Source organism: Manacus candei, unplaced genomic scaffold (assembly GCF_025592945.1).
Source record: "Manacus candei isolate 608988 ecotype Guabito, Panama unplaced genomic scaffold, ASM2559294v1 h1tg000028l, whole genome shotgun sequence".
NCBI classification, from domain to species: Eukaryota; Metazoa; Chordata; class Aves; order Passeriformes; family Pipridae; genus Manacus; species Manacus candei.
The window spans coordinates 29,418,800-29,479,747 of record NW_026138076.1 but is presented as its reverse complement, the minus strand read 5'-3'; the positions used below and the strand labels follow the sequence as shown (position 1 = coordinate 29,479,747).

Here is a 60,948-nt window from a genome sequence, read left to right as displayed (position 1 = left end):
AGACAAGAAGGATTTTATCTTTGTTTTCCCCCTTCATGAACTTAGGCCATCAATTTCCTGTCTTCCACATTCCCATGGTTATTGCTTCCACTGCTTAACCACTTGATCTTGTTATTTGGAACTTCGCTCCTGTTATTCATCAAGGTGGGAACCAGGACGGAGGCACTTGTGTGGAACCCCTCTGGAGGCTGAGGGTCTGGTTGCGTTGGTCCCTGAAGCTTAGTCCATATTTAGATGATGTAAAATTATGTCCATTCCTATTCAATTCATGACAGTGATTGATTTATGGCCCTGTTAAAAAGCCAAGATAATTTGAACAAACACAAGCTGTAGTGAGCTAGAGTGGAAATGAACTGGAGCCACAGACCAACTGGAGAGGGAAACAAACTGGAGCTGCAAATAAGCTGGAGCCAAAATGAAGCTGAGAAAGATTAAACCCAACTGGAGCCTAAAATGTGCTGGAAGCAAGAACAAACCAGACCCATCCACGAGCTGGACCTGAGACAGACTGGGGACAGAAACAAATAACTTGAAGCTCCAAGTGGGCTGGAGCCACAAACAAGCTGGAGCCACCAAGTCCCCGCAGCATCTCCGGGCAGGCTGAGCCAGGAGCGGGGCCGTGCAGAGGGCAGGCAGCAGCAGCATCGCCCTCGGTGCAGGCAGCCCGGCTTCTTCTTGGGGCATCCACACCCCACGCGGGGCTCTCGGGCACAAGTGGCTCCCGCTGTGGTGGATTCCAGCTCTCCCCATTTCCATCAGAGCCAGCGCCGGGCCGAGGGGTTTGTCCCGCCGGCAGCGGCTCCGGAAAAGAGCTGCAGAGAAGAAACCAGGTGGGAGCAGGGGGGCCTGTAGCAGGAGGGGTCACCGGCCGCCCCGGGAGACCTCCATCCCCGCCGAGTCCCCATCCCCGCCAGGGGGACATGGCTGGGAGCCAAGGCCGGGAGCCGCCGGCGTGGTGGAGCTGGGACTGATCCCGCGATGGAAAGCGGAGCATGGCTGGGGACTCCCAGCCCCAGCGGCTGAGCTACAGCTGTTCCCCAGGCCAAGAACCCGAGGCCGGTGCCCAAACCCCCGGGAAAGCCCCGGGCGCGGCGGGGAGGGAGCGAAGCGCCGGCCCCGCACGGTGCCGCCGCCCGGCGGGCGCGGAGCGGCACCGCAGCCCACGGTACCGGCACCGGCGTGGCCATCGCGGTGTCCCTGCACAAGGCGGAGGCTCGGGGGAGGACACGGCCGGGTCAAGGGCAGCCACAAGCCGTGCAGAAGGCAGGGGCTGCCGTGGCACCCGCCAGCAAGGAGGACCCCGAGCAAGGTAGAGTCCCCGCTCTGGGAAGGTGCAGGGGAGGTGCATTCCAAGAGGGTCCTGTGGTAGCACAACAACATAGCAGGGGGCTGTGGCTCCCAGCATGCCAGATCTGGAGATCAGCTGGAGGAACTGCTCTGAGCCATGTGCAGCAAGGTTGCATGAGCCTGAGGCTGGCCATCTCCTCCTGGGTGGTGGCACCAGGGGTACAACTGGCAGGCTACACCATGGCTGGGATGGACACCACAGCTGGGATATGGACAACATAGCCTGGATATGGACACTGTAGTTGGAATATGGACACCACAGTTGGGATATGGTGTCCCTATACACGCCCTGTGCACAGCAGCAAGACCCCCACTCCTCCCCACCTCCAGCCCTCAACCTGTGAATGACCAGCCACAGCCATAAAGAATTTGTCAAAAACCAGCTTTGCCACTGAAGCCACTTGAGGCAGAAAAAAAGTATTCCGTGGCTGGAAAGGTCTCATGGAAGAACCTCTCCCTCCATGTCCCCACAAGACAAGCACCCTTCCATGCTTGCCCTGGCCGTGCCCCCCTGAGCCATGACCCCCCATGCCATCCCAAGCCATATCCACCCCCATGTACCCCCCAACCATGTCCACCCCATGCCCAGAGACAAGCGTCACCACCCCCATTTGGACCCTGGCCTTTCCCCCCAAAACTGTTCTGTGCCCCCACTTTGAGCCACACCTCCCTGTGCTGTAGGAGTACCAGGGTGGTCACATCAAGAGCCTCCCCGCCAACTCATATCTTATTTAAAGTAGTTCTGCTCTAAGCCAGTTAAGGTTTACGTTGGGCGACAGGAGGGGCTTCACCCCAACCCTGGACCCAGGGGTTGGGCACTGTGAGCTGGGCAGCATGGAAGTGTTCGCTGGGCTGGGGACTGTCTTTTGTGTTTTGTTTATTGCTGTGATTGTTTTTTCAAACACTCTGTTAATACAACTCCGGGAGGGGGAAAAACCCCGGCTCCTGACCTGGGACTGCGGAGGGTGGGCATTCCCCGATCTGGGGCTGCGTCGGGGGGCCGGGCTGGGCGAGCGGAGCTTCCCTGGGTGCTGGGGGCTCCTCCAGGGGCAGGGCGGCTGTGACAGGGGCAAGCGTGCGCCCCCGACCGCTGTCCCTGCTTGGGGGGGCGGCAGGAGAGGGGCCCGCGGGTGTGCCCCAGGCAGGCGGCACGCCGGGGACTCAGAGCTCTGCCCCGCTCCCGGTGCCCCCTAGGCCACTGGAACACCACGGGGAGGAGGACATCGGACAGGGGCTGTGGGTCACGGCTATGCCTGGGGCAAGAGCAGGGATGGGTCGGGAGGGGACACCAGGGGCTGTCACAGCCGGGACAGCGCTGCTCGACAATACTGCCGCCGGCCATACTGTGCGTCCCCCTACCCCACCCACCGGCCGCTACCCACCAATCAGCTCTCGCTGCCCCCGGAGTTTTGGCCAATCGTAGCCCGCCGTTTGCGCGTCCTCCGCCCTTCCCTCCGGCCGCCGCCTGCCGCCCCTTCCGGAAGCAGCACCGCTCCTTTCCCGAGCCACCACCGTTCCTTTCCCGAGCCAACATCGCCCTTTCCGCCGGAGCAGGAGTTGGGCTGGGCTGGGCTGGGCCGCGGGGCGCGGTCTCGGCCATGGTCCGGGCGTTCGTGCTGCTGTCGCCGGGCGGGCAGGCCGGGCAGGCTCCCTGCCGCGTGCTGTACGCGCGCGCCTTCGGGACCTCTCCTGGGACCCCTCTCGGGGGTCCCCGGCAGCGCCTTCGCCGCAAGGAGCAGCTACTGGTCGTGGCCAGGTAGCCGGGAGAACCCCCCGCCTCGGGGCAGCGAGAGAACCCCCCGTCTCGGGGCAGCGACATCACCCTCCATGGGAAACCCCTTCCTGGGGATGCTGGGCTCGGTCGGACCCCTGTGATCCCCTCCATTCCCTGAAGCCCCTGGAGTTGTGACTCTCCATCCCTTTCCCTGGGACCCCCACAACCATGATGCCTCCTTTTCTTTTTGATGTGGGGGCTCCTGGGTTTTGCCGGACCCCCAGGGCTGAGACACCCCTTTACTGTGGGACACCCTCCCTTCCTGAGGGGAGCCTGTGCTCAGTGGGACCTCCAGAACTGTGGCAGCCCCCTTATGGGGGGACAGGGCTCAGCGGGAACCCCAGGACCATGATCCCTCCCATTCATCAGATACGCCTTTTTTGGGGATGCTGGGACCCTGTGTCCCCAGTAGAGGGGGTCACTCTATCCCTGGATGAGGCAGGAGTCCATAACACAAGGGTCCCCTCTTTCTCTTCCAGACAAGTGGCTTCCCAGTGCCAGCTGCTTCAGTCATCGCTGGGCCACCTGTCCTCCCCACAGCTCCCCCAACTGCCTGATGAGCCGGTGTCACTCCAAGATGCTCCGGGGGGGCTTTTCCAGATGCCCCCTGGAGACCCCTTCCCTGAGCGGGTGACAGTAGTCTGGTTATCAGTGCTGGCCCTCGCCTGTGCTTTGGTTTGTGACCCCCAGGAAAATCTGTCCTTGGCTGAAATCACCCTGCGGCGCCTGGCTCCCCGCCTGCTCATCTCCTTGCGGCTCCTCAGCCCTGGTGCTGATGTCCTGCTCCGTCAGGATGCTGCTGATGCCCTCTTGGATCGTCTCCTGCCCCATGGGCAGATGCTTTTTCTCAATGAACGTTTCCTCCAGGCAGTGGACCGGGAGCTGGGCATCAAAGCATCCCGCTGAGCTACAGATGACATCCCTGCCCACCACTTGGATATTTTTCATTGGGGAGAGACAAGGGAAGGATCCGAGATGGTCGCCAAGCCCCAGCAGGATGGATGGGAAAAGTAGCTCAGGAATAAAGAGCAACATGCAGGCAAAGAGTGGGATTTTAATCCATTTATCCCCCAACTTTGTTGTGGGAGAGCTAATAGCCATCCCCATTAATCCATCTGGAGCTGGAACAGTGCTGTGTTCCTGCACCGTTTTCCCGCGCTGTATTCTTGCACCGCTCCATGCGCTCGTGACAGCGGGCAGTGGCTCCGCATGGCCGTGAATGGACATTAAAAGAGGGATGCCGGGTTACCCCAGCTGGATGTTACAGGGCAGGTGGGGGGTTCCTGGCAGGGGAGACCTGGCTGTAGGCAGTGCAGAACCCCTCTGCTGTGGGATGGGAGCTCACCTCAGGACAGGAGGAACCCCAGGGAACATGGGGAAGCCGGGGGTGTGCAACCAGGCCTGGTGCATCAGGGTCACTGGGTGGGGGATTTATTTAAAACAGGTAGCGAGGCAAGATGTGGCCGTGCGCCTGACACAGCGGGTTGGTTGTCACCGAGTGATGCTGCTTGGGAACAGGGGACCTATGTGACATCCTGGGAGGTGGCTGGAGCCGGCACCAAACTGCACAGCTCTTCCAGCTGCCACCAGGGTGCAGTGGGGATCAGGGCTCTATCCTAGCAGTTTCTGAGTGCTGGGAGAGTCAGGGAACCAGGAGGTGGCATGCGTGGCTCTGCCTGGAGGCCCCTGACCTACTATACAAGCACATGGTAGTGGGTTTTTGAAAAAGGGGTAGGATGAAAAGGAAGAGAGAAAATAAGAGATGAATTAAAGGGGCAGAGAAATAAAGAGAGGAAGAAAGAGAGAAAGAGAAGAAGGAAGAAAAAAAGAAGGAAGGAAGGAAGAGAAAGGAAAGAGAGATCACCAGTCCTGGTTCCATCCATCCAACTGATGGGATGTCCAGGGTTCCGAGGACACAGCCCAGGCTTGGTGGGGGTACGTTTTTATAGATAGGTTTCCCTGCCCTGAAGACAGATTTCTCACTTTCTATGCAAATTAGTTCTCATGCAGTCTGTTCTTTCACACCCTTCTGGAAATGGGTTGGGGGGGTTGGGCATCTTGGATGGTCTCGTCTCCCCCTATCACATTGACCTTTGGTTGACAGTATGTGCCTGCTTCTATGCTGATGCTGTCTTATTTTTTTAGTTGTGTCTCTGTGGACTAGAACAAGGATGTTTGTCCCAGAAAAGTGCTGCCCTACCTCTGCATGGCCCCTTTATCCAGTCACATCTTGTTCTTCCTTGTGGCATGTTAGTTCCAATAGTCCTTGGTTGGCTCCATGGTCATCCTGCTGTTGGTGTTTGAGATTTACACATCGTCCCCATTTTCTTCTGGGCTTCTACACCACCCTAGGGCTCAAACATCAATAGGGCCCTTGAAAAGGTGATCCCTTGAAAAGGGAAAAGAAGGGAAAGAGAGGTAGAGGGAGGGGCAAATGCATTCTGTAAATTATCTCTAAGCTTTGGGATAATCTCTCCATAATTCTCCACACCTTAACATACAATCCAATTACCAAAATGAAAAGCAGAAAGGTTAATACTAAAAGAACAATCACAGTGCCACATTTTGTTAAAAATTCACGTTGCTGTTGGCGACCATCCAAATAAAATGTCACACCAGAGGTGTTCCCCATCTTTCTTCACCCATTCCATCACCCAGTGGACTTTTTCCACATCTTGGTGAACAGTAATCAAAGTCTTTTGTCTGTTGTCTTGTGCTTGCTTCAACAGTCATCTCAGGTCCTCATGTTGTAGCACCTTTTTTACCAGTGTGAGGTTCATACCAGTGGGAATGGGTTTTAAAGCTAAGATCGAGGTGTACTTAGATTTCAACAACTGGTAGAAGTTAATCAGAGCTGAATGATTGAAATCCCACCCCTTGATTTGAACAAATTTACAAATGTTAGAATGATTTTTTGTTATTACTACCTGCTTATCTACAATTACATGATCACAAGGTGTTCCTAAGCAAACACATCTCTTGCCTGCATACACATGCATTTTTTCTGTGTTGCAATCTGATCAAATTTCAAAATGGCATATTTTGCTCAGTATCAAGAGAAGTGTCTTGAGCCCTTAGTGTATTTCCTGACAGATAAATCCTTGTTGTTCCTGCACAATGCATGCATCGACTTCTGTAGTTTGCCATTTTTCCCCTTCTTTCTAGGCCCATACCCTATGTTCTGTGGGGTACAATACAGTTCCATTATAAATTAATCCTAAAGCATGATGAGATATATTTTTTACACTTTAGCATTAAGCACTGTTAACACAAAGGCAGTGACCGTATAATTTTTGAGGTTATAGGTAAAGTTGACTAAATGCCACCAGGACAGGAAGTTTCTTTTAAACTATTTTCCCAAATTACCTTCCTAATCTCAGTGAGCAAAGTACTGTCTTCACTTTCCCATATGATAGCAGCTGTCATATCTTGCATGCACAATTGGGCTTGAATACAACCAAGAGCCAAAGAGACATTGTCTTGGAGTGTTTCAATGGTGTTAGCAATTAATTGTTGATGAGAACCAACTGGAATCTGAATGTATGGGCCATTATTTTGTATGCATTCATAGGATTCCACTTGCTGGATTTCGGTGTCACCTGGTTTATGGCCAGAATTCTCTTGCAAGTCAGCCACTGAATCAGATCTAATGGAGTAATTTTCTGCTCTGCCCTGAGGTCTGGTTCAGGGGGGGTTGAAGGAGATAAAGAATCATCTTTCCCTGGTTCCCTGTCATTGGGATCACCCTATATGTTTACATCCCTCGTAAGTCTGCTGTACTTTTCCTGGAACTTTGATATCTCAGTCTCCGTATGCAGCTCCATTTTGGTAGCAGTTTGCTGACCCTGACCATCATCTGTGGTTTCAGTTTTAATTAAGGGTCATAATGTTACTTCCTCATCATCAGATGACAAATGCTACATCTCACTTTTTGTCAGGGTAATAAATGCATTTACTGTCTTCCAGTTCCTTCATTGGACATAAAAAGTCAGAGTTGTGTGATCATATTTTTTCAAATGGCACAGATTCTAAATCCTGCACTGGTGCCCCCTTTCCCACAGTTCCTGCTGACCTGGCCTGGGCCAGGCACCACTTCCCTTCTGCTTCTCCTCGATCTCCTGCAGCAGGAGCAGCACCTGCTCCACCGTGCCAGGTCCCAGCCCTGTACAACCTGGGTCACATCACCCAGGATGGAGAAGTTCAGTGTACTCAGCACTTTCCTAAAAGAAGCATCAAAGGAGCACCCCGGAGGGCAAGGAGGGAGGCACTCCTCCGCCTGCAGCACCCTCGGCCAGGTCCCAGCCAGTCTGGTCCCCAGCCAGGACAAGCAGGGGCAACGCAGTGCTCACAGGGCAGGGAGGGAGGGAGGCAGAGCCCACCCCAAAACTGCCCCACACCCTGGCTGCTGGCCTTTTGAACCTGCTTCCCATCCTCCATGCTCCTTAGCTGAGCCAGCTTTTGTTAACCATTACCACTTGGGCGGGGCGGGAGGGTGGAGGTGCCAAGGCTCCTGGGGACCAGAGGCCTCAGAGTCTTGATAGGTACAGCTGCAGCAGGAATAGGGTGGTAGAGGTGTCTGCAGCTATAGAACCTTGTGGCACCTATTAAAGGGGCTGAAGCTGAGGGAGAAGCACAGACAAGTGGGAGGAGAGGTGATGGTGGGCTCCATTCCTTACCCATCACGGCTTGGGCTTAGTGCATGGCTGGCACCACAGATGTCAAGGTGGCATCCTGCTGGGGAATAGGCCATGCCCCTGGCTCTTGCACTGGCATTGGCAACACCTCTGCCACATGTGATCCAGGCTGAACTTTGCTCAGTGGGGCACTGCCCTGGGCACAGTGCTGCCACAGGATCCAGCTAGTCCCAAGGTTGTGGAGGCTGCCAGCAGGGAGGACAGCCAACACTGTGAGGATCCACCATCAGCCATGGAGCAGGAAAGTGTCAGGGAGGAGCTGGGTATCCCCCCTCTACAAGATGTTCATTGAGGGCTGGGCACAGGTGAAGGATTTCCAAGCCCGTCCAGATGACCTGCTCATCTCCACCTACCCCAAATCAGGTGAGTGGCCCTGGGGAAGGGTGAAGGGAGGATGAGGTGACACCAGCCTTTGCAATGCTGTCCCTGTGCTGCAGGCACGGCGTGGCTGAGCGAGATCATGGACATGATCTACCAAGATGGCGATGTGAAGAAATGCTGACGGGATGCCATCTACAACCGTGTGCCCTTCCTGGAAATGAAGGACTCTGGGATACCGAGTGGTGAGCTTCCCCAGCCTGGCTCCCTGGGTGGGGAGGGAGCAGAACTGGGGTCTGGCTGAGCGTGCTGGGGCTCACACCTCTAAGCCCCCTGTGCCACAGGTGTTGAGCAGCTGGAGAACACCCCATACCCATGGCTCGTAATGACCTATCTCCCAGTCCAGCTCCTCCCACAGTCCTTCTGGGAGAAGAACTGCAAGGTAATGCTGCAGGTGCCCCTGCCTCTCTCCCCATCTGGGTTGGCAGGGAGTAGGCACTACTCTATCTTCCAACCACATCCTTGTCTGTCTCCAGATTATCTACATGGCCCGCAACCCCAAGGATGTTGTCCTCTCCTACTACTACTTCTACCAGATGGCCAAGTTACACCCTGACCCTGGCACACTGGCTGAGTTCCTGGAGACCTTCCTGGCTGGCAAAGGTGAGGGCTGAGCCACAGGATGCCCACCCTGAAATGCTGGTGGGAAGGACATCCCCTGCTGCCCTGCTTTTTAGCTAATCCCTTGACCATATTCCACAGCAGCCTACAGGTCCTGGTATGACCATGTGCAGGGCTGGTGGGAGAAAAGGAAGGAGGAGAAGAGCCTGTAGCTCTTCTCTGAGGACATGAAAAAGGTGAGGGTGGGATGAGGGGCAAGGTGCCCTGGTTGCCCCCCCCCACCCAGCGTTTTTGGCAGCCTCCTCATGTCAACTGCCCTGCAGGACCCACGTCAGGAAGTGAAGAAGATCCTGCATTTCCTGGGCAAGGAGGTGGCAGAGGGAACGGTGGAGAGGATCCTTCACAACACTGCCTTCCAGGCGATGAAGAAGAACCCTGCTGCCAACTATGAGACCATGCCCACTGCCCTGATGGACCACAACCTCTCCCCCTTCCTCCGTAAAGGTGGGATTTGGCCAGTGGTGGAGGGCTTGGGAGGAATGTCCCTACGTTGTATTTCAGCCCCCAGCCGTGGTTGCAAATATTTTGTGTGTCTCGAGATTTGCCCCACTTGCTTTCTTGCCCCCAGGGATCTGTGGAGACTGGAAGAACTACTTCACTGTGGCCCAGAATGAGCACTTCGACTGGCACTACCATGGCAGGCTCTGACCTCCACTTCCAGATGGAGATGTGAGGGGCTCATCCCCCTTTCTGGAAGGACTCTGCTTCTCCTTGCTCCCCTGGTGCAGATGGTGGGTCCCAATGGAGCATCCTTGCACTGATTTACTTTCCCCCTTGCAATAAATTGTGATAAATGGAGAGTGAGTCATTGCCTGCAGAAATTACTCCCCCCCTCTTGCAGGGGGGAGGCTGAACCCCCCAAATTCCAGGCAGTGTCTGGGAGAACCTCCATGATCAGCAGGAGAGAAGGTGAGCACACACAGTGGATTTTTGGCTGGTGATGGTCAGGCATCACTGGGAATATGCATCCTCCCAAAACCCACCACTGGCCCCTGTCAGCTTGGGTGCCCCAGACCCAGCCTACCAAGGTGCCTGGAGGGAGCAAAGATCGGTGAAGAGTTGAAAAACCCCAAAGCACCAGCAAACCTACTGCTGCCATGGCTTTTGTGTGCACAGGAGCTTTCATGGCTCCAGGTCGTGGCAAGTTTCTTGACATAGTGGGTGGTGGTGAGGCTCTCCCCAGGCTCCCTGACCCAGCTGGAGCTTGGCAGCCCATAGTCTATGGAACAAAGGTGAAGAGAAACACCCCCTGCTGGCGTATGGCCGGGTTCAGCAACATCACCGTCCTTGCTGGATAGGGAACCCACCCTGTAACCTCCAACCTGGTTGCACTGAGCCCTTGCTCTGGGATGGCCAGAGCAAACCACTCCCTGTCCCCCTGGGGCAAGGGTGTGCTTTGGAGCCCCAAGTGCCCCACTTACACTCCATTTCTGGCCTGTTCCAGAGTTTCTAAGATTGCAGCTTTTTGGCAATACAGCCTCACGGGGTTGTTTTATCCCTAAAGAGAAGCAACTGGGATCCGACTTATAGAGCAGCAGTGCTGTGAGGAGACCTGACCCATAGGAATGAATCCTCTCCAGACATTTATTTCAATGCCAATGGAGATCTCTGTGCTTCCCCACCTCCTGGCTTTGCCTGTGGTGTTTGCACACGCAACCAATTTTGCTGATATATGGACAGACAGACGGGCAGGGAGGCATGTCCCTGCCTGCAAAACACCTGAACGCCTGGCATGGCATGTCCCACCTCACCTGGAACTTGGCCCTGGGTCCAAATCAGGGACTTCTCTCAAGGTTGCAAACAAGTGAGCTGCTGCCCCTGCCCAGCTGCTACCTTTCCTGTCCTCACCACTCCCTCCTGGCTCGAAGGTCGCCTGTGGGAAGCAGGTACGGAGGAGTATTTCACCACCACAGGCACCTTTAAACACCTTTCCCAGGAGCACTTGTGCTTTGCAACCCTGCAAACTTTGGACCCGTATTTGCAGGGGTATGACCAAAGCCTGATCTCCACATTCCACTAGCAAGCCCCACGTCTGTGTGAGGAATCAGGGTCGTCCACTCAGGTGACTCCTGGATCAGGACAGGGTGACGTTAAATTCCCCGGGCTGGGATTTCCTCCATTTGTTTGCCTCCGCGAGTGGAGGGGGCAGCTGTGATTTCCACTCCCGCCACCTGTGTGCGTACCGGGGGTTGCTGAGCACGGTACAGCTTATCGCAGGCATCTGGGGACAGCCCCTACCCCCGCTCGCCCCTTCCCTGCCCTCCTCCTGCCCCAGCGCTGTCCCCCCGCCTGCCTGAGCCTCCATCTTCCACGAAGGGAAGGGAAAAGAGGAAATCCCGCCCCGTAGGCGGTGGGCGAAGCTTTGCCTCCTCCCTGCCAGAGGACCCGGAGAAGAGGTAATGGGGGGACTCTGGCCACTGTCAGGGGGATCGGCCCATCTCAGGGTGCCCTGGCCTCACAAGCAGAGGGCCTGCGTGGGGGGGTGCGGGGGCTCAGAGAGGCTCAGTGTCCCTGCAAACCCTTGGAAGACGGAAGCAAGCGACCAAGCCTCTCTCCAAAAGTCACAGTGTGGGTGTTTCGCAGCTGCCATATCCAGCGTTTCTATCCTGTCTGGTGGGTGAAAAGGTTTCCTGGGGAGAGAGTTCTGGGAGCCTTGCTCCTCATTCCTGTCTCCTTCAAACCCTCACTCATCCCCCTGCAAGAAGGTCTTCCCCAAGCTGCCGTACAGCTGAGAGATGGGGAGGAAAAGGCAGAGGGAAAGCAGCCTGAAACCCCAGCCAGCAAAGCCCCTGTGAGCTTTTACACCCAGGTAAAAGTAACAGCTTGGTATAGATAGCTGCCCCACCTCCTGTGCTGACCTGAGCCCCCCAGAGCCAGCCATGCCCCTCCACACTCCCTGCACTGCCAGCTGGCCCCAAAAATCCCCTCAGAAGACAGATGCCACCTCCCATGACACCAACAAGCAGGGGACAGTTTCCTTCCTGTGGGCAGGATGGCTGGGTTCAGCAGGCATTTTGGGGACTCCAGGGAAAGAGGTGGCCCCATGATGCTCCTTGCTGCCGGCCAGCCGTGCCATGTGTCTATGTCCCCAAAAGGATGGCCAATCCAGACTCCTATCTGCGTCAGCCCTGGAGCACAGTGCATGGCATTCCCATGGTCAACGCCTTCGCCCTCAACTGGGAGCGGATCGACAGCTTCCAGAGTCGCCCTGAGGACATTGTGGTGGTCACCTTCCCCAAGTCTGGTGAGTGTCCCCAGGCAACAGAGAGGGGCCACACTTGGGAAGGGAGGAACCAACCTGGAGGAGCTGGGACTGGAGGGGATGCTAAAAGGCAACGCTGGTAGATGGTGGCCCTCGGCTCTGGTAGGAGTGGCATCAGCTGGACATGCAGCCTCTCCTCGCCAGGCACCACCTGGGTCAGCGAGATTGTGGACATGGTCCTGAAAGGTGGTGACCCCAAAAAATGCAAGGAAGATAACATCATCAACCGGGTGCCCATGATGGAGTTTGCTGCCCCTGGGAAGATGCCAGCAGGTAAGAGGGTGGTAGTGGGTGGTGGATGGGGGAGACGCTTGGTTTTGTATGGGAGGGTACCCCACTGGCAGTGGGATTGCTCGTGGGGGAAATCCTTGCAGGCACGGACCAGCTGGAGGTTATGGCATCCCCTCGCATCATCAAGACCCACATCCCAGCTGACATCTTGCCCAAAACCTTCTGGGAAAACCGCTGCAAGGTAACAGGCTGGAGTTACCACACCTAGAGGAATCCAGCAGAGATAAGGGGGGTACCTGCCCTGTTGGGACCTTGCAAATCCCCACATGCCACCAAGCTTTCTGCAGATGATCTATGTGGGACGCAATGCCAAAGATGTGGCCGTTTCCTACTACCACTTTGACTTGATGAACAAGTTCCACCCTCACCCCGGGACATGGGCCCAGTACCTGGAGGAGTTCATGGCCGGCAGAGGTGGGGCAGGGCACCCCTGGGTGAATGTGGGGACCCTGTGGGGTGCTGTCACCCACTGACATCTCCTGGCTGCTCTCCCCATGCAGTGGCATATGGCTCCTGGTACAACCATGTCAAGGGCTACTGGGAGCGGAGGAAGGATCACCCCATTCTCTACCTCTTCTACGAGGACCTGAAGGAGGTGATGGACTGGGGTGGATGGTGGTGTGGCATCCGGGGGGGTGGCAGGAGGGGTGAACATCAGCCTGTGTCCCACAGGACCTCCGCCGGGAGATAGTCAAGGTGGCCAAGTTCCTGGGGCACGAGCTGTCGGAGGCGGCACTGGACACCATTACCCGACACACTTCCTTCGAGGCCATGCGGGACAATCCCAACACCAACTACAGCAAGCTGCCCTCCGAGATCATGGACCACAGCGTGTCCCCCTTCATGCGCAAAGGTGAGCAGCTCTGGGGGCTGCAGGTGCCCTGTCCCTCTGGCCCCTGCTGAGCCCCATCTCACCCGGCCTCAGGCACCACCGGAGACTGGAAGAACCACTTCACCGTGGCCCAGAACGAGCGCTTCGACCAGGACTATGAGCAGAAGATGTCGGGCACTGACCTGCGCTTCCGCACTCAGATCTGAGGAGACACTGCCAGACACCCCCCAAATCCGACCCATGCTGGTGGCACTGTTCCTACACCAGGGGCTGCTTCCCCTCCTCTGAGACTGCTGGAGAGTAATAAAATGTGCTTCCTGACCCCTGCATGGGGTGCTCACTACCCTGTGCCTGTGCAGACCCAACCCTGCCATCCCCCTGGGGCTGCTGTCCTCTTCTTGGGCTGGGGACAAGCAGGTGTCACCCCTCAGCTGCCATGGTGGGGGGATTGCTACCAGCAGCTCGTGGGATTGCAGAGGGTTGTGGCAAAACTGCATGTGGGGAACCTGTTGGCTGGATATGGGCAGTGAGGGGTGGCCTCCCTGTCCTCCCTGTGGGGAGACACAGTCTGGGACCTGGGGGTGGGAGGCAAGATCAGCGAGGCTAGAGATGTCCACTGTGGCCCTGCCTGCCGGTCAGTGACTGGTGGCTTCTCCCTGTGTTTGCTCCTCCCTCCCGGCAGCTGCAGGGCCGGAAAACATTGCTGCCCTTGCCGCCCTGCCTTTTCCTTCTCCTCCCTGCAAAAACTGCTGCGGGGCTCCGTGTCTCCCTGTCCTCTTCCGTCACCCTCGTGGTGTCACTCTCCCAGCGTCACTCTCTCGGCGCAGAGCGGCACTGTATTAGGTGAGAGGGGTGTCCTAGGGTGCCTTGTGGGTGCTCTGCCCATGCATGCTCAGCCACACAGAGCTGCATGCTGTGGGGTCCGGGTTGGTGGGTTTGGGGTACTTTTGGGTGTAATAAGCCACCTTAAAACCTTCCCCTGCAGTGAGGTATGCTGCAATAACCTCTGGGATCCAGTTTCCTGCTCCCCCGTGGTGCTGAGGCAATGGGAGAGGTGCTTGGTCTGGGTGATGCTGGTACCCCATGGGTACCCCCCTCCTTGCTGAGGTGCTGGGTGTGCTCCTTTTCCTGCAAAGGGGACCCTTGATCCCCAGATGGGCCCCCTGTCCCCAGTGGTTGGTGCAGCGATGGCTGCAGTGACCTCTGGTCTGTGTGCCAGTGCTATCACTGCCACTCCCTGGGCAGGCACTGTGCCAGTTGCCTGGGCTGCTCTGGCTGGTGACTGCCCAGTGAGGGGGGGCCCCCCTCACCAGTCAGCCTCCTCCATGTGTCCCCCTCCCCAGCAGGATGGCCGATCCAGACCCCCACCTGCGTCAGCCCTGGCCCACAGTGCACGGCATTCCCATGGTCAAAGCCTTCACCCACAACTGGGAACGTGTCGACACTTTTCAGAGTCACCCTGAGGACATTGTGGTGGTCACCTTCCCCAAATCTGGTGAGTATCCCTGAGTGTACCAGATGTGCTGGTACCATGTGGGCAAGTGTGTTGTACATCTGAGGTGGGGGAAATGCAGCACATTTGGGGGCAGTCGGGACAGAGCTGTGCGGGATCCCCTTTGCCCTCTCAGTGTCTGGTTAAAGTCTGAGGGGTTGTCAGTGATCAGACACCCAATGCCACCCTGGCTGCCCCCTGATGAGTTCCTTTCCCCAGGCACCACCTGGGTCAGCGAGATTGTGGACATGATCCTGCAAGGCGGAGACCCTGAGAAATGCAAGCGGGACATTATCAGCAAGAGGGTGCCCATGCTGGAGTTCTCTGTCCCTGGGAAGTTGCCAGCAGGTAGTGAGGGGTGGGGGCTTGACCATGGACACCCTAACAGGGGCTGAGTCCTGGGAGTCTCTGCCAAAAGCCCACTGAAGAAGTGCTTTGGGATCCCCCAGGGACAGACCTGCTGGCCACCATGCCCTCACCCCGCGTGGTGAAGACCCACCTGCCGGCAGATGTATTGCCAAAATCCTTCTGGGAAAACCGCTGCAAGGTAACTCCCAACCCTGGTCTCTGCCCTGAGGGGCATTTAAGTCCCCCTGTTCCCATGAGACAGGACCCCCCACTGCTCCCTTGAGCACACTAAGTGGGCACGGGAGTTCTGGGAGCTGGAGCATCCTCCCTGTTAGGGGCCCTGCGACTGCTCTCACACCCTGTCACCCATCTGCAGATGATCTATGTGGGGCGCAATGCCAAGGATGTGGCCATTTCCTACTACCACTTTGACCTTATGAACAAGTTACAGCCACACCCTGGGACATGGGCCCAGTACCTGGAGGAGTTCATGGCCGGCAGAGGTGGGGCAGGGCACCCCTGGGTGAATGTGGGGACTCTGTGGGGTGCTATCAACCAATGACATCCCCTGGCTGCTCTCCCCATGCAGTGGCATATGGCTCCTGGTACAACCACGTCAAGGGCTACTGGGAGCGGAGGAAGGATCACCCCATTCTTTACCTCTTCTACGAGGACCTGAAGGAGGTGATGGACTGGGGTGGATGGTGGTGTGGCATCTGGGGGGGTGGCAGGAGGGGTGAACATCAGCCTGTGTCCCACAGGACCTCCGCCGGGAGATAGTCAAGGTGGCCAAGTTCCTGGGGCACGAGCTGTCGGAGGCGGCACTGGATGCCATCACTCGACACACTTCTTTCGAGGCCATGCGGGACAATCCCACCACCAATTACAGCAAGGTGCCCTCTGACCTCATGGACCACAGCGTGTCCCCCTTCATGCGCAAAGGTGAGCAGCTCTGGGGGCTGCAGGTGCCCTGTCCCCCTGGCCCCTGCTGAACCCCATCTCACCCGGTCTCAGGCACCACCGGAGACTGGAAGAACCACTTCACCGTGGCCCAGAACGAGCGCTTCGACCAGGACTATGAGCAGAAGATGTCGGGCACTGACCTGCGCTTCCGCACTCAGATCTGAGGAGACACTGCCAGACACCCCCCAAATCCGACCCATGCTGGTGGCACTGCTCCCACACCAGGGGCTGCTTCCCCTCCTCTGAGACTGCTGGAGAGTAATAAAATGTGCTTCCTGACCCCTGCATGGGGTGCTCACTACCCTGTGCCTGTGCGGACCCAACCCTGCCATCCCCCTGGGGCTGCTGTCCTCTTCTTGGGCTGGGGACAAGCAGGTGTCACCCCTCAGCTGCCATGGTGGGGGGATTGCTACCAGCAGCTCGTGGGATTGCAGAGGGTTGTGGCAAAACTGCATGTGGCTGGATATGGGCAGTGAGGGGTGGCCTCCCTGTCTTCCCTTTGGGGAGATACAGTCTGGGACCTAGGGGTGCAAAGAAGTCCACTGTAGCCCTGCCTGCTGGTCAGTGACTGGTGGCTTCTCCCTGTGTTTGCTCCTCCCTCCCAGCTGGCAAACATTGCTGCCCTTGCCACCCTGCCTCTCCTAGTAAAAACCACTGCCGTCACCCTCGTGGTGTCACTCTCCCAGCGTCACTCTCTCGGCGCAGAGCGGCACTGTATTAGGTGAGAGGGGTGTCCTGGGGTGCCCTGTGGGTGCTCTGCCCATGCTCAGCCACACAGAGCTGTGTGCTGTGGGGTCCGGGTTGGTGGGTTTGGGGTACTTTTGGGTGTAATAAGCCACCTTAAAACCTTCCCCTGCAGTGAGGTGTGCTGCAATAACCTCTGGGACCCAGCTTCCTGCTCCCCCCTGGTACTGAGGCAACGGGAGAGGTGCTTGGTCTGGGTGATGCTGGCACACCATGGGTACCCCCTGCCTTGCTGGGGCACTGAGTGTACTCCTGTCCTCCCGAATGGGCCCCCGTCCCCAACGGTGGGTGCAGCGATGGTTGCAATGACCTCTGGTCTGTGTGGAGGTTCTATCACTGACGCTCTCTGGGCAGACTCTGTGCCGTGTGCCCAGGCTGCCCTGGCCATGGTAGACTGCCTGTTCTTTGCCCAGCTCTTTCGTGACTCAGCAGCAAACTAACCCACTACTATAAATCATTGGCAAGCTGACTTGTCACAGGGAAAGGCTTACCATGGGAGCATGAACACCAAAATGCATGAAAAGGTGGAAGGGAGAGAGCATCTCCTCCTCTCTGTGCTGATGAGCTGTTAGATGAGTCCCATCATGTTTATACCCTCAGGATTTGTAAACTTGCCCATCAGTACAGAACAGAGCTTTCCCTGGGGATTCAGATATATGCTGGCAAGACAGTGTACCATATCTGCAGGTAGCTTTGGCAAGTCTACTGCTGCCCTTCACTGTAGAGCTGACAACGACAGCTGCAGTACCTATTTTCCACCAACAATGCACAATTCCCAGCACGGACATAAAGCTTGGCATAAACCTTCTCTGATTTCTTTAGTGTTTTGGCTTGCAGAGTGGAAATGGCTCCAGTGTGAGCCACCTTGGTGCCTATATGTTTACATGCCTAGGTGCCCCTGCAGCTTTGCTGCAGCAGTGAATACAGTGCATAAAATCTTAAGCTGAATCAAAAAATCCAAGTGAAATACTGTAAGACTAGCCCCTGGTATTTTTGTCCTGCAGCTGCAGGGTAGAGCTATAAAGATACTTTTATCTGAGAAAGATGGTCATGGTGAGGCTATTTCAGCTCATTAACTTCAGCTGGAGTTTCCCTGTACCCTGGGGCTTACATGGAAATGGGTGTTTTACTGCACACGTGGCTCTGCAGAATTGCTCAATCTGCTCGCTTCTGTCTCCTCCCCTTCCCCCCACCTCAGAAACAAAGATAGTCAAGACAAAATTTTAAGTCTGCTTTCAGACCAGAAGCTGCTTTATTGCATTAAGTGAAAGGGAAACCAGAGAGTCATTTGGTACCTCTTCAGGGCAAAAGCTTCCCTCTTCCACCCTGGTTCTGACTTTTTGAGGTTCTGGTTGGTGTCAAGGTTTTCTAGAAATAAAGGTACCATGCACACCATAACCCCCATCCAGACAGCACAAAAGTGAAGAGACCCGAAAGAAAACACTAGTTTGCATTGCCTAACTTTTGCATAAGGGCCTTAGCCTTGAAAAGCCTGTTGTTATTTAACAAGGCTGGAGGTTGCATCACTGTCTGCAGCACTTCTACTTAGTAATGTTAGATGTGTGAAATACAGGCACTTAAGACCATTTTTCTTCTGCCCCACTTCCCACTCATTTGCCGGATTTTGTCCTTTAATCCTCTCAAAATGCTTATCTTCTCTGATCTGAGTAATCTGAGTATCATCTTTAAAAGCTGGCCATGGAAATAACAAATTTAATCCTCTGGTTCCCCTAGTAATAGCTCTCATTTGCTATGGAGGAATTCCTTACTAAGGGATTGGAACAAAAACCTAGTTCCCATCCAAGAAGTGATCACAGCACCAAACCTGACAGAGCTCAAGAAGCATTTGGACAATACTCTCAGGCACATGGTGCAAATCTTGGGGTTGTCCTTGTGGGTCCCTTCCACCTCAGGATATTCTATGATTCTGTGATCTGCTCTAGCCCACATGAACATGGCCTTTCCACAGTTGTCGGAAAAGCTGTAAGTTTCTTATAGGACTTTACAAAATAAGCTAAATTAGCCTGAAAAAAATATTATCCTGGATACAAAGGTCTGTGAAGAGACTGTAGTGAAATTCCTGGCTGTGAGGCCAAACTACTGGTCAAACATGGTGGCATAATTGCCCTGGATTCTGAGGGTTTAGAAAAAGCCTGGTTGAATATTATGGATAATATTTAAAGACCTTGAAGATGCACCTTTAGATTCCTATATTTTCAGGTTATTAAAAACTTGGAAAGATCTTCAGAATCAAGGGCCACACAGCCAGTACAGGCAACATACCAACTTCAGAAAACCTCTGCAAACAAACCACAAGATTCTCTCCTTATTCCTGTTGACAGTTTATAAACAAATCTATTACCTAACAAACAATTTTGTTGAGCCACCTGGGACCTTACAGGGAGTAAAAAAATCTTTTTAGCAGTCAGACATCATATTTCTGAGCTACAAAATGCAAAGTCCTCTTGAGAATCTGGCTCTGTAATAACATTATAATATACCCTAGCATGGGGAAGACCATCTCAACTATTACAGTCCCAGAGCATAACAAAGCAATGAATAAACACAGAATACATGCCTTGTTGCCACCATCCTGTATTTTATTACTTCCTCCTTGTGAAAAGTCCAGTTCAGAGGGTAACTTACTTAAGCTCCTTCTGTCTGATAACCAGTGCCACTGGAGCAGCCCAGGGACAGAGCAGGAGAGTAGCAAGGAACAGAGGCAAACTGGTGTAGCAAATTGCACCTTGCAACTCACAGTATGATGCTGATGTACCTTGGAAGACTACGCTAGGTAAGAGTTTTTTGCTGCATGGCATTTGTTCCCCAAATTGTGTTGGTTTGAGCGTATCATTATCTGTGTGGGTTTCAGTTGTAATTCTGGGTCCTTGTGGTTAAGAGCTCCTTCCAGGGCATAGTGCTTACATTCGAAGGACAACTTTCCAAGTGAGAGCCATCCCAGAAGATGTAGGTTATGCTCTGAGAAGCACCTTGAGGGGCCAGACCCATGTTTGACACTTGAACTGAGCCAACAACGCAGCCAGGTTGATGGTGATGTGCCCCAGGCACTCCCTATGTTAAGAGTTGCCTGGGAGCAATTGGAAGCCACCTGTCACCTATCAGAACAAAGTGCATGTTATTATTTGCATTATGATCAACCAAATGAATGATTTGTTGCCTTCTCTCAGCATGGGAAATATCAGCACTTCCAGCATCTCACTGTGAAAAAGGATGCCACTTCCAAGCTAGCCCTGTGACGTCTCCTTCCTTGTCCTGCCTCTGGCATTGCTAGTTTATGGAAACAATGCAAGGGATTTTTTTGAGCCTCAGAGCTGGCATCCCGGGAACTGGATCCTTTCACGGCAGTGAGGATTGCTGCCACCCTGCTAACCAGGGAAAGGAGCTCCCTCAAGGGAAAACTAACTGGGTAGAAGGCAGAAAGGGAAAAATGATTCACCAAATACCTTTTCCTGTCTTTTCAGACCTGAGACCAAACGTGGGTTATAAAGGCACCACCTGTGTGACAGCAAACTCTTGCTTTTGCTAGGAGTGCTAGTAAGGAGTCATCAAACACAACACAGAGGTGCAGCATTCCTAACCGGAAGAGAAAATTCCCAGGCTATCTAGTCCTTAACTCTGCCATGGCCACAAAAAACACCGGCTCAAAGAAATATGTCCAGCTGCTCCTTCTTCAGGTTGCTCTTCTAGGGCCTGTTTTCTGTGGGAAGGTGTTGGTCTGGCCAACGGAAGGCAGCCACTGGCTGAACATGAATGTAATTATACAAGAACTCATCCGCCGCGGGCACAGCGTTACCATCCTGGTATCCAACGCTACCCTCTTCATTGAACCCAAGGCTAACGCCAGGGAGAAGATTGAGGTCTATAACGTGCCCTATGAGAAAGATCTCCCTCAAAGCGTGATTAATGGACTAGTGGCACTATGGCTCGATAACAGGCCAACCATCTTGACCTTCTGGCATTTTTATAAGGAGCTGGGAAGAATGATCGTAGACTGGCAGAAGATGAACAAGCTGATGTGTGACTCGGTGCTAGCCAACCCAGAGCTGATGTCTCGCCTGCGGGGGGCTGGCTATGACATGCTGCTGTCAGACCCGGTGACCCCCTGCGGGGAACTCATTGCTCTCAAGCTGGACATCCCCTTTGTCTACTCTCTACGCTTCTCTCCAGCCTTCACCATAGAGAGGCACTGTGGCAAGATCCCAACCCCACCGTCCTACACACCTGCATCCCTGTCTGAGCTCACTGACCACATGTCCTTTGTTGAGAGAATAAAAAACTTTGTGTCCTACCATCTGCAAGACTATGTTTTCCAGACCTACTGGGGACATTGGGATACCTACTACAGCAAGATCTTAGGTAAGTCTTCTGATACTTCACTTCTCATTATATAGCCTCCATCCTTATGACCTGCAGAGCTAGGAACCTGGCAGGGTCACAAAGTCAAGGGAGAGGTCTGCAAGAGGTTTGTCATTATGCCCCAAAAAAGGGAAGGAGCCACCAGGGTCCATCAGTTGCACCCACTCCGCTGTCAGGGTGCTGTGCTGCTATGCCATTGCATTGAGGCAGGATCAGGGTCTTCCCAATAGATGGATTTGAGTTTTGTCATAATTCATTTTAATGTGGAGGTTCATACAGTTTCCACACCATGAAGGGCCCTCAGCAAAGGAGTCTCAGCTTACACATTTCTCCCTCCAGTGACTGCTTGCACAGAAGGCAGCCAGGAACAGAGTTGTTTTCCTAGTCCATAGTACCATATCAAGGAGGGGGGAGCGGGTGAATTGCAAGCCAGCCTTGCCGCTCTCTGTAGCAATACTGAAATGCATTGTGGCTTTGTAATAGAGACTTCACTTATGTCACTGGTCATAGAAAACCGATCCTCTCTGAACAAAACAAGTTTTATTTAAAACATACCCTCCACCCACAAGCAAACAGTGAAAACAACAAGTCTTTTTCTCTGCAGACTTTTCTCCTGGACTGTTTTGAGTGAATATGTAGAAAAATATGCTTGTTATTAATCACATGTAATCAACAAGCCATTTCTACTACCCTCGCACTAGGCTCTTGAAAAAGACCACTTGCAAGTCTCAGTGTTCAAAAAACCTCCTCCGTATACCTCCATGCTGCAGGACTCCAGAAGTACACCAAACTGTGGTCATGTGCACAGTAGATGAGGTACCTCAGCTTGGCTCCTCACAGTGCAACTGTTCCCATCACCCTCATTTTCATCCCAGAAAGGATGCTCTAGGCAGCATGGAAAACATAGCAAAAGCCTTGCACAACAACATTAGGAAAACATTGTGGAACAGAGCTGGTTAGAAACCCTGTAAATAACGATTTTTAGCACAGTGAAGAGGACTTACATTATTTCTTAACTGTACATCAGAAGGGACCATAAATAAAACTGTATAACAGGTTTTCTACTTCAACTTATAGTGCATAATTGGCAGTTAGTGGCAGGCAGGGGGCCCACAGGATCACCGACCAGCTCTGGCCTCCCACAATGGATGCTCTGGAAGAGGCAAGTTCCCTCGAGGACAGTCTTACTGGAGTCATTTACTGTGTAGTTTCATCTACTTCGAGATGCAACTCTTGAACTGCAGCCTGGGATCACCACTTTAAGTGGGCTGTAAAGGGACACTCAGTGGCTTCATAAAAGCAGAAGTGTGCCCACACAGTCAGTGAACATCTTTGCTGTGTATCCAGCTGTGCTTAAAAGAGCCAGAAGAATGAAAAATTCACCTCTTCTACCAAACAAATAACACAGAGACTGTAGTTAGACAGGCAGGAGCGCTGGAATTACCAACAGGATACTCTTTGGCTCCTCTCTGGAGCCAAAGCTGATGGCTCTTGCGCTGCTCCTGGGGAAGCAGATCTTCCGGCTTTAGCAAGGTGTTTACCACCAGAGGGTGCTCGATGGTGCCAGCCACTTATTGCTCTCCCCGCCCTCCCCCTCTCCCCCCGGAAGACATGCTATTCTCCAGCACAGGATTTCACGGCACGTACCTTGGCTCCCTGCCCTTGGGACCAAGGCAGTGTCACACGTGCCCAGCCCAGCTGAGGAGCGCTGCTGCTGCTGCTGCTGCTGCCGGTGAAGGAAGGCCGCGGGTGCACTGCCACACAGGGCAAGGCTATGGCAGGGAAGGAGGTGGCAGTGCTGTGGCTGCTGGGCGTGCTGGGCTGGGCCTCCGGGGGGAAGGTGTTGGTCTCGCCGGCTGACAACAGCCACTGGCTGAACATGGAGTTCATGCTCCGGGAGCTTGTGCTCCGGGGCCATGAGGTGACTGTGCTGATGCCTTCATGCTTCCTCATCTTCAACCACACGCAGCCCTCACCCTTCCACTTCGAGGTGATTGAGGTGCCGATCACCAAAAAGGAGATGGCTGCCGTACTGGATGAATTTTTCTATTTTTGGTTTTACGAGGAGAAAGTGCTACCATTCTGGAAAAGTGCTTACAAGATAGCTCAACAATTCAAAAAGCTGGAGAATGTAACCAAAACCATTTGTGATGGGGTCCTGAAGAATGAGACGCTGCTGGAGAGACTGAAGGCATCTGCCTTTGATGTCCTTTTGGCAGACCCACTGGCACCCAGTGGGGAGCTGTTTGCTGAGAAGCTGGGTATCCCCTTCGTGTATACCATCCGGTTCTCCTTAGGCAACACAGTGGAGCGGCTCTGTGGGATGCTCCCAGCACCTCCTTCCTACGTACCAGCTGCCCTAAGCAGCCTAACAGATAGGATGACCTTCTGGGAAAGGCTAAAAAACATCTTCAGCTACACTTTGCAGGATATCATGTATCATTACCTTCTCTGGGGAGGCTGGGATCAATACTACAGTGATGTTTTAGGTAAGGCTGCTCTCTCTCCCAGAAATTAGATCTGCTGTACACACAGGAGTAAATACCCAGAGCTGAGAGGTTAAGGCACAAATTAGGAGCAAGACAGCCCTGAACTCACTCTCCTTCCTTCAAATTCCTGTGTCAAGTCAAACAATCCAGGCAAGTACAAACGTTGCCCATTAATCCTGACCTGCTACACTAGTTCAGCTAAGTCCATACAGGCACTTCTAGGATAGGTAAAACAGTGCTAAAGCCACTTGAAACAGAGCTCATCAGTCATATTCATAGATGAATCATGACAAATACTAACAAAAGCAAAATAACACTGTATACCCACCAAACACTAGTACTAGGTTTGGAAAGCTATGCAAGAATCCTACCTGTTTTCTCCTGGCACCCTTCTTGCTTGCCAGCTTGTCTCAAAATGAGAGATAATGGCCTCCTCTGGTCTTTTAAACGCCTGGGATTTCAGATGAACTGCGATTTGCAGTGATAAAATGACCTTTGCAGATACATGGTTCTTTGCTTTTCTGAAAGTATCTAAAAAAATACTAGAGGGTAGTTGTATTTATTTATTAGATGTTTTAATTATTTGTGTAAATAATAGTTGCATAATTATTTTCCCAGTTTTGCTCTAAGTAATTATAGTAACACTTAAAAGGAAACAGGCCAAACATATATGCATTACTGGTGGGCAGATAAAATGGTATTATTTCAATATGAGACTTTAAAGTGTTTTTATTTTTATTTCACTAGTAAGGTGAATTCTACTGAGAGCTAAGCTGTTAAGATATCCTACTATTAGTATCTAGCTGTGTGTTTTTGATGCTTATCCTGTTTGACATGATACGAAAATCTTGTGCTGGCAGAAGCATGGTTTGGTGATCTGTTGTGTAAGTCTCAGAGATGTTTGGATCTTGTGGTGCCTTTTTTATTGTTAAATGTGGGATTTAACATTTAAGGCTTCACGTGCAATACCTGTTTTGTTAGTTTGCGTGGGCTACATGATGGATTTGTGCTGAAAACAGTGTTGACAACACAGGGATGCTTTAATGCTGTGGCTCTGCAGGAGACTCCAGAACGGGATTTGCTGCTTGCCCAATCCTCCTCCTATGAGCGTTGTGTTAGGACATGCCCTCTCGCCACGCTTCCCACTCTTGTCACCAAATGTATGCCACTTTTATTGGTTGGCTCCAAAGTGTTTGCACAGTGAAGCAGTGAACTGCTTCCTGTTCAGTCAGTCCAGAGTTGTACATGGAATGCTGAGATGATGAGGCCAAAGTTCCCCTGGCTGCTCTTGGCCTATGCATGCTGCTGGAGTACTGGCTTTTGTGGGAAGGTGGTGGTCTGGCCCACTGATGCAAGTCACTGGATCAATGTGAAAGTGCTGCTGCAAGAGCTCGTTCTCCGGGGTCATGAAGTGACTGTGCTGGTGCCCTCAACCAATCTGCTCATCAACTACCAAGACACTTCCTCCCCCTTCACCTTCGAGGTCCTGCAAGTCCCCTTTAGCCAGAAGACCCTGGATGCTCTCATGGAGGACTTCCTCAATTTCTGGCTGAACGAAGTCTCTAATGCCTTCCCCTGGGAGGTCATGTGGAGGATGAAAAAGGACCTGGAGGAATTTATCAATATGTCAAAGCAAACGTGTGACACCTTGGTGACGAACTCTCAGCTGATAGCAAAGCTGCAGCAGGCCAAGTTTGATGTTCTGATTGCTGACCCCCTGTCTATAGGTGGGGAGCTCGTTGCAGAAATCCTAGGCATCCCTTTTGTCTACAGCTTCCGCTTCTCTGATGGGAATGTGGTAGAGCGGCTGTGTGGTGGGCTCCCATCCCCACCTTCCTATGTGCCTGCTAGTACAAGTGGACTGACCCACCACATGTCCTTTATGGAAAGAGTACAGAATTTCCTCATTTACTTCTACACGGATTTATTTTCCTTGAAGGTTTGGCGTGATGAATTGGATGAGTACTACAGTAATGTCTTAGGTAAGGCAGCTGTTGAGTGGTTTCTTCTCTTGCATAGGTTGTGCCTTTTGAATGGTTTGGGACTTCAATGCTGTTGTGTCAAAATACTGTTTCTCAAAGGTCAGCAGAGGTGGCAATCCTGTTTTGTTCATAGAGGTGCTGCTTTCCCTTTTAGGTCTGATCTAGTCTATCAGACATGAGAGCAGTTTTGCTCTAGTTCCTCTTGAAGATCTACAGAGCATGTAGTTCTAATTTCTGTCAATGATGATACTGCTGGCGAATTCTTGCATTGAGATGTATGTTCATTTTAGAGCTTTCAGAGGACAGTTGCTGCCTCTTCATCTTGATGACACCAACTTCTACAATTAAGGATGGTAGAAGATAAAGGCTGGAGGGCAAAATCATTAAATGTAAGGCACCGGTGACAGCTCCATTAGCACCACTGGGATGGAGTTAATCCTGTTGTAACTGGGAACACTGGCTGTCTCTGGACAACTGCAGAGCAAAAAAGCACCCTTCATTCACATGAAGTATCTTGCAATGCTGCATAGTGCAGGATATTGAGCATGAGTTCAGATTCTTGAACAAATAATACTACAAACTGTCATCTTTCCCTTTCATCCACCATTCAGAATTTGAAATGGTCTTCTTAAATTACATGCATACCTGAAAATTTCGTTCCAACACAGTACAACTCAGGCATGATTCAAAGTCTATTAAACAGACCTTTTAGTTAATGGACTTTGAATCTTGTCCAGAATATCTGCCAGTTTAGGCAGATAACGAGTGAATAGCAAGCACAAGGGCATCTCTTCTGGTTGCCGTCCAGTCTCTTCCTGTGTTTGCCAAGAATGCCTCTGTGCTCTGCAAACCAGTCCCTCTTCTCTGGACTGATAAGACTAAATTACACCTTTATATCACTCTACGTGTAATACAGACTTAATTTTCACTTCAGCAACTTTGTAACTCACTCATTATTCTTTATAAAGAAAAAAAAACTGGTGTAGATTATTACACTAATCCAGGAATATAAGAAGATGCCTGACAGATAACTTTTATCTTGCTGCTTATTTTGCTTGATTCCTGCTTGTATTAGGCTGGATTTGGGCAATAATTCATCAATACTTCTAACACTTTTACTCCCCAGTTTTGCTTCACGTAGAAAATACTGCAAAGACAACTTGCAATGTGTATCTAAGAATATATATTTTTTCCGAATGGGAAGCTATAAAACATTAGATTACCATTAGATTTTTCTCTGTAGATGGATTTCTAGAGACAATGTATTTTGCATAAAAAGACATTCAAAGCATCTATGGATTTGGCCAATTTTTCCCAATATGTGTGAAAAGCAGCTGACCCAGTCCTCAAGAAAACTAGGGATGTCTGTACATGTCTTCTATTGTTGTCTGAGCAGCCACTGACTGAGTCACCATTTGAAAAATGCTACAGAACTTCATTTAAAAACTTTCCTCCTCCCTGACAGTTGATCATCACTTTATGATTCATTTATTTTTGATTTGGAACTAAATTTTCTGTGATTGTTCTCTTCCCCAAAATGCATTTTTATGCACAGGTAATGAAGTCTTTCAGTGGCAAGAATTACAGCAACAAGACTGCATTTCTATATTACAGATAATAAATGCTTCCCACTTGTACTGCTCTAAATTAATCCTGAAGGTTCAAAATCCTTTTAAAGATTGTATTGCCTTGTTCGTGGCCACCTGCCAAGGCTGAACACAGGACAGGGCAAGGAATAGGTCCAGATTTGTGAATGTTTTCATTTTATGCGTGGTTTGATAGATTACACTGTTTGGGAGTTCCAAAAGACAAAGGTAAGGCTCCTGTTTTGCAATCTACAGATAACAAGGTCACTCCCGTGCATGTTCTAAACCTCTTGTACCTTGTCCGCAGGAAGACCCACAACGCTGTGTGAGACGATTGGGAAAGCAGAGATATGGTTAATCAGAACTTACTGGGATTTTGAATTTCCACGCCCTTTCCTGCCCAACTTTGAGTTTGTTGGAGGACTTCATTGCCAGCCTGCAAAGCCACTACCAAAGGTACTCCAGCTTTGCTCTACTGTTGGCTGATTGGTTGTGCAACAGAACAAAGACTCTCCCTGATCAACCATGCAAGCCATGTCCTGAGAAAGTTCATTCTTAAAGAAATACTCTGCTGCTGGTGGGGAGCATGGAGCTATTTAGCATCTGTCCATGTCCTTCTAACTGAGGGCTGGGGTTACAAGGTTACAGCCTGCTGTCTTAAAAGAGGATAGCAGACTTCAGCATGCGGGAACACAGTGTCTGTTTTGGGAAAAACAGGGGCTACCTCAGAGTAGTTAAGTGTAAGATTTAATTATAAGATACAGACTTGCAGCCCACAATAACATTGAAATACCTGATGCAAAAAGGCACTGTGACAGGACAAATTCTTTAACTAAAATGGGGTCAAGACTTGCAGAAAGAGATGAGTGAGAAACACTTTTTCTATTGTACTTAGTTTAAGACATCTTAAAGGGAGTAAAAGACCTGATCATTTCCAGCCTACACTCTGCTGTGAATGGCCATATTCCATTGGAATTTAAAACTCCCAGATACTGATGATGGCAACATGACAAGCTCAGGTCTAGATTATCATTCCTGTAGGAGCCTCAGAATATGTAGGCCATTTTCAGTGCAAGTTGTCTACTAAAAAAAAAACCTTCTAACTCTCTACTCCCTTACCACTCCCCTGTAGCAGGGGTTGAGACTGGGGGAAATGGATAACCATTCTCATTTGGATATTACTGCCATTTCACATGACACTAACTAAAAAAAAGGAACAGGAAAACCTATTGGCCTGATTTGTAGAAAATCTTCTGAGCAATGTGGTGTGTTGCAAGAAATAAGAGAACTGTCTGACTAACGAAATGATGGCAGTGACTCACTGAGTCTGTGATCAGGATGCTGAAAAACCGTGTCAGTTTTTAGCATGGTCCCTTCCTGCACAGTTATGTAATGCCAAGTACTTGTTCTAGGGAAATCCAGAACCATGACTATGCTACGGAGGGGGCCACAGGGTGTGGCTGGCTCATGATGGTGCCAGGATCCATTCCTGGTGCTTGTGCTCCAAAAGAAATGCGTCCTGAAACTGGTAGATTTTCTTTCCAAAAGACAAAGCATCTGTCACCTGTCTCAACTTGTCCTGCTCATTCTTGGGGAGAAACTGTTTTGCTCAGGGCCAGGTCTGTCTTTGTAACACCCTTCTGTCAGTGGAGGTGTTCGTACACCATGACCATCTCCCTGATAAACTAAAAAGGTTATTCCCTTTTTTCACAGAAACCTGTGCAATCTGCATGGCATAATTACTCTTGGTATGTTTTCTGCCTCTCCTAGGAAATGGAAGAATTTGTTCAGAGCTCCGGGGAACACGGCATTGTGGTATTCTCTCTTGGGTCAATGGTCTACAACCTAAGTGATGAAAAAAGTAATGTGATTGCCAAAGCCCTCAGCCAGCTTCCACAAAAGGTGAATTTCCTTTCAAGCTTAAAACAACTTGCCTTGTTTTTTTCACTCCTGTTGCCTTCAGTGAGACTTTTAAGTTTGAACTGGCCTGTTTTTTATCTGCATCCCTGCTGGATGTGCTACAGCCGGGACACTGGGCTCTCTCTCAGAGAGGTAGACTGCTGAGCTACCTCATGGGGAGTTCTGGCGTTTGACCTCTGAACCAAATTACGTGGAGGTGTGTCCATAGGCCAAAATACAGAGATCACTTCAGTTGATTTTTATAACATGCACATAATAATTAATCAAAGAGTTCAACTGGAGCCGAAGCTATTTGAATTACTGGGAAAAGGCACATGGGTTTGAGATAAAGCCCTACATTACATGCAATAATACATAATGGCACATTGCAGGCACCGTGTTTATCTTATTCTTCCTTTGTTCAAGGTCCTCTGGCGGTACAAAGGGAAAAAACCAGAAACTCTGGGCTCCAACACCAGGATTTATGACTGGATACCCCAAAATGACCTGCTTGGTGAGACTGATTCTATATAGGATGGACTGTATTCTTGGAAAAACTGTTTGTTTTTCCACTGAAATGGGTAATTCAAGACCAGAACCACAGAACACTTGTGGATACACTTAGTTTCATAACTTAAGCTGCAGAGCTTTGCTCTTGGGAGCCTTAATTTCCTAAAAGGCTCTGACTTACAGAGCTTAGTGGCAGTTGTCTGGAAAGGCTCAAAAACACCTGTAGGCAGGAGTAAATACCAAAGTAGAGATGTACTCTGGAGTTGGATTTGGCCTCTGCAGTTAATCTCCAAGGCTTATTCTTCAAAATGCTTGACCTAAGCAAGGCTGAAGCAGGAGGCTGTTGTGAACCTGATACCATGTGAAAACTAGAACTGCACAAGAGCAGGAGGGCTGAAGTAACTGGGGTAGTCTGGCAGGACATGATGATTCACACACTGCATTAAAAAAGTATGAATGCATGAAAGCTCAGTGTGCAAGCTCTGCTGCTGAGCCAGAGATCAGGGGCTGTTCCCTTCTCTGGCAGTGCATTTGCCCCAGTGTTCTGCAGTGCTCACATCCCAGTCAGTGCAGTCTGCCACAGCTGCTGTTACATGCGCTTCTCCTTCCCTGTTCCAGGACATCCCTCCGCAAAGGCCTTTATTACTCACGGTGGGACCAACGGGCTCTATGAAGCCATCTACCATGGGATCCCAATGGTTGGGATTCCCATGTTTGCTGACCAGCACGACAACATTGCTCATGTAGTGGCAAAGGGAGCTGCAGTTCAGGTGGATTTCAGCACACTGAAGACTCAGGACCTGGTTGATGCACTGAATACAGTCATTTACAATACCACGTGAGTTTTGTTCTTGCCTTACAGTAGGCTGAGGTTATTAAAATCCTGTGCTGCTGATGTGAGAAGTTCTGCTAGCTCTTCTTGGATGGAAAATGCAGAGTAGCTGAGTTTGGGTTTCAGAGGAAAACCATCCTTCATTTCTGAGAATCAGCATCTCTCAAATAGGAGAGATCAACAATTTGATTTTCCTTATATTTTATGATCCCTTCAAGAAAAAGTTTTGGAAAGCCCAGAGCAGCTCTTGAGACAGTTCTCTGCTAGAGTAAATCCTCTGGAGGCACTAGCTGTATTAGGTCTTCTCTGTCTGTAGTCACAACAGTTCTTTATCCTACCCCTGACTTACCAATATCCTTAGGTTACCATACCTATCATTCAGGACTTAAGAGGGTAAGGAAGGCCAGCAGCTTAGATCCCATGCTAAGGCTAAGGCCATTGACAGAGAGATTGGAAAAAATGCAGAAGTCCTCAGTCTTTAGTAGCAACTCCTGTCATGTGTGAGTGACAGGTGTTCCTTCAATATGAACTTTCAAATTCCTGAAGCAAATGGACCAACACTGATGGAGGTATCTAGTATCTGAGGGAGTTAGCCATGTGGGAGGTGACCTGTAACAACCTGGATGATATCTTGTGTATCCAGCCTCCCTACCTTCCCCTTAGTTTTATTGGTGAACATGACGCCATATGACCTGGGATATCCCTTGGGTGAGTTGGGGTCAGCTGTCCCAGCTGTGTCCCCTCCCAACTCCTTGTGCACTCCCAGCCTCCTCACTGGTGGGGTGGGGTGAGAGGCAGAAAAGGCCTTGGCTCTGTGTAAGGGCTGCTCAGCAGTAAGGAAAGCATCCCGATTTTATCAACTTGTTTCCAGCACAAATCCAAAACATGGCCCACACTAGCTACTGTGAAGAAAAAGCTAACTCCATCCCAGCCAAAACCAGCACACCATATTACATTGGTACATAAAATGCTGCAAATGTTTCCATGTTGCTTTTTTTAAGGAGTATCTGTAATAATTTCTGATAACATTTCTTTGCAAAATATTGGCTTTCTCTATTAGTACTTTTAACCCAATTTTATGCATACAGGAATAAATTGGACCAGTCTCAAATATATTTAAATAAGACTGATGAAAGGAAAAGTAGGGCTGTCTACCTTCCTCAAGAGGACTGCCAGGTGCTGAACAGGTTGTTTCAGGAATCACTGAGAAATCTCCTTGGTTTCTTCCTTTTTTCTCCCCAGCTATAAGGAAAATGCTCTGAAGTTATCCAAGATACAACATGACCAGCCAGTTAAGCCTCTGGACAGAGCTGTCTTCTGGATTGAATTTGTCATGCGCCACAAAGGAGCAAAGCACTTGAGACCAGCTTCTCACCATCTCACCTGGTACCAGTACCACTCCCTGGATGTTCTGGCATTCTTGTTCACCTGTGTAGCCATTGCTGTCTTCATTCTTGTTAAGTGTTGCTTATGTTGCTGTAGAAGATGTGGCAGGATTGCAAAGAGGAAGACAGAATAGACATCTTGTTCTCATCAGCACTTTTTCTTCTCTTAGGCTGATTCAGCAAGGCATTTATTAGGATGTGCTTTAAACTGGGCATATCATGAAGTGCCCCACTGAACAGGGTCATGATACAAAGCTGTTGTGGGGAAGAGCTGCTTGCTTAGCCAGCAAATTCCTTCTGGCCTAAATAAAATTGAATTATAGTTGCTTTAGCCCTTGGGACCATGTTAGCTGATCATACATGGTCCCTACCATGGTAATTACTGCTCTAACTTTTTAAATTCATTTGGGTATATTCCATAAATTCAGCCTTCCTCTGTGTGGTACTGTGGGTCTGCAACTAGTATCCTTACCTTAACTCTGTCCTCTCCTCTAGTGTCACCCAGGCTCGATGATTCTCAACCATAATGCCTCTCCTGTCAGAGTCTCTCCAGACAGGACAGTGAAGCTAAGATCACAGGCTTCTAAAAAGTGCCCAGCTGAAGGGCTGTGATCCTAAAAATTGGGCACTGCAAGTGGCAAATGCACTGACTACTTGGCGGCTGAGGGGAGACCAGAGTCCTAAGACCATTAGAGAAGTTGCTTTTCTGGGAACCATTTATCTTTTCCTTTCAGTCTGGAGTCCTGCTGCACAGGCCATCATTCTGACTGCAACACTGCAGGGATGTGAAAACCACCTCTGTCAGGAACTTGCCCGTTTTAAACCCCAAATACCTCTGAGCCATGCAAGAAAAACTCTAGAGAGGGAACTTGCAAAGCAGTAACATTACAAGTGGGAACCGTGCACTGGTCACTTGCCTTGCCTGCAAAGTTTGAGGGAAAATAATGCTGCTCTTGGGTCAGGTAAGACTGGTACTAAATGCAGTACTTCTTCAGTTGTCCAGGGTGTCTACTAAAATGCTGCTAGTTAAGGCCTCCTGTTCTAGGTAAGGTTATTATGTGCCAGCTTACTTGAGAAAGAACCTGCTCCAATTTTAACTGATATTTGCTGTACTCTGGAATTGTTTTCAAACAGAACCGGCTGAGAAAACATGATTATTTGTTTACATAATAAAATTCCTTATATCTCATCAACTTTTTTATTAGCATTGTCATGTTTCAATGTGTGACTAAATCTCTTCATACTACAACATGTACAAAAGCTCAAGTGAACTGTTTCCAAATTGAAGAGGGGTTAGAACAAGACTACTGTATCTCATGGCAATTTTTGGTACACTGTTCCTACTGTCATGATGGAATGATATGCAGGAATATGCGTATTAAAATATGCATAGTGAACAGAAAATAGAACAGTGTGACATCCAGGCCCCAGATCTGAAAGAGTTTGCTGTAACTGTTCACAGCTGGGTCCCCAGGCACAGCTCCATCACTAACAGCCCCAATCACCCAGTTGCTGAGATGTCAGTTCAGATGCCTGAAGGCCAGCAAGCCTTCTAGAACACTCCATAGGCATTGGTCAGACAGGGCTAACAAAGGACACTGGTAACAGGATAGCTGGGAAAAGTCAGAGAGAGAAAGTGCTCCATAGTCACTGTAAGGAGAGGTGCTTCTTTTCAGTAACCTACTCAGAAAAATTCAGCTTATCTAGTACCGAATTCAAAAAGTAAAAAAAAAAACCAACCAACCAAACCAACCAACCAAAAACCAAACAAAACCAACCCCCCCCTCTTCATTTCTTCATTTTAGAATCTGCATATAAAGCAGAGAAAGATATCAAAGTAGGAAGGTGGTCTATGATGCATTTCTCCACACAGAAGACACAGTATGTATACTAAATTTGTCACACTGATCTGACCCTACAGCTAGCATGCACACCTCTCCGTGAACAATAAACTGTTTTGAGGAACCCAAACACGTGTAGCTTGTTGTGCTGCTTAAAGAATCCACGTGTACTTGCACGTTGGAGGTCTAACTTTTTGCTTAACACATGTAGATTTTTACTGGAATTGTAGACTAAAATAAACAGAGCCCAAATTATTGCCAGATCTAAAAAACACACGCTTCCACAACTGCCACACTGTGGCCAATCCTGTACTGCCATTTATAAAAGCATCTGCAGCACCTAGCACAGTGGAGCTTGGGTCTTTAAAACACATGCTACAGTTTGGCTTTGTTACATGATCAGATGATGAAGAAAGTTTATGAAGTCCACCCAAGCAGTGCTACTCTTACAAGTTTTGAAAATTTGGAAATTGCTAAAGAAACTGAAGAACTTTCACTACAAGTTTTACTTTTCTTCCTCCCCCCGCACCCCCCCCAGTTTTACCATTGGCATTTTGGTTAAAATATTTCCTATCTAAGAGAAATAAAAAGTGATGCAGTTTTCACTACAAAGAACACATGGGGAGCATCTGGATCTTGCAGAACTAACACACTTCTGAGAGACAGATATGACTGTGGCCAAGGACAGCCTCTCAATAGCTTAAAGATCGTATGATTAATATGAACATGTAGGGCCTTACTAACTCTGATGAGCTGCAGGAATTGTAAGCTGACTACATCACTGTGGAAACAGAAAAGCAATTACCTTTTATTTCAGCAGTCCTTTTCCTAAATTCAGGCTTCAAATCAACTTCACCTACCACATGAACATTTAAACTGTTTTTGAACACAAATGTTTTCCTAGAACTGCCAGAATCTATCAAATCTAGCAAGCTTAGAAAATAAAGAAACCTGATGTGACGTTTTAAACATTTCAATAGTTACCAATTTATTTTTATAAAAAAAATGGTAGCAATGTAGAATACAGCAATATTTTCTGGTTCCACACACGCAGGTTGTGAACATTCCAAGCAACGTGTACATTTTGGAAGGAGACTAGACAAGATAATTGACCAAAATGTTACTGAACATGGGAAGATTTTTAAAAAAGGCTAAAAATTAGATATCAATAGTGTCTTCTTAATATTGCTTTTATTACCGAAGACTGAAAAAAACACTTGACTTTACAGATAGGGTTAAAAAATGGGGTGGGGGAAAGAAAAAAAAGGCTGCTACAACACTGCCATACAGTCAAAAAAAAAAAATTCAAACTTCAATATTTGCATACTTGATAGCAGCATTCTCCCATCGAACCATATGAAACTACAGGAAGAAAACATCAAAGCAAAAAAAAAAAAAAAAAGGCAGTTATCCATCAGTATTCAAAAACCTAGAATGAAGTCACTAAGTAGATGAACACTTATTGAGAATTAATTAATCAATATCTACATTCTTAGCTGTTTCCAACTCTGTTCCAATAGAAACGTGAAGTTGAGTGTCAGCTTTGCGTATTTTATTTTTGGCCTATTTGAGTTTTTTCCAGTTCATAATTCATTGCATGCTTGGAATAGAGAGGGTCATTATAAATCCTTCTACACAATGAACTTTAAGTAGACAGCTGAAAATAAAATGTACTACTTGTAAACACACAAAAAAATACAAGCTTTTTTTGTTTCAAGTGAGCACTGGTTCCAGATAGATTATCTTCGGTATCTACCTCTTTCACCTCTGTCTCTGTCCCGGTCACAAATCCTCTCTCTCTCCCTTTCCCGATCACGGCCTCTGTCGCGTTCTCTGTCTCTTCTGTTGTCTCTAGGACGGTCCCGTTCCCGTTCCCGGTCCCTCTCCCGTGGCCTGCTTCTCCGACCACTGACAACTGCTTGTGTGCGGCGAAGAAAGTCGTCTACTCTCATGTCATAGTCATGCTGGGATGAAAGGACAGCTCTGTTTATTTTCTTTCTCATATTAAAAGTCCCCCCACTTATTCACAGGGCTGGCTGTACCTCTGCAGAAAGCCCAGTATTTAAAAAACCCCAAAAAAATCCAAAGTGTCCAGCATCCATGAGCAGAAGCTGGGGTTCAAGTGCCAGATATCAGCAAGAGACCTGAAAGCTAAGCAGCCTTCTAAGCCAACTGACAGAAATTTAACCATCTGCCCTGTTTTCTAATGTGCCTGTAAAAAATAGTAGAACACAAACTTCTGCCGATAAAGTAATTTGTTGTGCATGAGCACAGGCAATGTGACAGGTGTGTCCTTATTCAAAGCGGGCTTCAGCATGAAAACATTCAGAGCTGGACAGCTGGAAGCCAATTTAAAACACCCCTCAGTTTAAGAGTTTGAAAATGTTGTGCTTCTACCTCACCTGGGAGAGAAAAGGTTTTCAAATTTGCTGGAAGTGTCAATCTAAATAACCGATCTTTCTAAGGAACACTACCACAGGTCATAAAAATGCAGTTTATCACAGTCAACAAAGCTCAGGTTAGGCTATAACTGGACCCCAGACTCCTACTCTAGCCTGCAGACTTGCATCCCCCTCTGTCTCTCTGGCCACTCACCACTCGTTTGTCTCTGTATCTCGCTTCATGTGGTACAGGATGATGTCCTGAGTATGGAGGATGAGCTTGAGGTGGAGGTGCATGGTGCTGATAGTAAGGGTGGTGTGGTGGTTGTTCCATACCTGGATACGGTGGCTACAAGAAAGTTACAGGAAGTTTGTTAGTGTTTCGAAGCAAAGGAATGCACACAAGGCTGAGCGCTGGTAATTAAAAACACAGGTTACTTTCAGATGGAGAACACAACAACTAAATATATCCGATTACAGCCTCCTAACTGAATGGTAGACTACTTTCCACTAAGTTGGCATGCTTTACTACCTCTCTACCACTGCTTTTAGAAGTTTGGTCAACACACTCCCCAAAACCAAACATGCCCTCCCTCCATATCTGCCTCAACATGATACTGTACATAAAACTTCTGCTACTTAAATGTGGTGGGTTTGGCTTTTTAAACCTATGCATATGGAATATGAATTCTGCCCAAACCAGCCAGCTCTTACAGAACGAGTCTTTTCAGTGTCACTCCTTATGAATACGTTTCTATTTTAACTGAAAAAAACCTTACTTTGCAAGACAAATTATTTGACAAATGGCAGATTTTTTTTTTAATAAGACATATTTTGGCTGATTTCTTCCACTTCTTCAATCAGCAAGGCCTTCCTTTCCCATATTACCAAACCATCATGGCTTACATTTTTGTTACAAAGAAAGTAAGTGGAAGTGCTGGATTTTAGGATGACTACTTGGAGAGCATGTAAAATAGGGAAGAGGGGAGGGAAGAAAAAAAAGTTTCCGGAGGTTTAGCTGTGTTTGAAAAATCATTTTTCTTCCCATCTGACAAGCTTGTTCACTTCCTTCAGTTATAAAAAACCATAGCTGTGTTTCAGCTGAGAAAAATCAGAGGCTACAGGAGCATCTCTACATCTGGCATTGCTTTTTGCTCATTGCCAGTATACACAAGAGCCAAAAGACTCACTACAGCTATGCAAAATCAGGCCAGACTTAATAGATGTAATCAAAATAACTTGCTATAATGACTACTCCTCCTGACACACTATCAGTTAATTTCTATCTGCAGAGATGTAGATATGTGCACTCAGGTATCTGTTCATCTGACTGGGAAAAGATTGCATTTCAGTGGAGGCTGTATTTTAACTATGTTGCTCAGTCCCCTTTGCTACGTTCCTGCATGCTTCACTGCCAGAGCCAAAAGCAAGCCACTGCACAGCACTAGAGCACATCAGCTCATTCCATCAGCCTCTTCAGCAAGCCCACCTGTTCGATGCATTTGCTGTTTGAGAGAAAGCCAATTACTATGGACATTCAGCAGAATACAAAATGTTATTACACCCTCTTGGTAGGCTAAAGGAGGGTTCTGCTGTTTCCTCAGAGCTTTCAGTTTCTTGTACATTCAAACCAAGGCAGAGTCCAGCTACCTTACTGTTTACTAGAATGCCAGACTACTGCTGAGAGCTAAGTGAATTTCAAAATACTTGATATTAATATTTTCCCCTAAAATGTTTACACAGTTACAGCAAAGATACATTTTAGGAAAAGGGGAGAGTTGAATGCACACTGAATATGCCAGGCTCCTCTAGAGGGAAACAAAAATAGCCATATTCTATGGAGAAAAATTGAATTCAACAAGACACAAACCATTCCTTGCCACGGTGGTGGTGGTCCCATGTTGTGAAATTCCCTCACGTAATCATTGTAGGACTAAAACAAAAGACAGTAACATTAAAATTTGTGATAATTGTTCTTTGGAAGCGCAGAAAGTTGAATATAAAAGTTCCCCAAAAATCTGCATGCACCAACTTACCCCATTTAAAAACACATCTCGTCGAACTCCTGAAAATCGTCTGTTGGGAATAAAAATTTATAGAACTAAATCCAATTTATCCATATAGACAAGTTAACAGGGCATAAAATGAGTAACATGAACACACCTTACCTGTCTACTTCGGGATATCTGGGGTCCTTTATATACCCTGTTCGAACATCAAGCAGTATTAATTCAATTTACCATCTCACGTTTACACTCTTAAAAACATACTCAATAGAAACTATCCTTTTATTTTGTGCCAGCTATGAAATTGTGTCTACCTGCTATTACCCTCACTTTTAAACTAACTCTCAAAAACTCTGAACTTCTTATAGAGAGTGAAGACAAATAGTATAATGTAAAACAAAAAAGTGGCACAGATAAACCCACAGGAATCTGCACATAGTACAAATAAATATGCAAGGGGGTAACTGTGCAAATAAAGACTTGAAATTTAGTCAAATGAATTGGGAATGCCGATGAATTTGAAGAGTACTGTCTCTTGGCAGTTAGTATGTAGCTGTTACTATTTACTAACTGTGCAGTCAGTAGAAAATGTTCTTGTGGGCAACTCTTAAAGCTGATTTCTTAATAAGTTTTGGGTACAATGCTACACAGAAAATTAAAAACAACCCAAGAACCATCTGGAAAAGCCCCATAGAGAAAAGAATTCTTACAGCTTCGGTAAATCCAAGCAAGTAAGCTTTAAAGAGCTCAGTAAAATGGTGCAAAACACCAGGCATGCTTGTGCTAATAAAATAATGCTTCTGAGCTTCATTATTTTTAAATTTTTTTTTCCTTTAAACAATGGTCTTAGAAAAAGCAGCAACAACACTCTTTTTGGCATCAAAGAACACAGGCTTGACAGATAAATGCAGGTTCTTATGAGATTTAGAAATCTACCACTGAAATAGTGGAATACACTTTTCCAACAGCTGTGAAGCACAATTTGGTAGATTAAAAGTAACGATTTCTTAACAGTTGCTTTCTGAAGAGGAAAAAAACCCCTGCCCTATGACCAGTGCTGTTGCTGCACTGCCATTGCAAACATTTCTCTCTGGACAACAACACAATTCCTTTCTCAAACTCATCATTAGATCCTCTTGTAAAATGCAGGGAAATTTCCTCCTCACCTCCTCATGTCAAGGTTGTAAAAAAACTCTCTCTGAAAACAAAACTGAACATCTACTGTCATCTCTGAACAGGGGCTGCTAGTCATCTCAGCTGACTGTCCCAGCTGGAAGTTTCTGATAAACATCTTCATGATTAGCACCTTGACAAGTAGGTCAGACCAATTCTTGTGCCCATATTAACAAAGCATTTTTTCTTGTGCCCATATTAACAAAGCATTTGAGAGGATCGTTCACAACAGTGTACACATTTCTGAGGCTCTTACAAAGGGCTCAGCATAGGTTAACTCAGCTCTCTCTCAAACCAGTGAAACAGTGTCACTGACTTGTGTGAGAGATGGGTTAAATCAGCAGGCAGCACTTGGGACAAATCACATTTTTATATCCCAGTTGTATCAATATTTTACTTTTGAATGAATGAGGACATGCTAAAAGAGAAAACATTTGTGAACTGGTGCACACAAATCTTCAGAGTAAGATATTAACCTGGTCTTTGGTGAAACTCAGGGGCATAGTCAATCCTTGGTTTCTTTCTGCTGTTATGAATATCATAATCTTCTGGTCGACGCCTACACAAATTAGATATCAAAGATTAAACAAGGTTGCTTGAAGCGTTCGTCACAGCATAGTTTGAGCTACCCAGGATCTCAATTTAATAATTCTGAATTCCATTTGCTTCAAAATATTCTACAGCTTTAAATCTGATCTGATATAATCAGGAACAGCTCAATTACATACCCTCTACTGTTACTTTCTGTCTACAGGAATTTTGGTAGTTAAGGAAGGAACTCTACCCAACTATACCTTCATATCAAACAAAAGGTAACAAATTTGTCTAAACCAAACTCAAACTTAGGCATTAACATTACACTTTTCACATTACATTTTGAAACGACCTATCGGATAACAAAAGAGTTCACAGAACATTGCAGTCAGAGGGCATGGAGACTGCTGCATTTGATAGCTATGGGGTAAAGAATTCTATGAAAGGTCTATTTCCATAACATTTATAAACAAAACTCTGTATGCTGTGGGAAATTGCTTCTTTCACTGTAACTTTCCTAATTGGGTAGGCCAGTTAAATTATTTCTAATAATTTCTGTTCTAAGCAATTTACCAGGAATGGATTGGTACATTTTACAGAGTTTAGGAGTGCTTAAGCTTCCTGATAATTAAAATAATTACGGCTCCTTTCTATACAAAAGCTCTTTGACAGAAGAGATGTTAAGAACTCTTCCTTATAAAGGTACATTCCAGTTGCTGTTATGTTTAATAAAGAACTGAAAAAGGGCTGCTAATTTTGTTTTGTCAAGGTACATAAACATTAATGGGAGACTCCAATTCTAACATAACAGTGTTTCTAAACACAAAGCAGCTAAAAATCCATTCCTTCCCCCACCCCAGCAATATAATTTCTTAAGACAAGACATTAACACTTTCTTAAATCACTTAATTACTGTGCAACTTGCTGGCTGAGTAACAAGCTCATATAGCTTTTAGTTATAAATAGCATAATTTCTTCCCCCCTCCCCCACTTCCCGACTTCAGTCTTTAAAACCCACCATACCCAGTTACTAAGCTTTTTAAAACGGAAGCAGATTCTTTACTATAAGCAATAAGCCCAAAAACCAAAGCAGTTGCATCTACAGCAAATTCAGATCAAAGAAAATAAAAGCTGGTGTAAAGAATAAACATACCGCTTTCTTGTAGTTTTGAGAGTGCATTTACGACCGGTATAAAATATGATAGAAACAGTTCATATAGTAGTCCAACTACTGACTTTAAGCTGTAAGCCACATACATAAATGGAGGCCCTGGCAGGCTTGAGAAGGTGTGGTGGTGTTATATGTATAGTTTGCAGTCCATTGCAAAACCTTCACTTGTATATACTTTATTGCACTGGAAACCTCTTAGCTTAACTCCAAAAGCCATCTCGGTGTTCAGTCCTTTAAAGCCAAAAATAGGGGGGTGCTGCCAGGTTTCCTCCTACCTACTCGTTACAATGTCCTTTTTTTTTTTTAAGCTCAAGGAAATGGGGACTCTTGTTGGGGCTCTGTACCTACCACAGGACGTTTCCACAAAAAGGAAACTTAACCAAAGGTTTCAGCCCAAACCATACATCAGTCTGTATGCAAAGTGGCTACCACGGGGAAAAGGTGTTTGGCAGAAGGGCTGATATCAGTTCTTTGCCAAGACTTCTCCAATTCTGTAACAAGTTATACCCCCTTTTTTCTGGAAAATGATGTTAAGTTCATATAGCAGTGATCAATAACCATGTCGATCCTCTAAAAATATTTTAAGTCCACAGGTACTGCCAGCATCTGGAAAGGTTGTAAATACAGACACAGCAACAGCCATTCTTTTTGGTTTGTTGCCGGGTCTCCAAGGGCCACTTGATCCCTTTTGGGAAGAACCTACTGTTTTCAGAAGCTCAGCAAGATGTGTGAATTCAGTGGTTACATGTTAGAGAATATTTGGCAATGGGGTTAACACATCACGGTGACACAATTTGAAACAGTCCCAATAATGCTCCTCTTGAATATCAAAATAACTTAAATATTTTATCCTCAAAATGAGGCGGCATCTTCTGCAAAATTCTAAGTGATCCTTATAAAAGTCCCATATTTGATAAGGTTTATCCAGAGACACACCTGAAAGAAAAGGCTTTTACAAGATATTAACACATTTTTGGCATATAAATATTTCCTCCTCTCCATCTAGCCTGTTCATAATCAAGCCGAGCTTACCTACAGCTAGCATTACATGTTGCATTAGCTCAATAAATGATCTAGTCTAAACTAGAGACAGCACTTTAAGAGCTTTTTTCTGCAAAAGCAAAGATCCCCATTTTCCTCTTGAAAAATGACAGACCGGGGAACCATGTGAAATCCTCAATGAAGCCACAAACTTGTCCATGCAGCTTGATTTGAGGATTTTCTCTCTTCTTTATCGCAGGGAAAGCTTTGACGAATGACATTCCTCCATCACGTTATTCTGATACATGTGCCTATTATCAGTCCAAAGAACGTTTCTAACCTTCCCACGTCCCGAACGGGGTCTCGACGGGATGGGCGTCCTCTTGATCGGGGTTGTGAGTGCATTCTTCTCTTGTGCCTCATTTTATGAATGACTTGATACAAGTCAATACTTTCATCGGGAGGGAAGAGAAGACAAAGTTGGGTTCCACATTCCGGCTCAATTTCCTAGAATTAGTTAGAAGTTCAGTAGTGGTTTATAAACTGAAGAAATGAAACTCTCCCCAAATACACTGACAACATACACTTAAAAAAAAAAAAAGGACACTTTGAAGAGATTTCAGTATCTCTAGAGACAGCAAAATTCACTTACATTACCTTTCACTCTTTAGCCACTACTTAGAATTTTCATAAATTAGTCCAACACTTGGGGCAACCATATCTTCCCATGAGACATACAGGCCACATCATTGTTTTGCTACAAAAATCAGAGGACTGTTTTTCATCACAAAGAAAATGATCACCTATTACAGAAAGAAAAGTAACAGACGTAGGAAAAAAATCCACTCCAGCTTCACATATAAAGCCGTGGTCTGATGAAGTTGACTATTACCACTCAAAATGAGTTCTTTGTATGATAGACAGGTCCATGAGAATACCGACTCAGTGTTTGACATCAGTTAAAACAAGTAATTTATGTGTTCAGGATTATTAGGAAAGGAACACAAAACAAGAAAATCATTATACCACACTGGAAGTCCATGTTCCACCCACACCTTTAATATTGGGTGCAGTTCTGATCCCTGCATCTCAAAAAACAGGGGGACAGTAGAAATGGAAAAGCTTCAAAGCAGGGCACCAAGAATAACTGAATGAGTGTAACAATTCCTACATGCAATGACTGAGCAGGTCGTGTCTCTTCAGCCTGGATTATAAGAGAAATATGTGGTGTATGGGGAACAAGGTGGATATAATGGGACCGTTGGACACCACAAGTTATTTGGAGGAGAGAAGGAGAGAGATCAACTTGCTTATTCTCTCTTCCAGTACAAGAACTTGGGGCTATCAAATGAAGTTAGCAGGAGCCAGGTGCAAAACAATCCAAAAAAGTCCTTCTTCAACCTGGTGACTAGCAGGTCTGCGTAATGCCTTCCCAAATGATGTTGTAAAGGCAGAATTTCAATGTACACATCCTCAGAAAAGAGATCCATTCAGAGTTACATAAATGTAAATGGATAAATGACAACCGCTTCAGGAAATAAGCAGAGCTGAAATTAGGGAGAGCAAGCATCAGACAATGCTTGTCCAGAACTAACAGTATAGTAATCTTATGAAAAAAGATGAAACCCATGTCCAGATTGTAACGGTACTGTGAAGTGGACAAAACATCCAAAAAATATATTTCCTTGACCATTTAAAAGAAACAAAGTTAACTGAAGTCTTTTTTTTTTTTTTTAAATTCACATTAAACTAAAACCAAGACCAATACTACTGTTTTACTTCTGCTACACAACAAAGCAAACGCATGTAGGGGTAAAACAATGCAGTACAGAACTGACATTTTCCTTTAAATATGGGGATTATACAACTCCCATCTTGTTGCAAGAAAGCAGAACCTGTTATTTTACCCAAGGCCTGGTTACTTGATGACAGCAGCTACATACCCACACTCTGATATGTCTGACAAGACAAAGAGCCACCCCCACTTAAAATTTGCTTAGCATATACTTTTTAATGGTAGTCTACCTCCTAAGCAATAGTTCATATAAAAAAAAATTGCAATGCAGAACACAGCTGGAAACACCAGAACTTGTTCTTAAAAACTGATGCTATATGGTTTGCACACCATACAATGCAAGGTACCTTACATTTCAAATCCAAAATATCACATAGTTTTGAAGCAAACACTGTTAATCACAAAGATGACAACAGAACTGGCACCATATTGTTTTCTTTTTCCTTCTTCCACAACAGCATTAGAATGAAGCAGAGTGCCTTTGCTACAGCACTCTACTGCAAGTAACAACTGATCTAAAACACTCCTAATCTGCACATACAAAGCTGAAAGCAAGCACTAGAAGATACAGGTTATAGAAAAAAAGTAATAATTAACAAACCTGTCCATCGCGTCCAATCTTTACCGGCTTATGTTCATTCCAAGGATTGGTCAGGTGAGCAGACTTAGTGAACGGCAATTCCCGCCTAAATATGCAAGTGGCACCATTTATAGTTTTGCCTCTGTTTTTCATTACGGAAAGATTTAAAAACGCATACAGCAGGGTATTGCATACAAAACAGCATTGTTATCCTTTGCACTGTCAGGTCTCTGAATGTATTCTTATGTAGAATGCATTGGTAACTGGAGATTTCACTTCGACTTCTTCCAGTATTAACTAATATAGTCCATACTATGTCAGACCATCATTTCAAAGAAAATTCTTTTGGTCTTTGTGCACTATCGAGACTGTGCTTGTTTATTATCTCACCATCTGATTACACTGACCAGTCTCTATGTGATGTGGTAACTCATGGTACCTACTGAAAAAAGTCTCTGAGCATGTGACGTAACTGTGAAGCTAGAACTGCTCTGAGCTGGAGGTGGGAGTCAATAGCTTCCAGAGGACATTTCCAACCTAGATTTTTCTCTGATTCGAAGTCCCACTTTAGTCTTTCAGGTAGTCTGAAGTGCTTGTACAACCATGCTACTATGGATCTCACAGGACTACTATAATTTTTTTCTTTAAGAGAGTTTTAAAACCTTTTCTGTGAAAACATACTCGGTTACATCAGTGAACATGCTGCTCACAACTATTGTACAATAGTACAATACCTGTACTATTTGTTATTTTACAACAGTAGCATTTTCTTTGTTCAGTCAGATAAAGACAGATTTGTCCTTAAAGGATTTTTTCCCTTATATTCACTGCTGTCTGTTCAAGTGAGCAGTTATTTTACTCAAACACTTAGAATACAGTTTTCTGGTTTCAGTGCAAAAGATCAGTGAAGGAATGCAATCAAGTGTTAAAAAATTGTTTATATTTAAAAAAAAAAATATTCTTTCTATAATGCATTGTCTATATTAAAAAAAACCCATGTACTTTCCATTGCACATGCCAGGTACAGACCTGAGTCTCAAGGAGAGTAACATGGAGGCATGGTTTGGGGAGATTGGAGGACACATCTCTGGTTGAATCGAGTTTCAGAAGGATACGGTCAGCACTTGAGTGAGTAACATGCAGAAGTGGTATTATAATGCCTTGTTACTGACAGCAACATAAATGAACAGTGATTTACCTGCAAATCCAGTCAATTTTAAAGACACCTCCCAACATTTTTGCATTCATTCCTGCAGGCAGCACCCAGTGTATAGGTGATCCTCCATGATGGGACTCTGAAGACAATCTTGCAAACCCTAAAGGATTTCATATGAATTGTAACAAAGATACAACAAAAATCTGTGCCACATAAAACTCACTTTCACTTACCTTGATAATAGATCACTTTCCCTTACCTTGGAATTTGCCACTCTCTCTTACAGAAAATATCAAAATAACACTCCTTGCTGATCTAAATGCAGCATTAAGCTTCTTTTCATTCACTGGAAGCGTTGACCATACTCCCTAAAACAGAACAACACCTGCCTCACCACCAAAACATAAGAGTTCATCTCAAGTGATTTAGCTAACAGAAATTATAGTGCAGATGAGGAAAACAAGACCAAAATAGTGTACTGGGATAGAAGAAAATGGAAAGAGAAACGTATTGCTAAATTCATGTCCTTCAGGAAATATTTTTAGCCTGTCTTGTGCTAAAACTTTTAGAACACTGGCTTTTCAATGTTTTTTCAACTTTTCTTGAAAGATGCTTTGAGACCATCTGTAATTACAATGGAAACATTATAATGATGGACAGATACCTAAAATACTAAAGGCAAAGGTTTTCATGTATGTTTTAAGTGACATTGGGAGTTCATGTATTATATAACACACACAAATTATGAAAAACCAGAAGCATATATACTTAAAGGTGGGCAGATAGACATTGCAGATAGTATTGCAGATTTGTTGAGGGCAGTTTGCAGACTTTAGAACTGTTTCAGTGAAAGGTCAGCAACATGAAAGATACCAGAGTAACACTTTAAACTGACAATACAACCACTTGGTTCAGCCTTCCACATCTACGACTATTAGCTAGCTCTTCCATCAGCCATTATGGAGCCATGCACGATAAAACCCAATCTGTTTTAAGGTACCAGCTGAGTTGAGATACAGAATATCAGTTTACTGAATTACTCCTCAGTCCATTCTCTGGGTAAACAAACTTGAGCCTCAGAATAGGATCTAAGATCTACCAAAGAAAATGTTCCTCCCCTTACTGTTTTTAGTGAAGGTGTGTTTACAAGTCCTGCTCTGAGCTCAGATCAATGTTTGTTTGACTGGCAATTCATTAGTCACCAGATAACCATTTGGCTTTTTTACTAGCTTTCAGTCAGATTACATGGCTTTAGGCTGCTTCTAAAGCCCTGCTGTGAACTAGAACAACTTATTATATTGGCACTACAAAAGCAAGTTTCACAAAAATGCAGTGGCATAGCACTGATGCTTATACACTGAGAAAAAACCACCCCCTCCAAGAACTTTAGGAACAAGGATACTACTGTAGCTCTGAGCACGGATGAGGCACAAAAAGGATATACTCCTTTACAGAGCTAAAGCAAAAACCAGTCACAATGATGTTCACTGCAGAGATCAGACACAAAGGTGGGGGCAGGGGTACAAGCCAAATCTGTCCAGGAATTTTGAGATTTGTTTAATCATTTTAATGCCACCCTATTTTAGAAAATCTTCACTAATAGAATAGCCTACTCTGTGTATATTGTGTAACAGCAAATAAGATATTTTCTCTATAAGTTGTTCCATGCCAATACAAAACCACTAGAGTGGCCTAATGCAACAGACACCTAGTGCAATTCCTCAACAGCTGAAGTCCAGTGCTCTGGAATTCCTTCCAAAGAATTCCAGCACTGCCAGGCATACATTTCCACAGTAAGGCTTCAGATCCCTGAATCAACTGAGAAAAATTACCTTTACAACATTAGACAAAAGACAAAACAACCTTCTGAACTTCCTCACAGTACAGTGATACAAAGAGAGGTGTTGATGAAGGGGAGAAAATACCATCCCAGCATTCCTGATGGAGGTTGGCTTAAGACCTTATCAAAGAGACCCCGAGGCCCCTTTTTAACTCTACTCTTACCAAGATAAATGACTGACAGTCTAGAAACTTTTCTAGGTTACAGTGGAAGCAGAAGAAACCAGGGTTAAGTAGCTTTTATCTCTGCACCTACTGAGATCCGATGCAGAAAATAACCCATCTCTCTACATGCTCTTCTATCCTAAGACAGTTATCTTTGAAAACAAAGTTTTTGAAGAAAATTCAACATACCTTTGCTTTAGCAAGCGATACATTTTCATGGTTATTACTTTTGATGAGAAAGAATCTTGCATCTTGGAGAATGTATTTAAGTTTACTTGTTTGGTCTGAAAAAAACAGAGTATCAAATAAGCTGATGTGCAAATACTTAGTTACCAAGCATGTTGCTTTGAGTGTAGACAGCTGTTTGCTTCCTTCAAAATACACAGTATCCCACCCAATTCCTACCTATATATTATCACAGCCACCCAACTTGAAGTCTAAGCTGTAGAGCACAAAATGCCAGGGGAAACAAAAACAAAAAGGTAAAGAAAAGGTAAAGAAAAAAATAAAATCAGCATGATTCAGTGATGTTCCGATATACAGGACTTATCTCCTTGCTTAAGAGTCTTTGAATAAATACTGGGTAACGCACACAACAAGCACAAGTTGTCCAACAGAGAATGCCGAAATGTTTTCAAATTTAAGCACTCTCTTTTCTAATTTGCTGCCTCTGCAAGGAGCAAAGTGACTGAACTTTTTGCATATCACTCTCAACACATGCAAAAGTAGCTCAAGGTTCACTTAGCATGCTCAGAACAATTACGTGCTCAAATTGATTTATATCGGAACATCACTACTTACGGGTAATTCAATCAACAGAGACAATGGCTTGCTATGGGGCATGCATTAAAAATTCAAATTTAAATGATACCTTTTTGGACAGCACGAACGGAAGATGATAATTTCTCATGCTTCTTTTCTGAACCTGTGTTTAGCCAAAGTACATTTGTTCAGATTGAGCCTTAATAGAGATAATATACAATTTCTACAGCCTTGTCACATACAATTTTCATTCATGACAAATTATGCTTTCTGGCGCGCACCCACACACACAAAAAATACTATTCAATGTGCACGAGTGTTTTGTTTTGGTTTTTTTTTTTTGGTTTTGTTTTTGGGTTGTTTGGTTTGGGATTGGTTTTTAAAATAGTATTTGAACAATTTCCTACTCAGAAAACTAGTCACTGAATCATCATCTTCCAAGTTTAAAAAAAAAAAAAAGTGAAAATTCCACTTAAGCAACAGAATAGCATTAAAGTAACAAGAAAGCCTACTCCCCCCGAAAGGTATCCACACACAACATGCCAGAAGTCAATATCAAATTATACAAAGCTACATACCCCATAAATCTCTACAACCAGTTACTCTTATTTTAGATTACACCTTAAGATTTGATGCAAGTCACGATGACAAGCAATAAAAGGAAAGAATACCTGCGTACGATTCTGATGCAGAACTTCCGCTTCTGTCAAAAACAATGGGAGAGATACCTCTAGCTCTCTTCCTCTCCTTCTTTTTCTCATCTAAAAAGAAACCATAACAAATAAAAGCAATATTTTAAACACCAAGTGTCAGGCAAAATTGAGATTAAAAAGTACTGAGACAGGAAAACATCAGTAAAAGTGAAGTTAGCATTTGGCTTGCACATTAAAATTGTGGTTGTTGCTGCAAAACTACCATGCACAAAAGAAGCAAACGCTAATTACTTAAGCTTTTCATTCACAAAAGGAAGATGATCACCACAAAACTAGTAATTCTATGCAATGTTTAGAGACAGAACTTATCTTCCTGTGTTTTAGTAAGGGTGGGTTAGCTCTTCTCTCCAGCCTTCACCCAAATGTGCAACATCAAGCACAAACTGTGTTGCAATAGTGATATGGGCTCATTTGCTCAGAGGTCAACAAAACGGCAAGAGATAGGAAAACAAAACACTGTGGCACACAGGCAATTATTTCCACTCTAAAAATGTGTTATGTTATACGACAGGGCTTTTTAGAACAGTTATTACAGCTTCACTTGTCTTTAGGTTACACCTTGCTGTTCTCTAATTCCAAACAGCAGAGCTGAGCTAAAAAAGGCAGCATGTTAAGGAGGATGACCACCTATGGAGACTTCAGACAAGGAAGATACACAATAGGAATCTTAACAGGATTGCAAGTTGCTTTCCTAGAAAAAACAAACAACGAACAGCCAAACCCAAAAGTATTTACATAATTAGCACTTCATATCTGTAAATTAGGACCAGTCATAATATAAAACTGTGAAGCATTTGTTTCTAGTTTCTGCTTAAAACATTTACCTCCTTCTAAATTTGCCCTAATAGCTAATATTTTCAACTTAGGTTTACATTTTCTAAGCTAAAGGCAGTCACTATTTAAGATTGAACTATACTTCCCTGGGGAGGTAGTGCTTTTATTACACCAGTCTGCCTGGTCACTCGTTTAGATGAATACTGAACAGCTTAACAACTTAAAATGAATTGTGTGGAAAGCTAAGCCACTAGGTACTCAAGAAAACACTAATTTTAATGTTTCAAAGCATTGAACAGCAAGGTCAAATCATTCAAGAACACTATGAATCCTCAATATGGTAATCCAGATATTCAAAAGTTTGGGTGTAAGAAAATACCACTTTCTAGTGCACTTTTTCCTTGCCTATGGTATTTCATAATTAACATCTTACTGACTTATGTTTACTTTTAACATGGTCAGGAAGTGGTTATTTTTAAAAGCAGCCAAACTTTCAATGGCAAGGTATTTCAGACTAGCATGCATGTTGCTGCCTACCTGATGCATCTGAACCAGACCCAGATCTGACTGACCCATCTGTGAAAGAGGCAGATTCAGAATCAGAATCGCTGGCTTCACTCCGTGTGTCATAGTCATTTCCTTCCTTCTGATCTCTCTCATCCTGTTCATACTCTTCTTCATCTTCCTCCCCATCTTCTTCCACTTCTTCATCTTCCTCCCCTTCATCATCTTCCTCCTCTTCCATTCCTTCCTCCTCATTCTCGGTGTTGCCTTGTTCAGAGGAACCACTACTGCCAGTCTCGTGATCCGAACAATATTCCTCAGAGTTCACCTCTTCTTTAGAAGAATGGCTAGATCTGCTTGGTCTTCTATCCACATCATGCCTGATTCTCTGATGTTTAAAGAAAAAGTGAATCAACAGTCATATAACATTGTCAGGATGCACACACAGTCCTAAGAGAACGTGCCTTATAAAAGTCTCACAAAACTGCTTCATTTATAAGGCAGCAAGAATATTTAATACCTCTGAACCATCTGGTGTAGAAGACTTTGCCCTTCTGTCAATATCCCTCTTCCTCATGCAGGTTTTTTCTGGTTGTCCTTTATAAGGTTCCCTGGAACTGCTTGTCATGCGCATCTTTCGATCAGCATCTGGGCGCTTGTTTCTATCAGACCTCTGATACTCCTCATTCTTGTATTCTGATACTGGTTTTCCTTTGGTACTCACTATTCTCTTGTTATTGCTAACTGATGAACTAGGAGGCTTTGGCATCATCTGCCTCGATGAATGCACAGAAGGTTTTTGCCTCTTGCTTTCAGCATTTTCCATCCTGTCAGTTTTTCTTTTTGATCCTTAAATAGAAAGAAATATCAAGTTCAATGTTATTTCCTGTATCAAAACAAAAACTGCACAGAGGCTCCTACTTCCTCTGTTTAGCTAATTCCCCTGCTGCAGTCACAGGAAGCATCTCCCAGTTGTAGGCTTTGCAGCAACACTCAAAACTGCTTCTTATGAACAGCTCATGTTCCAAAACATGTATTTTCTTTATAAGAGCAATCCTTTAGGCTCTGGTAGGTGTTTTCTAAATTTTATATATGAGAATTCTAAACTAAACGCTTATGGAATTGGCCTAAAGCCAAATCAACAACTGAGCTGGAACCAGATTTTGAGTCCCCCTTGCTCCACTTCTATCTCACTTCATCAAACCAAAAAAGACAGTCCTTTTCTAACAGCAAATGAATTCAAAACAAGCCAGACTCAGCAATTGCTTTTGAGACAAAAGGAAACAGAGTTGACTGTTTGTTTGGAAGGTCAGATGAAAAAGCTCATGTCCTGGAAATAAATACTTTTAAAAAACTCTCACTCCTTGAATCAGGTTACAAAATCTGCTACTCCAAAGACTTTAACTATAGTGAGATAGACATTTTTTACCATTTACGTTCCTGCAGGACATTCACTACCCAAGTCACCTACCCTTTTTCTCACTTTTATCTTGCTCACTATCAGGGTTATACAACTCATCATCTTGGTCAGGAGCATCAGTCAAAATGTCATCCAGAACATTCAGTTCACCATCTGAAAATACACAAAAAAATGTCAAAAACAACTATAAAAAGTCTGGACATGTAAACTACAGAAAGAGTATTTAGAAACCCAAACATTTCCTTTAGGGTTACAGATCTGCCACAAAGCAAAAATTAACATCTTGATTTATTTCCACAGTTTCAGCTGGAAAGAGCAAGCAAAGCAAATAAAAGAATTAAAATACAACACAGGATGCATTTAGACCTGTGAATAAGATCCAAGTTGGCTCCTCATGTCACACAAGCTTTGCAGGAAAGCTGACCTACAAATGAAAGCTTAACATAAAGTCCTGTACAAAATTTGAGAAAAAGGGAGACTGGGAGATAGTCTGAGTGCCACTAGTAAAGAGGAGGGACCTTTATCTCTTCTAAATCCTGAAACCTGCACCTTAAATTATTTCCCTTCCTGACCTACTATTTTTGTTGTCATTGCTGTGTTAGGAGGGTGGGGTTCCTGGTTCACTTACAAATAGAAAAAAACCGCAACAGAGTAACTTAACAACAAGAATATAAGTTAGGTCACCCCACCGAAGAAGGGGAAAGCCATACTTATTTGTTGCATCATTAATTCTTGAGCTGTTCTGAAAAAAAAAACAACACCACAACTAATTCACCTTGATCAAAAGGGCAAACGTTTAAGAAAATCCATGGTAAAAGCAGTAAATGACTACACTTGGTGACACAACTTTTAAAATCTGTCACTGTTTCCAACTGATTTACTTTGCCTGAAACCAAAGGGGATATATGGTGATTCTAGCAGAAGGACTCACCAGCTTTAAGGTAGCAGATCTATGTTTCAAACACTTTAAAAAACAGGAGCGAACTAAGCCTAAGCACATGAAGGGAAAAATAATAAAAAAGATATTAATTTTGGAACCTCCTGTTTCTTCTCCTAAACTCCAAAATTCTTAGTTCTTTTCACTTTATGATCAATTCTATTTTCTGTACTCATGAAAAAGAAAGCAAATTCCAAGGATTCAGCTAGTTGACAGTATCTGTAGAAGATGCAGGTAAGGACTCCTGTACTGGATGAAACTGGGGCAACGCAGAAGTCCTCCACAGTTTGGCAACTTGTCTATCACAAAATCTTGAGCCAAGACACAAAAGAAGTTTTACAGTTTGATATTAAAAAAAATACACAATCCACATAATTAAAAGTTAGTATTATAATTGTCTCTCTACCATATACTACCAAACCTGAAATCAGCATGTGTGCTAACTTTCCTGCTGGCACTTCTCCACATTTGCAGTGGTAGGGGAATGCGAAGTGATCCCTGAGCTGCCCAACTGGTGTAGCTAATGCAAAGGAAGCTGTGCAGAGAGAGGTGGATCAAACCTTTCCTGGCAATTTATAGATGGTTGGCATTCAAATGCAACACATACTTGCATCGTAATGCTCTTGGGAACAGCCCTTTACGTTTGTAGACACCTATATATCCACAGCAAATATTCTTGCTGTTACTGATAAATTCAGATTCATGGGTGTGCAACTGCTAAACACAGGCTGCAATTCCCTGGCTTGCATTCTGCTTCCCCACAGAAGACTTGGCAAGTCCAGAGCACAAGATTTTTTTTACTGGATACTAATGAAAAAGAGGTGCACTAGGATTAAAATATTAAACATATCATCCATCTCAGATCACACATATTGAACGTCAGGTTTATTTCCCTCTTGGTGAGACAGCACCATACTTGAGTAAATGACATTTAACCTACCTACTGCAGTAGCATTCAGAGGTGGTAAAAGACTCCTCTATCAGTTCATTCAGAAATAAATCAGAAGGAAAATTTAACAGAAAATGCAAGTCTGGCACACACACTCTGATAAACCCCTTCCACGTTTGATGGGCCTCATTTGTAGTTGGAACCTTAAACAAGTACGCAAGAGACAGGAGCAGGATAAGTTTCCCCCATCCCCTTCTGTAGATATATTGACCTGTTTTATTTAAAACCACATTTCTAGATTTATTTAGCAGCCTGGTTCTTGTCTCTCACTTGCATTGGACATACTGCTCAACTGACTTCCACAAAATGATTCCTCTCACTGAACTGCCACTGCTAGTGTTCAACCTGATGAGCTAAATTATCTCAGAGAAGTATCAGGAAAAATACAGAAAGAGAAAAACGGCAGAGGACAGATTTTTTTACAGTTCATCACCACTGAAGGGAAAAGGACCAATTGAGTTCTTTTCATTACAGATACTCCAACAGGGCTCTCCTGCAACTTATCTTTCTTTTGGATCCCTCCATGAACAAATGTAACTCACCCAAAACAGCAGTAAAGTAATCTGGGAGGCCACTTCTTCCCTACTGGCCGCTAGTGTTAGATCTATTCACCAGAAGGTCCAAGCAAAAATCTGATTTGGCACACAGAGAAGATACGACCAGATGATTTCAAACTAAACGGGTCTGCAAGCTTTATTTCTACTTTTTTAAAGCAGTGAAATAGCATTTCTCTTCCAAAAGGAGCACTAACAGTTGAAATTTCAGTTGCAAACAAACATGCATCAACACCTGCTATTCAGTCAAAAAAATTCTTTTCATAGGATAAATAATTAAAAGCAAATTAAAGCACAAAACAAAAATATCTCATCTGCTACTCATAACTTGACCCCTGTCAGTGACTAAAAAAAAACTAACAAAAAAAATATTCGAGCCCAAGTGGATAAATAATTATATGAACAGAAATTTATAGATGACAACAGCAAACATTTCAAATTCACTGCTCATCCGCAGTGGCAGATCAGATCTGTTTCAACACAACCTGATTGCATCCTAATTTACCAAATTTACAATAATACTGCATTAAGGATCAAGCACCAGCAATAACTTTATTTATCAGTTCTAACACAATCTATAGGGAATTTTCCATGTGATATAGTTTCACAATAAATATTAGAGACAGTAAACTTTCACCACTCTGACAAAGCTGTTTTATGGACACATGTCCTGTAAAAAGCTTTACATGAAACCTATTACCCACAGAAATCCAAACCACAACACCATAGTGATACTTTACCTTTTTTATAACTCTGCCACTATCTGCACTAACGACCAAATGGCAATTCTCTACACGTAAACTTTCGTTTTGCTTGTTAAATGGACTATTTTGTGAGGTGTGGCTGACATAATCTCTCAGATAACACGCGGATCACTTCAGCTTCCCTGCATAGCGGCAGTCGGTTACAAGAGCTGTGATTATACTATTCCAGAGCAATTATTCCAGATTAATTAAATAATCCAGATTATTATTCCAGAGTAATGGCTCCGGAAACGTCAGATTCCTCTAAGTCAAATATATTTACCCACAGTGCCCAGAAAGCAGAGCTGACTGCAAAAAGCCAAATCACAATTCTGACCATTGCCAAAATAATATTCCAACGCCAGCTTCTGTTTAGTAAAGTAACTACATCCCTCCACAGAAAATCCTGCAAAAAGCAAGCAAACAAAAAAAAAGGCCTAGCGATCCAAGTAGAAATAAATAATAATAATAAAAATAAAAATAGCGGATACTTTCTGCGAGAAGACATCAAGGAGTAAGTCGCTGCCGATAATGTAAAACTTAGGGCCCACGAACTTATCCCCGCTCCCGCTGCTCGAGTCACCTTGCCCCGAGCCCGCTGCCGCCGGGACGCCCCGTTAGCCGGGGCCCCGCCACCTCCAGCACCCCAGCGCAGCACAGGAAGAGCTCCCCTGTGAAAATCGCCCTTGAAGACTCACTCCCGACCCCGTCGCCCCTCCGGGAGGAGACGGATGTCTCCCGGCGTGAAGGCCCAGCGCCAGCACCCAAGCTGGCCCCGGGGAGGAGAGAAGGCTCGGGCGGGGGGAGTAACCTTCCTCTCCTGCCCGAGCCTTCCCTCCTCCCCGGGGCCTAGCGATTGCCCCCACTCCTACCGCCTCATACCTTTCTCCTCCCGGCTATCCGTCGCCATCCCGCCACCGCGGCGAGCTCCTAAGATGGAGGCTCCCTTTTCCTGCACGTAGCGCTTCCCTCTTCCCACAGGGCGCCGCTTTGTTTACGCTCCGCGCGTCACAGCGGAGGGGCGGGCGCTGAGGGCGCGCCCGCCATTTTAGTCCCTGGCGTTGCCCCTGAGCTGTTTTTTTTTTTCCCTGACTGGGGGAAAAAGAGGTGTAGGGAAGGGAAGAGGTTTCTGCCCTCTCAAAAAAAGAAAGAAAAAAATAATTCTCGTCCCTGTACAGCTATGTGTAGTGTGCACAGAATGGCTTAGGCTGGAAGGGACCACAGTGGGTCACCTGGTACAAGCTCCCTGCCCAAGCACGGTCATCCCAGGGCACATGGCACAGGGTTGTGTCCAGGCTGTTCTGTCGAGTGTTGGAGCCCTTCCTGAAAGCCTTGAGTGGGGCAAAGTGACCGTGGCTTCCTCTGGTGTTAGGTGTCACTGTTCTCTGGGTTTCTGTTGTCTTTTAGCTTTTTTTTTTTTTCCCCTCTTTCTCCTGGTGGTAAATCCAGAGGAGGGCCACCAAGTTGATCAGAGGGATGGAATACCTCTCCCATGAGGAAAGACAGAGAGAATTGAGACTGTTCAGTCTGGAAAAGGGAGGGCTTCAGGGTAACTGAATTGTGGCCTTACAGTACCTGAAGGGAGCCGACAGGAAGGACGGAGAGAGGCTTCTCACAAGGGCATGTAGTGATAGGACAAGGGGGAAGGTCTTCAAGAGACTCAAGAGAGTAGATTTAGAACACATATTAGGAAAGAATTCTTCACTTTGAAGGTGGTGAGGCACTGGAAAAGGTTGCACAGAGAAGTTGTGGATGCCCCATCCCTGGAAGTGTTCAAAGCCAGGTTGGATGAGGCTCTGAGCAACCCGGTCTAGGGCAAGGTGTTCCTGCCCAAGGCAGTGGGGTTGGAACTAGATAATGTTTAAGGTACCTTACAACCCAAACCATTCTGTGATTCTATGAAATATGAAACAAGTGTGTTTCATCCATCCAAATTATCTTTTACTAAATGAGGGGTTAGGGTGTCATCCTTTCCTACCATAACCTAGGTGAAAACTTTACCACCTCCTCTTAGTTACCCTTTCAGGCAGCTTATGAAGAAGCCTGGCCACTTAGGTGGCATTCAGTAGTTTACTGGCACTTACAGGTCAACCAGAGGATCAGGCCCACAGCATGGATTTAGGAAAGGCAGGTCCTGCTTGACCAACCTTATCTCCTTCTATGACGAGGTGTCCTGCCTAGTGGATGAGGGAAAGTGGATGTGTCTACATGGACTTCGGTAAAGCCTTTGATATTGTGTCGCACAGCACTCTCCTGGAGAAGCTGGCAGTCCATGGCTCACCCAAAGCAACAAGAGGCTTGCTGGAGACCTTATTACTGTCTACAACTACCTGAAAGGAGGTTGTAGCAAGGTGGGGGTTGACCTCTTCTCCCAGGCAACCAGTAACAGGACAAGAGACAATGACCTCAAACTGTGCCAGGGGAGGTTCAGTTTGGACATCAATAAGAATTTTTTCATGGAAAGATTGGTTAAGCACTGGAACAGGCTGCCCAGTGATATGGTGGAGCCACCATTCCTGGAAGCATTCAAGAAACAACTGGACGTGGCACTTAGTGAAACGGTCTAGTTGGCATGGTGGTGTTCCGTCAAAGGTTCACTTCGGCGTGTATGCCTGTGCTCCTGGAGTGGATAGGTTGGTAAAAATGTCTGGTCAGCACTGCATCTGTTGGCTAGCTTAAGGGAGCATTTTTCTTGCCAGTGATGAAGGCTGGAACACAAAAGGCACTCTAGTTGTTAATGTCTATCTCACTTCAAAGCTGTGCAAGCAAAGTCTGAACAGAGGATGAAAGCATGCCCCGAAGAACTGAAATATTTTTGCAGGGAGATGATAAAAGATGTGGTGAGGTGAAAATTATGAGGTGATTGTGAAATTTACAGAAATAAATGAAGATACTTATTCTTCAACTTTGTATCAGCTTCTTGACCTGATTAAACATGGTTATTGCTGTAGTGCTATAACTGAACTGATTCAACATTTTTTCCATGAGCCTTTATCCAGTCTCTGGAGTATTGTTTAGTCAAATATGTGTGACTTGACAGTAGTAGTTTTACTTAACCTCTTGATTCTGTAGTCAAAGGCTGAAGCAATTGTGTCTCTGTTCCGATGACATTGACTGTCACTTGGGTAAGCTGCTTGTAGAATGACCTTTCGGCAACTGCTATGCACACATCAAGTGCATTTTATGTCCATCATTTATGAGCAATATCTGAATTTTTAAATTGTACTAAAAATTACTGTGTAGTATTAACTTTACTGCATGTTTTGTTACCTATATAAAAATAAAAAAAAATAAAAAAAGGTCTATTTGCGTGTAATGCGCTAGATGGTGCTGTTAGCACGAGTTAAATAAAGAGCTGCTGTTTGCGCCAGTTTTTATGTTTCTTTTTCAATCTGCAGGTGTAGTAAGACAACTTTGGAAAGGCTGTCCTTTAAAGCCAATCATGGAACTTTTTCGTGGGTTTAATGCCTTTCACATGACACAAAGTTTAAATATTGGTAGCATGAGTCTAGCACCTTTGCTGTAGTATGGTGTGGGTGTGGGCATGTGTGTGGGGGTGTGTGTGTGTGGTCTGCAAGTGAGCATAGCTGCTGATGCTTTCCTAAGGGTATAGTGGCACTAGATAGACCAGACCGTCTCCAGAGGTCCCTTTCAGCCTTAACCATTCATATGTTTTGTTACTGATGGGCTCTTGTTCAAGATTTACAGGGTAAGAGAGACTCCTTACTGCAGCAAAGCAGCTGGTAGCTGTAGCTTCCCATGTGGATTACAATATACCAAATCCCAATGGAAAGAAGGGGGAAGAAATGGTGCCAAGCTTGACAGTGTTTCCTTTTAGATCTTGCTGTGCCAGAGATTTGAGAGATACGGTTATTTAAAGGTACAGCTAATTGCTTTGCCCAAACCTGTTTTAAAGGAGTGTTGAAGAATTCCCTTGGTGTCAGCCAAATGCCTTTCAGAACCAGGTTACTACAGCTGCTTGGAAGTTCTCCCTTTAAAATGGTTTTTATAACATCTTAATATTAGTCGATTTGTCCTTGGTTTTTTGTGCAAGTAACTACTGATGGACAGTCTCTGAAGATTGTGTATTGGAGATGGGCCACTGCTGAGAAATGGCTATGGTGGCTGAGATTAATTGTATTCTGCAATAGAGACAGATTTGGGCTTGCTTTTATGTCCAGTCATTCTGCTGTCTCTCAAGATACTGAGTGGGGATGGTTGCTGACTACTCAAGAGGTGTATTTTTGAAAATTATTTTTTTGTAGGCCTGTTGCAGTCTGTATAACTTGGAACTGTGGAGAACCAAGATGAGGTGGGACTATCACTTTCATAAAGTAGGTTAATGTGTCTAAGAATAAAATGCAAAGTCCACCGATTTTGAATTTGTCTTCCAGGTTGGAGGATAAGACTTGTTACTGCTCCTGCTCTTCTCAAAAAACAGACTTCTATGATGCAAGTCAGCAGAGAGAGCAGGGAGCCATCCGTATAGCTGCATCCCGATATTTAAGTCTCTGCTGATACACCCGTATATTTGGCTGGTGTTACCATATGTGTGATTCCCATACAGTCTGATATCATTTATGAGCACTAACCCTTGTCATCTGCCTACAACCTTGAAATAGTAAGGTGCAGGTTATAACAAAAGTTTCCTCTGCTTTGCTTTAATTTTCTTATGCATAAAAACCTTTCAAAAGCCACCCTATGATGCCTGAAAGTCTTTTGGCTATGTCAGCCCATGGAAGATGTTTACAATTAAAAAACCTTTCTTGATTTTTCAAGAAAGCTTCAGAGAGTGCTGCCAAACACTTGTTGGCATAGACATCCATGAAGTATTATTTGTATTTGATTTAATTTCTGATTTGCACTTGAGGTTGGCTGCAGGAGGTGCTAGTGCAGAAGTGTAGCTTCTGTGTGGTTCTTGTTCCTGTACCTCAGTGCGCTGACATGCTTCCTGTTTACAAGGCAATAGCTGTACTCTGGACTGACTGTGTGTCAGGGCCAGGTACTTCGGGCCAGGGAGTTTATTGGTTCACGGAGTTACTGCTGTGTAAACAGGAAACTCCCAATAAGTATTACTCAAAAAATTATTTTTAATTAGTTAGTTAATAAGATGGAGAGGGACAGGGAAGGGAAACTTAAATTCTTGGAAGCCAAGAAGTTTTTATTCCATCTCCTAAAATATATGGGTTTGGCTGCTTTTTCCCATTGTTTTTTCTGGTCGTGTTTGTTGCCTGTTCTTTTTCCCCCTCAGGCTTCTTCCTCCTACCCCTCTCCCCTCTCCACTTAGGTGATGTGGTTCTCATGCTGATAGTGTTAAGGGTGATATCTATTTTTTTGCACTGGGTTTCAAGAAGGGTGAGATTTTTTCTTAATAAATAGATAAAACCTGATAAATGTTTTGGAAGTGCATCTTGTAAGACAGACTGACCCTGAAGAGTTGAATAGTCACTTCGGTGACAAGCAAGTTAGGACAAGGCTGAATTTGTTGAATGGTCCCACTGAATATGGTTTTGCAGAGAGGGACCTAAAGAATCTGCATTTCGCAATCATCACTGCAATTTTCACTTCTGTGAGCACTTCCATTGTAGAGAGCAGAATGTTTTTCCAGTGCTTGCCTTCTCAAATCTGCTAAAGTAGGGTTACATGATACAGCCAAGGTGGTCAGTGTGTTTCTGCTGCAGGATGTGGTGACCCTCTCTTCTATCTTACCTGCCCTTTGCTTTCAGTTGTGCTGCCCCCAGTTCTCATAATCATCACTGACATGATTTAAATTGCTTATCTGATATAAAAGTTTAATTTTTCTTTAATGGATAACTTTCCAGAACGTGAGTTGAAATAGCTGTTCAAGAAGCATGATGAACACAGAGAAAAGGTGACTGTCCCATTTTGGCAGCAGTGAGTATTGTTTAGATGTGCTCAGTCCAGCTGCAACCTGGTACAGCTTTGTGGATTTTCTAGGTCAGTCTCCTACTGAATCAGAAGGTGGCAGCATCTTGCGTTTGGTGCACATTTTGATTCCAGACCAACGTGAACTATTTTATTTTCTTTGCTGCAGAAAAAGGGTCTACAGTGGTTATGGCTAAAGGAAGCGAACTGCAGGGTTCATTCAAGATCACTGGCATGAGAGTGCTGCTTGGGATAGCCAGAACTTGTGTAGAGATGGC

At 45.8% G+C, this 60,948-nt stretch overlaps 5 protein-coding genes across 23 annotated transcripts; 4 read left to right on the top strand and 1 right to left on the bottom strand.

Annotated features, from left to right (window-relative positions):
* Positions 1-2,750: 2,750 nt before the first annotated feature.
* Positions 2,751-4,283, top strand: AP5S1 (adaptor related protein complex 5 subunit sigma 1). Its single transcript, XM_051790864.1, has 2 exons — positions 2,751-3,103; positions 3,601-4,283. Exons 1-2 carry the CDS (start codon positions 2,946-2,948, stop codon positions 4,025-4,027), a joined length of 585 nt encoding a protein of 194 aa, XP_051646824.1. The 5' UTR covers positions 2,751-2,945; the 3' UTR covers positions 4,028-4,283.
* A 3,535-nt stretch (positions 4,284-7,818) lies between these two features.
* LOC127472510 (sulfotransferase 1 family member D1-like) lies at positions 7,819-10,039 on the top strand. Its single transcript, XM_051790863.1, is given in 9 exon segments — positions 7,819-8,079; positions 8,081-8,178; positions 8,253-8,378; positions 8,478-8,575; positions 8,670-8,796; positions 8,896-8,990; positions 9,078-9,258; positions 9,383-9,446; positions 9,448-10,039. Coding segments are annotated over 9 exon segments (861 nt in total). The 5' UTR covers positions 7,819-8,047; the 3' UTR covers positions 9,488-10,039.
* A 292-nt stretch (positions 10,040-10,331) lies between these two features.
* On the top strand, positions 10,332-16,303 carry LOC127472509 (sulfotransferase 1B1-like). Of its 11 annotated transcripts, XR_007905036.1 has the most exons (10): positions 10,707-10,876; positions 11,131-11,210; positions 11,910-12,058; positions 12,221-12,349; positions 12,451-12,548; positions 12,655-12,781; positions 12,868-12,962; positions 13,040-13,220; positions 13,293-13,499; positions 13,882-13,987. XR_007905036.1 is itself a non-coding variant. In XM_051790861.1 (9 exons), the coding sequence occupies exons 3-9, from the start codon at positions 14,547-14,549 to the stop codon at positions 16,164-16,166; spliced, it is 891 nt and encodes a 296-aa protein (XP_051646821.1). In that variant the 5' UTR covers positions 13,911-14,042; positions 14,185-14,253; position 14,546; the 3' UTR covers positions 16,167-16,303. The 11 variants fall into 11 exon arrangements, 7 of the variants coding, with proteins under 7 accessions (XP_051646815.1, XP_051646816.1, XP_051646820.1 ...); XR_007905032.1 differs by lacking the exon at positions 11,131-11,210 and having other exon boundaries at positions 10,414-10,800; XR_007905035.1 differs by lacking the exon at positions 11,131-11,210.
* LOC127472508 (UDP-glucuronosyltransferase 2A2-like) lies at positions 13,973-32,999 on the top strand. Of its 6 annotated transcripts, XM_051790854.1 has the most exons (9): positions 13,973-14,042; positions 19,419-19,540; positions 20,229-21,127; positions 22,990-23,612; positions 27,488-27,636; positions 28,951-29,082; positions 29,506-29,593; positions 30,208-30,427; positions 31,664-32,999. In XM_051790854.1, exons 3-9 carry the CDS (start codon positions 20,388-20,390, stop codon positions 31,938-31,940), a joined length of 2,229 nt encoding a protein of 742 aa, XP_051646814.1. In that variant the 5' UTR covers positions 13,973-14,042; positions 19,419-19,540; positions 20,229-20,387; the 3' UTR covers positions 31,941-32,999. The 6 variants fall into 6 exon arrangements, with proteins under 6 accessions (XP_051646814.1, XP_051646810.1, XP_051646812.1 ...); XM_051790850.1 differs by lacking the exon at positions 22,990-23,612 and having other exon boundaries at positions 20,229-21,123; XM_051790849.1 differs by lacking the exons at positions 13,973-14,042; positions 22,990-23,612 and adding an exon at positions 16,657-16,723 and having other exon boundaries at positions 20,229-21,123.
* A 1,619-nt stretch (positions 33,000-34,618) lies between these two features.
* YTHDC1 (YTH N6-methyladenosine RNA binding protein C1) lies at positions 34,619-55,785 on the bottom strand. 4 transcript variants are annotated; one of them, XM_051790844.1, is made up of 18 exons: positions 55,667-55,785; positions 51,653-51,754; positions 50,702-51,030; positions 50,215-50,569; positions 48,862-48,951; positions 48,300-48,353; positions 47,618-47,712; positions 45,684-45,792; positions 45,467-45,584; positions 44,290-44,374; positions 42,234-42,400; positions 39,684-39,766; positions 38,197-38,233; positions 38,065-38,104; positions 37,899-37,961; positions 36,243-36,377; positions 35,404-35,611; positions 34,619-35,009 (listed from the first exon to the last, which is right to left on the bottom strand). In XM_051790844.1, exons 1-18 carry the CDS (start codon positions 55,692-55,694, stop codon positions 34,960-34,962), a joined length of 2,148 nt encoding a protein of 715 aa, XP_051646804.1. In that variant the 5' UTR covers positions 55,695-55,785; the 3' UTR covers positions 34,619-34,959. The 4 variants fall into 4 exon arrangements, with proteins under 4 accessions (XP_051646804.1, XP_051646805.1, XP_051646807.1 ...); XM_051790845.1 differs by having other exon boundaries at positions 34,619-35,611; XM_051790847.1 differs by lacking the exon at positions 48,300-48,353.
* Between the last annotated feature and the right edge of the window lie 5,163 nt (positions 55,786-60,948).

Coding starts and splice junctions, on each gene's coding strand:
- AP5S1 (XM_051790864.1), top strand. CDS start 2,946: ATGGTCCGGGCGTTCGTGCTGCTGTCGCCGGGCGGGCAGGCCGGGCAG. Junction 3,104..3,600: donor CAGCTACTGGTCGTGGCCAG/GTAGCCGGGAGA, acceptor TTTCTCTTCCAG/ACAAGTGGCTTCCCAGTGCC.
- LOC127472509 (XM_051790856.1), top strand. CDS start 10,513: ATGTCCCTGCCTGCAAAACACCTGAACGCCTGGCATGGCATGTCCCAC. Junction 10,701..14,542: donor AGGTCGCCTGTGGGAAGCAG/GTACGGAGGAGT, acceptor CCCCCTCCCCAG/CAGGATGGCCGATCCAGACC. Junction 15,239..15,415: donor TCTGGGAAAACCGCTGCAAG/GTAACTCCCAAC, acceptor ACCCATCTGCAG/ATGATCTATGTGGGGCGCAA.
- LOC127472508 (XM_051790854.1), top strand. CDS start 20,388: ATGGCCACAAAAAACACCGGCTCAAAGAAATATGTCCAGCTGCTCCTT. Junction 23,613..27,487: donor ATACTACAGTGATGTTTTAG/GTAAGGCTGCTC, acceptor CCTTGTCCGCAG/GAAGACCCACAACGCTGTGT. Junction 29,594..30,207: donor ACCCCAAAATGACCTGCTTG/GTGAGACTGATT, acceptor TCCCTGTTCCAG/GACATCCCTCCGCAAAGGCC.
- YTHDC1 (XM_051790844.1), bottom strand. CDS start 55,694: ATGGCGACGGATAGCCGGGAGGAGAAAG. Junction 51,031..51,652: donor AGATAAAAGTGAGAAAAAGG/GTAGGTGACTTG, acceptor TTTCTATTTAAG/GATCAAAAAGAAAAACTGAC. Junction 38,234..39,683: donor TGAGTTTCACCAAAGACCAG/GTTAATATCTTA, acceptor ATGTTCGAACAG/GGTATATAAAGGACCCCAGA.